The 67,063-nt window shown below is 44.8% G+C and overlaps 1 protein-coding gene across 3 annotated transcripts; it reads left to right on the top strand.

Moving 5' to 3' along the window:
- Window positions 1-40,763: 40,763 nt before the first annotated feature.
- On the top strand, window positions 40,764-53,808 carry LOC149316775 (protocadherin alpha-C2-like). 3 transcript variants are annotated; one of them, XM_089516252.1, is made up of 4 exons: window positions 40,764-43,499; window positions 51,879-51,931; window positions 52,048-52,136; window positions 52,728-53,808. In XM_089516252.1, exons 1-4 carry the CDS (start codon window positions 40,830-40,832, stop codon window positions 53,006-53,008), a joined length of 3,093 nt encoding a protein of 1,030 aa, XP_089372378.1. In that variant the 5' UTR covers window positions 40,764-40,829; the 3' UTR covers window positions 53,009-53,808. The 3 variants fall into 3 exon arrangements, with proteins under 3 accessions (XP_089372378.1, XP_089372377.1, XP_089372376.1); XM_089516251.1 differs by having other exon boundaries at window positions 52,006-52,136; window positions 52,749-53,808; XM_089516250.1 differs by having other exon boundaries at window positions 52,006-52,136.
- The last annotated feature ends 13,255 nt before the right edge of the window (window positions 53,809-67,063 follow it).

The following is a 67,063-nucleotide window of genomic DNA, read 5'->3' as shown; positions in this document are numbered from 1 at the left end:
CCCACTTCTCCATTAAAAGGCTTTTACCTAAACTCCAGCCTAAGGGCATCTTCCTCCATGGGGTCTGAGCATCCGCCTCCTATACATGCCAATATTTCTGCCTGCCTCTCCTGTCCCAGCACAGGAGCTTTGCTCTGGGGGTTGGAGCAAGGAGAGGGGGAGTCTCTTTGTCTTGGTTACTTGCTGGGAGCAGTGGAGTGTGTAGTGGCAGAGATACAGACTCCTGCTGGATTCCCAGCAGCAGGAGCTGCCTCCAGCCAAGGATGAAAAGCCAGTTTCATGGGAGGAAATAATATTTAGAAAAGAGAGCAAGAGAGAATGCTTCCTGCAAAGAGCATTAACCCTCAGTTTTCCATGCTTCTCTGCAAAGACATTAACTCTCTCTTTTCTTCTGCTGAAACCAAATCTTCTGTCCCCTGCAAGTTACGTCACTGGTGCATGCATACGCTGGTAGTAATGTGCTGTTCTTTTCTGTCTTTGATAATCTGTGGTTCCTTGTTGCCCCTCCATTTGTACCTGCAAGGTTTTACAGAAACTGAATTGTATCTATGATGGCTTGCACTCTTAAAATAGCTCTTGGGACGCCTCTGCTTTTGTTGCAGAGACAGGTGAGATGGGACATTTGCCCCATTCTAGAACAGCTTGATTTAAATGCTCCATCTAGAGGTCATGTGAACTTAAAAGGCACAGGGCTTGCTGCTCAGTTCTAACCCAGCAGATGACTAAATCTGTGGTTGCTTATAGTCAAGCACTGAATATGTAAAGCAGTGTTTAGCCAATTACTGGTTTCTATGGCTGGCAATACCTTCCCAAGGGCTCTAGCACAGCTGCTGCGACCTGAGATCTTTTCTCTCCAGAACAAGGGCCTCCTGTATGAGCCGTGCCACTGAGGGGATGGAGCCATGTTCACCTCTCTAACAGAGTGCACCAACACACCAATGTGATGGGAAGGCATGTCACATCCAGTTTTGATTTCAGACAATTTTCATCCATCTCTTTTCCCTTTTTTGTATTCTGGGGTATGTGGGGGTGTGTGTTCAAAAATGTTTCACTGCATTTTGAAACATTTTGAAGATATGAGAGATAAAAAATAGTCAATTTTCATTTGGGGAGTTCTGGGTAGGGGCTTCAGGGCAGGCTTCAACAGCTACAGTTTGCAATAGCAATAGCAAGTACATTCCTATACTGCTTATCAATGCACTTAAACACTCCCTAAGCAGTTTACAACTATAAGCTAATTGCCCCCAACAAACAGGGTACTAATTTAAGTGACCTCTGAAGGATGCAAGGCTGAGTTGCCCCTGAGCCCCTAGGCTGGTATTGAACTCACAACCTTGTGGTTTGTTAGTGAGTGGCTGCAGTACAAGCATTTAACCACTGCACTACCAGGGCTCTAATTTCGGGTCCCAAGGGCTTCATTTTGCCCACTCTTGGCACAGAACAGCATGAAACATATATGATCCTCAGTTTGTCTCAACCAGGATTGTCTGCTCTTACTGGAAGCAGTTCTTCCGTCACTTGTCCAGAGGTCTTATTCCAGCCCCCCCCCCTCTTCCCGGTTTCTTCAATGTTAGACATATGTGGGTGTGCAGTGAGTACTGAGAGCTTATAGATATTAGGTAAGGGCAAGCAAAGCCCCAAGGTAAGGGCACAGTTCAAAGAAGCATTGGAGACTGCACTCCTTCATTCTTTACTACTTGTCACAGTTGGATTTGTGTCTAAGCAGGAGGGTAACTGTTCTGCCTGGATCAGTTTTCCTGGTCTGTGTTGCAGCACAGCAAGCCAGCTGGATGGTATGCTGAAGACAGTATGGGATGCAAGGTGGCTCACAAGTTAGATTAAAACAAAACAAAATCTGTTACTACTAAATTTCCCTTGGTGTTGGCATAATGTGATTAGGCATTAGATGGCATCTTGTGTGTAGTGTAGTGTGGTGATGAAAGCTGCAGTCCTCTACCTACTTAAAGTGGGAATGAGACCATTGAGCACTCTGGATCTTGTAAATAGGCATGCAAGGGATTGCTGTGAAAGAGAGTGGGCTGTGAATTAAGGTCCAGTGCAACTCTCACTTCAGCTAAGTCACCACCATATTCGAGCAATCCATTCCTTGCAATATGAGATAATAATACCGACCTGTTTGCCATGATTATCGTAAAGATTTCTGAAATAATGTATGCAGATAATTTTAAACACAAAAGAAAACTATAAATGCTAACTCATGCTACTTATCTTCTGAGCAAGACAACTCAACTTAGATTCATACTATTAAGTCATGTGAGCCATGTAGATTGTCTGCTATATATGAGTTGATAGGGAAAGTCTGGTGCACAAAGGAAGCAGAGTGAGACCCTGTAAGTCACATCCACATTTCAACTGTTTCAGAGTCTTTGCTTCCCAGCTGTTGCACATAGTTGCCCTAGAACAGGTCAGGCTAAGAATTGTTGCAAGGAGTTCTTGAATTAGAGATCATTTTTGTAGAGCTGGCCATTACAAAGGGCACTGGAGCATGGCAGAACCTCTAATTAGGCTGCCAATTTAAACCTACCCTCTTCTTGTTATATGAAGGTCCGATCCAGTTTTTAAGTGGAAGAGACAACTAGTCAGTGACTGGCTGGCTGTGGTATCCAGGGTCTAAGGAACAAAATGGAGAACAGACATGCAAAGCTAGCAGCTGAGGGAAACTATGGTGTAAACAGCAAGAGGCTTGAGATTGCTCAGCACGATTGAGGGATTTCTATGGGATGCAAGAGTCAATTGCATAAGCCAATTGCCTGCAGTCAGAAGGAGGCTGTTGCAAAAATGATTATTTTTGCCTTCTCATTCGTAATGCCTTTGACTTGCCAGCCCGGGGTAGAAGAGTTGTGGCATTTCAGTGGTTTCCAGTGTCTGAAAAAAAAATGTGGGAATTTTGATCTGACCTTTCCTTACAGCTGCATGAAAATAACTTATGTTGGGATTTGCAATTTGCAATTATTTGGACCACTTTATACAGCTAAGCTCCAGCATCCAGATGTTTGCACCTGAATGCTTTCTCAAAATACTGCTCTCAACCAAGGGCAAGATGACCGAAACACCAATACCCCTTGGCAACAGGCCTCTTGAGCTTCCAGGGTAATAAAGACTTAATCTTCATTTGCAGTTTTATGTACAAAAGGCTATATTTTAGGTTTAGCCCGTTTTTAAAAATCTGCTGAGCTGGGGTGCCGAGCTCTTTGGAAAGAACATTCTTCTCCATTAGAGAGCATATATGCTAATAGAACGATGCCCCAGTTAAGCAGCAGCTACTGCCATTCATTGTCATTAGGGGCAAATCACTTTCACAGAGACATCCCAGTCAGAGACAGCCTGATTTACTTTGCTGTGCCTCCAGAGCATAAAGACTACACCTTCCCATCTGAGCCATTTAAGAATTGCTGGTGTGCAGCAGCTGGAAATTGGAGAGGCGTTACAAAATGTGTCATTCCAGTGGCAGGAGGTGCCCCCTGCAGTGTTATGACATCTCCCTTTTTTTAGGAGGAGAATGTGGAAGGAGGGATTCCTAGTGCCAAGATGCTGGGGAGTGTGTGCATCGAAGAATACAGGCAGATGGGTTCAGCCAATAGAGAAAAGCCAGTCAGCACAAGTAGCTGACAGAATACCTCTGTCCAGACAAACTCAACAGTCACATAGTGGTGAACAAGCTTCTGAGTCCACCAGAACTCTTTTTCAAGAAGCATGTTAGACTAAGCAAGTAGAGCCGTGTCTGCACTGGGGAAAATCCAGTTTGTTGTTGGGGCTTCCAGATCTGAGGGTAGGATGAGCTATCCACACAACCAGCATCCAGCAGTACTGTCCACACTCCCCAGGAGACCCTTCTCTCTCTTTTCCAACAGGTTGTGGGGACAGTGGCCATCCCATTGAGCATAGGAGCACTCTCCTGATGGTACTGTTCTGCTCATGTACCCTTGTGCAATCAGTTTGCACATCTGAAAAGGGAATGGCATCAAAGGAACCATGTGAACCTGAAAATGCTGTAGTGGGAGTTGGCAAGAAGAGGTCGGCAGTTTCCGTCCCCACGTCGGCATGTAGTTCACTTGCTCCGGGGATTCTTTGGATTCTCCTTCCTGATTTGGAGCAAATGTGGTGTGTGTTACCCTTTTTTTACTTTGGAGAATTTCATCATCTAAATGGGACAGTGTGGGAAGGAGGCAGGAACATTTCTTTTCCTCTGTGTGGACACAGCCCTGGACCAATTTTTTCCACGAGAGGCTGATGATTACTCATACATGAGTACTTGATTGATTAAATATGTATATTTAAACTGCACCTTTTCTATAATACAAAACATAGGCCTGTTACAGACTGCCAAAATAAAGCTGCTTCGGGTCTCTTTGGAGGTATGCTGTTTAAATGATGCATGGGTCCTATGAGTCCGGAGGTCGCGCCAAAGCCACACTCCATTCCTAAGCACTGGAGTGCAGCTTTGGTGCAGCTTCCAGATTCTTAGGATGCATGCATCATTTAAACAGCATACCTCCAAAGAGACCCGAAGCAGCTTTATTTTGGCAGTCTGTAACAGGCCATAGTTACAAAGAAAAAGGCATATTTTGTTTTAGATTATGTGTGTTGCAGTTGGTGTCATCTGAGAAGAGGCATTTCTCCCTACTCTCTTCTACCACACAGAAGGAAATGTTTCCTCTAAATCAGAGCTTACTGTCAGCATCTCAAAATATATACATTATAAATATATATATTTAAAATCTATTACTTTTAATTGATTTAGGCAGCTTATTGGTTACTGACCATGTTTTAACTTTATTAATCAATGAAACATTGTTGTTTAAGTATTGGGTGGGGTAGGGAGAAGAATATGTTCCTGGGCATACTACAAACACCACCCCAACACCTTACCCACCTCACCCCAGTCAGTGAATTGTAAAGGAAGGAAGAAATCCAATTCAAGCTTAAAAGTACAAACCTATGTGCACCTGCTTGGGAGGTAAATCCCATTGTGTTCAGTGGAATTTACCTCCAGCAAAGTCCAACATTAATTAGGTTAGACTATCCTTGCTTGGTGCAAAATACTCTCAGGTTGTAAGAAGACATGCTGGGGTGAAGGAGCAATAGTTGCTCTCCCTTTGAACGTGTACAAGCCAGCAGTTACTCGGATTTGTTTCTGGATCATCTAAATAATTGCTGGGTTTTATGTTTTCAAAGAGGGAGCAGTTATTGCTCCTTCACCCCAGCATGTCTCGCTGCCACCTGAGATTATTTTGCACTGAGCACCATCTAACCTAATTAAAGCTGCATCACACTGCCTCCCTTCCAAACTGTAGACTGGAGATTTTCAGCACGCCTAGCAACAATTTTTCTACCCTGCCTTTTTGTTTTGTTAAAAGAGAGGCCGAGATGAGCTAATCAATCAGCTTTATCAGTCACTTAAAAACGTTGCGATAGACTGAGAAGTATTTTGATTAATAGGAAAGCAGGGGTGTGTGCATTTCGGAGTGTTTTAAACAAACTAGTGGATAAACTGGTTGATCAGTCCCATAACAGATGTGCCGTTAATCATCACTTCTGAAGTGTCAGTCCTAGTTGTTTTGCCTAACACCTGGCTTGAAGAACAATTCTGGCGACTGTGAAAGCATGTTTACTACTTTGTGACATTTCAGCCGAACCCAGTGGAGGTATTATGCCACTGTTACAGCATGAGCTATTTCTAGAAGATTCGCTTCCCTGTCCTTGTGGTGAAATGCCATCACATTTCTTCCCACAGAGGGTCATATTCTTTGTGCATTGCATTACACATGATAGGGTTGTTACTGGCAAGGGACGGTCATGTGAATTTGGGTATCCAGGCAGCATATATACGCTCAGCATAAGCACTGTGACACAGAATACTTATATGCAGTTAAAGAATTGCAGGGTGACTTGTATTTTGCAATCTTTTAGTCCTTGCATTTGAAAAAAAAGAGGGCAAGGGAAATATCCATGCAAACAAAGGAACATTAGACACTGGCTTCAAGACACATGAACCTGGTTTTTAATGTGCACAAGAATGTGGTAGAATGGATTGTACCATTTCAGATGGCAACTGCACGATACTAACTGAATGGTCCCCATGTTTTTTTTTATCCTTTCAAGTAAAAATCTAGTGTCAGAGGGTGAAAGGGGTTCGAGCCCAGCCTGTATGCGCTCTACATGGGAGTATCCTTGTGCCTAATCCAGAAACTTCAGTTAGTTCAAAATATGGCAATCAGGTTGGTCACTTGAAGACCTAGAATTGACCACATAACACCCATCTTAAGATGGCTTCACTGACTGCCTATTAGTTTCCAGGCACAGTACATGGTGTTGGTAATGACCTTTAAAAGCCTACATGGCTTGGGTCCAACCTATTTATGGGATCGCCTCCTTCTGTATAATCCACCCCACACACTCAGGTCCTCTGGGAAGAATTTATTGAGGCCTATAAGAATCAGGTTGACTACAACTACCCAGAGGACCTTTCCTTCAACCGTTTCTAGATTATGGAACAGCCTGCCAGAGGAGATCCATCAGATTACCATTTTGATGCCTTTAAAAAGGCCGTCAAGATGGATCTCTTCTGGCAGGCCTTTCCTGAATAGTATTCCCGGCCGCTAAATTGAACCCACCACGTTATGATTTATCGGAAACCCCATTCAAACCTCTTTGGTTATTTTAATGTATAGTTTTTAACTTGTTGTGTTTAATTGATATTTTCATAAAATCATAGAACCATTTTAAGGGGAGGGAGGGAATAATTAGGTAACCATGTATTTATTGTATGGATTTTTAACTGTTAGCCACTTCTATTGTCTTTGGACAGAGAAGCGGGGTATAAATAAAGCTTTTACTTTTTAAAAATTTCATTAATTTAATTTCCTGTGTGTTAGCTTTCTCCATTCATACAGGGTTTTGAGATATAGAACCAAGGTGAGTAACATTATTATTATTATTATTATTATTATTATTATTATTATTATTATTATTATTTTATAGAGCGCTGTAAATTTACACAGTGCTGTACATACAACTTCCACAATAGACCTCAGAAATTCATCCTGCCCACCTTGCTTCAACACTCCTAATTTTTTATTCAAAATGGCTCCTTGTGCAATTTTTGTATCTCCCCCAAACGGTTTTAGGTTCTAGCAAGGGTATCCCTACACCACAAATCAGATATCTCTTGAAGCCGTTCCCATACATTGGAGGAGAACATTTAAAAAAAAAAATCCTCCCATTTGTTGTCCATTTTGCTATTTCCCATAACACTGGTACCTCATTCTGTTTCATATGTAGACAATTTTTGATTATATCTAGTTTTATCAGAATTCTATACAATATGTACAGCAGGTCATCATATTTATAAAACAAAACTATTGATTTATTTATTTAAAAAATAAGTGATTCATTTTCATTAGATTATTTAAATGTTTAATGTTTTCTATGAAATCTGAGAAATTACTTGCCAATTCCAAACAGAAGTTAATTTTCCATTTTTTCTCTGCAGTGCAGCAAGACAAAGCAGAAATCACCTTACTAGCTTTAGTGTTTTGCAGAAAGGTTGTGGACATAATTTATCTTGGTTTCAGCAGAGTGTTTTGACAGCCTTCACCATGCTATTTTGGTTAAAAGGTTTGCTAAATAAAGTCTAGAGGAACATCATTGGGTGCATTCCCTGCTGTTTGAAAACAGTACTCAGAGCATATTCAGCGGAGGGACAGCCCAAGGCATTTCACCACCTGATGCAAAGAACAAGATGGAATCCCTGCTACTTCATGTACAAAGCTGACTGCATCAGCATATGACTCTTCCTCCACTGCACCTGAAAGCAGCAGCCTAGTTTTGGAAGTGCAAGGTACATCACACACCAACAGCTCTTCTCCAACGTCTTGCTGGTGCCTTCCAGCTTCTGCTGCCCTGAGGTGGTTGCTTCACTTTGCTTAATGCTAGGGCCGGTACTACTTTAGCAGCCTTGCTTTAAAGTGAAGTCCCACCTGAGTGCTGCAAGGCTCTTTCTTGGGTCCAATACTCTTCAGCATTTGAATCAATGATCTAGAGTAGAGGGGGAAACAGGGTAGCCCTCCCACATTTTGTTCAGCTACAGCTCATGCTCTTTCCCCACTGTTGGCACATCTGGAGTAGGCACAGATTCTGCATTTCTAACCTATAAGAAAGGCAGGAGGAATTCTCATAAAAGTTTGCAAGTCACACATCAGGGAATGATAACTGATTTTGTTGACTGGGGACTACAAGGTGGGAGGAAAACACACTCCAACTTACTTCAGAGGCCAAGGGACCTAAGGCCTGTCTCCTGAAAGCACCACAAAGAAAGGGAGAGACCAGCTGATGCCTTCTCTTGACCTGAAAGGGAACCATTCCAGGGAGCTTTATCCCCCACCCCACTTTACTGCTTGTAGCCCAGGGACTACAGGAGTACTGGGAACATGTATTGTATATGCATTCATTGGTCCAAGAAAAAAAGCCACTTGTTCAAGCAACAACATTCCCAAGAGAGCATCAGCCAAACTGGATTTACTGGTACATTCAAGCTAACAGCATAGGACTTGGTTCTGGCCTTGAAGAGTTTCACTCCATTCCCTTGTGTCTTGCCTTTTTAGTTTGTCAGCCTGAAAGTGTGTCTCCTTTTATTGATATGAGGCACTTTGGGTAACATAAATTTTCTGGGAAATGGAGTGAAATAGCGGGTATATAAACAAGATCAGGTTTGCCTAAATGCATACTTCAGAGGATCGGAATAATATTTCAAATGATCTTAAAGGAAAACTGAATTGGGACTACAGAAATAAAATTGAGCAAAGACAAAAAATAAAGTTTTCTATTAGGGGAGGGGGTCATATCCAAAGGTATACAATGTAGCTGGGTGGTAGAAGTGTACATGAAAAAGATCTAAGGATTGTAATTGAACATGAGCCAGCAGTGTGATGTGAGTTCAGAAAAGTCCAGTATGATTTTATACTATATTAATAGTCGAATATGATATTAGACTGCATTACTAATTTCTAAGATGAGAGTTCCATGGTCAGACTTTATCCGGAATATTTTGTCCTTTTCTGGATTGAGAGGAGGTATCCAGATCCCCAGCCCAGAAAGTCGCTTTGGGTCCCATATTGGGAGAAAAGTAGGATATAAATAAGATAAATAAATAAATAGTAAAGTCAGCTTTGTAGTATTAATGCTGTTATGTGCACATTTAAACCATTTCAGATGTTTGGGGAGATTCTTCTGTCAGAGTGCAAACCATGTGAGGGGAACTTCTTGTCATCCTGCATCACTGTTTTGTGTGCTAAAGGGGGGAAATCTGGTTGATCCTTTCTGGGCAGCCATCAGTGAAGGGTTTCCTCACCCTTGTGAGGAAACTTCATTGTAGCACAGTGAAATCTAGTGTGAGTAAGGTGTAGGGAGGGCAGCACAGGGGGCAGAGCCTGGTTTTATTCAGGGCTGGACCCCTATTTCCAGAATGTGGAGTAGGTAGTGGTGGCAAATAGCAAACATTCTTATTAGATCAAGCAGAAAATAGGCTTTATAACAGAAATCTTCTCCTCTTTTCTTTTCTTAGAACAATTCCCTAAAGCATGTGGCCTGCTGCTAGGCCTATAGAGCATGTGCATCTTGTGGCCAAAACATAGGCCCTGCCAATTTCCTAAAGAGCCAGTTTTTTTCCCTATTCTGATGTTCTTCTGGAGGCCTATTAAAATAAATAAATAAATCTAATGTTCCCAAAGGCTGCTTTCTGCTGCTTCTGTCAGGGATCTTATGGAGGAAAGTTGTTGAAGGAAAGGAAAGGTGAGGAATAGCCAGAAGCCGAGTTGCCGACTAAGAAGAAAAAAAATTCTAGTGGATGGTAGAAAATGAAGGAATAGAAAAATTTTGCTTTTAGCATTCATGGGAAGGAATTGAAAATACTGACTCATTTAACCTTCTGATGGAAGAACAGTGGGTTGAGAAAGGAGAGGGATTAGGCCTGCCCAAATGGGAAGCCACACTATAGGGCCTTCTGTTCCCCACCCACTACTGCTTGGCCATAGTATTGTAGGCACTGGTCTGTCATTGATTTGCAATATGGTGAAATACCCAAAGGTTTCGATCCAAATCGTCCTAGAAGAAGCATCTTATCTGACTTGACTTCCCCCTTTCCAGGACTAAACACAACATATCTGTGGATGCGATTATTTTTTATGTGTGGGAAAGGCTTACACTTGCTAGGTAACCTTGCTAGGTAACCTTTTTGTTCAGGATGACAGGTAGCAATAAAAATAATTATGGCTGTGAATGCAAACGTTCGGTTTGGTAAGGAATTTAGCTCTCCCACCCAGTTGCACCAGACACCCAGATCTTGGTGGCCAGCCAGGGGGAGAAAAGGCAGCAGCCCAGCTGCCTGTTTTCATCAGGACTGGAAGGCAAGTGGCTTGTCCTTGCGGAAGAAGCTGGAGGACCAAAGCATTTGTCAACACTCTTGCACGCTTCAGATAAAAATCTAAATGTTCATATACAGTTAAGAGTTCTGAATGTCAGTTGTGAACTTGAAAAGCAATGTTCATTTCAGCCCTAGATATAAAGATTAATGAGCCGACTGCCGAGTGCTTTGTTTGCTGATGAAGCACGATATAACTTAATAACTTCTTTTCCCTCTCTCATTGCTGGGGAAAAATGATGTGGAATAAAATCCTTTGCTCCATTTTCTCTATCACCTACTTCCAGGAGCCAATTGCCTTACCTCTTTCCCAGCTGACACCATCTCTTTTCTCCATCTTCCCTCTTTTATGCCATTTGCCATATGCTGCTCTTCTTTTTCTCCTCTTTCCTTCCTCCTCTCAACTCTGGCATCCTCATGGGTCATTTTCTCTTTTTGTTCCTTTCCTCTTACTTCTTCTGTTTTGTTCCCAGCCCAATACACTTGTGCATAATAAATGCTGTACAACAACGTACTCATGCAGGTCAAGAAGTACTTCTGCAGATACTTGATTATATATTCCTTGAAGAACCAGCTACAAGGCATAGTTTCCTTTCTCCAGAGGTTGAAATTACATCTTTATTCAAACACTCCCCCCCCCCCCCCCCAGTTTATGATTCTGGTATTTCTATACCACCTTCCCCACTAGCACTGCATGCTTCCTTCTTTTTTCAAGACCCCCTTTGAATCCTTCCCTTCCTCTCAAACTCTCTGCTTCTCCTCACATTTACAGAGGTCTGTCAGTCTCTGTGTCAACTGTGCCATATCGGATACTTGCCTTTGCCTGTTCCAGGGATTAGGCATTTAATTGTGGTTCCAAGATTGAGTTCTGTCACTTGAAACCCTGGCGCATATCTTCAGGTTGCCAGACAATGGAGAGGCATTGGTCTGAGAACGCTGTATTCTACAGTCATACACAACACAGTGCAATTTTTAGACACCCCTCATCCCACCCCTGCAACACCAGCTTTTTGTGCCATTTAGCCTGCTGAGGAATTTTGAGGAACTCAAAAGTCTGCACATTTTTATAACATTTTAGTTCAACTTTAGTTCAACGTCAGGCCTGGCCTGAACTAAGAAGAAGAGCCCTCCCTCTGGTCCATCTGCCTTGGTCCAGGCCTCAGAGGGAGAGAAGAACTGCTGGACCTGATCCCCTTCCCCACCACCATTCCCCTCTCCTTTTGTGTTGTGTCTTTTTAGATTGTATGCCTGAGAGCAGGGAACCATCTAATTATTAATGATAATAATTGTAAGCTGCTTTGAGAGACTTTAGGGCTGAAGGGCGAGGTATAAATACCGTAAATAAATACATAAATAAACTTAATAACAGTATTGACTGAACAGGGAAGTACCTCTCTGACCCATGGACCCACACATCGATCTTTGTTTTCCGATGGGTACACTGCTACATTTCCATTGTCCTTGCGTGATTTTTAGTGGAGCACTGGTATAAGAAAATAACAGGTCTGCTAGTTGAAAGAAGGCATGGAAGAAATTCTAGATTACAAAAATCAACATTATTTTGGAACACCCTCCACTCCAGATGGACATAAATTTACAGATCTTTGAGGTTACAGAGTCTATTTGGAAGATGGAAAAAAGAAAGCTTTTCATTATCAGTGACAGTAAACAAACTTCTTATCTGAAGCCAGAGGATTTATGACATTCTAGCATTTTGGCTTGTGTTGTGTATACTAACAAAGACATCAAAAGTTTTCCAGCATTAATTCTTTTATCTTCCCTAATTTTGTTCTCTTTTCTCTCCCTAAAACCTACAAAACATTAATGTCTTTGTTCTCTATTCACTGATCTCCTTTCCTTCTGGTTTATTCTTCAAGCACTCCCTTCCTTATCCCATCTCCCCAGCTTACTGCTATAACCCTTCTCCTGCCCTTTTAGTTTCAATCCTACTCCTCCTTGTTCTGTACCTTAAAATAAGGCCAGGAAAAGAAACTTTCTTAAAGCTTTTGTTTGCCACTTTCCTTCACTGCACGTGTGCTATCACTGCACATAGGGGAAATAATATGTAAGTGGTTCTTCCTATATGTTTGTGCTCTTTTAACTCCAATATATTAACTGTAAAGGGATACGGTTCTACGCCTCTTCTGACACAGTCCAAAATTTCACATCATAAAAGGAAGTAACCATGTTAGTCATATTTCCCTGCAGTCCTAGCAGTCATATTTCCTTAGAGATGGCATTAGAAAGGTATAAACAGCTGGCCAAAATAAGGTTCCACCATCATGTACAGCTGCCAGCATATTACGTGTTTAGCAAAGGACAGAAAAGAAATTTGCTGGATTTGTGTTTCTATACAGAAATGGCTGTTTTGCAACACCTGAGATTTGCAATGTAATGAAGCACATCTTTTCTTTAAAAATAATATTTTTGGAGGTTTGAGGAAGGAAGGGATGCACATCAAAATATACAAAATCATACATTAGAAAAAGACATAAATTTGGGGAAAATGTGCACAGAAATATGCACCAATTTCACTGGTGGAATTTAAAATAAACCTCACAATCTGATACAAGGCTGGGATGGGACAGGAGTGCTAGTAGAATTCTAGGAATAATCACAAGAATACTGTATTACTGACATATTTTCACATAGGATCATTGAACCACGCAGCTGAAATATACCACAAGGGCCATCCAGTCCAATCTGTTGTTATGTAGGAAGATGCAGTCAAAGCACCCCTGACAGATGGCCATTCAGCTACTGTTTAAAAAACTCGAAAGAAGAAGAGTCCATTATAGAAAAAGAGGAGAAGGAATGCCCTTTGAGTATGGAGGATGACCGTCTGTGCTCAACCTGTTTACTTCAGTTTAGTCAAAGTGAACGTTATCTAGAACTAAGATGGACATTTAGAAGTTTACCGCACAGGGGATAAAACGTTCCCCGATGCATTTTAATGTGCATGAGCGGGGCCGCGCACGGAGTGTGATGGGAACCCAATGGGGCCCAGAACATTAGTTTACCGCACAGGGAACGCCGACGCCACCGAGCGTTCCCATCGCGTTCCCATTGGGTTCCAGAGGGCGCCATTTCTGGGAACAGTTTCGAAACAGTTCCCAGAAATGGCGTCCAATGGCACCCTCTGGAACCCGATGGGAACGCTCGGCGGCAGCGTTCCCTGAGTGGTAAACTAGTGTTCTGGGCCCCATTGGGTTCCCATCACGCTCCGTGCGCGGCCCTGCTCGTGCACGTTAGAACGCATCGGGAAACGTTTTATCCCCAGTGCGGTAAACTTCTTAGAGTTGCCTAGAGTACTGATTCCAAGACTCCTGTCAGTAACTGAGCTCAACCAAAAGAGATTATCTTTTGGATTGTCTACATGAAATGTTACATAAAACACCTGGCTGAGTGGAAGGAACATTGTGTGGAACTCTCTGGTCATTAAAAAAGACACAAGAAATTTTGATTTCTTGTTTTTATTTTTATTTTTGAAAAAGCTGTAGTGAGCTGCAGGCTACACATTAGACATCTATAAAAATTAAATTTAATTTACAGTGTAATTTCAAATGCATGGTTTACTCAGTGCCAGGCCAGGGCTATCTCAGGCCCTGAGAGTTCAGAGCCAAAAAACGTAAATATAGGGTAAGTCTGGGGAATGTCACAAGAGTCATGTCACAAAGGCAGACCCTAGTCATGTCATTAAGCATGACATATTAAGCATGAACCACAGTTGCACAGAGTATACCATGCAAAGAAAAAGACCAAGTCTAAAAAATGAAGAATATATACAAACACTTACCGTACTTCTCAAGACTGTGTTCTTGCCCTGAGATTTCCCCCCTCATCATCCTTAGGACCAGAAAGGAGGGGCTAGGTCCTGAGATGGATATATTTCATCTTGAGTCATCCTCTGTTGATTGATGGTTAAGCACTGCATTATGAATCGGAGAGTTTGTAGTTCAAATCCCATCTCGGCCATAAACTGACCAAGCATTCTCTCAGTCTTAAGGTCACCATCTGCAAAACAGAGACAAAAATCCTGGCTTAGCTTGTAGAGTTGTTGGAAGAACACTCTAAAGAATTTTGTGAATGCCAGTTATTAATATTTGCCCTTCATCCCCTTGTTCAGTCATTTTAATTAACAGTTTCATTAAACAGCTCAGATGGTTTCTTTAGGTTTGGCATATTCACAAGGGAATGAAAGAACTTTTCATTTTAGATGGCCATGGAGAAATTTTGAACCAAAAAAAAAAAAAAAAAAAAAAAAATGTTGGCTACACTCCAGTTGTGTCAAGCGAATGGAGATCTCTGCATAACCAAAGGCTCCTATGCCCCATCAGACACCATTTGATTCTGTACTGTGCCTGGCATTTAACTTTGGGTCCTGGAACACAGAACTCCACTTTTGCTGTGGCTCCTGTTTCTCTTGGACTCCTGCACAGCACAGGCCTTAGCTGAGGGCTGCCTATGGGTGCTGGTGACATGCTTCTTCGCTTGTAGGGGGAGAGAGGGATCAGTTGCTTGGGTAATGATTCCACTACAGACACAGTATACTTTTGGCTATTAGTTTTATATGGTGAAAGTGACTGTTAACTGCATGTAGACACTGCTGTTCAGGTGAATGCCTTGTGTACTGGAAGCTGAGGATGGCATGTATGTATTCATGGTTGTCACTAGTGGCATTCATCAGTCCAGGGTGCTTTTCTATCTCATTGGGTTTGTATTCACTTGTTCTGCCACATTGATTTTTCTTTTAGGGGTATATTATTATAGAGGGGCTTTTAAAACAGGGTATGTTTTCACGGCTTCTGTCTTTGGTCATGGTCTGAGTTGCTTATTTGTCTCTGCAAAGAAGAATGGAGCAGAAGTAAATGTTGGGTATGTAGTGCCACTGGATAAATGCTGGCTTCCCAGTCACTGTTGGACTCCCTGAGTGCATTCTTCCCTCTTTCCATCAACACATGCTTTTTGTAAGGCCTCGTACCATGCAATTTCTCAGTATTCTGCATTCCTTCTTATTCTAGGACTGTAGTAATAGTGCTAGCATCTTGGATGTGACTCTATTAGGGATGAGATTATGAACCTAGAGCTATTTGTATTTGTCGGCCCTTTGTATCCACAGATTCTTTATCCATGGATTCAAGCATACATGTTTGAAAATGTTTTTAAAAAATATAAATTGCAAAAAGCAAATCTTCAATTTGCCATTTTATATAAGGGACACCATTCCACTATGCCATTGTATTTAATGGGACTCGAGTATCCAGGGATTTTGATATCTATGGAGGGGTCCTGGAACCCAACCCCAGCGGATACCAAAGGCCCACTGTATTACACTGTTGTCAGATTGCAGGGCCCACAGTGTTCCACATCCTGTGCTTATTCATGTTTTTTCAGCTTCATAGAAAATCTCCTCCTGTTTACTTCTCTCACTGAAAGCACTCTGAAATCACTGTTTAAAATAGAGCCTTGTTTGGTCCAGACCTGTACTGAACCATCACTTCTGAATTGAAGGTCATTGCTAGAGGACCTTATTAGCCTGTCCTCCCAAAAGTCCCAGTTCTGCCATCCAAAGGCCCATCTAGACAGAGCTCTTCGTAAAGCTTCTCCCTTCCTAAGATGGAGAGTTTCTGTGTTTCCCATTTTAAAGAGGTTCTAATGAGATTCAGAGGAAGGCATACTTTGCTTACAAACCGTAGCTTCTTATTCTGCTCTCCTGTGTGTGTTTAGGGAAGGATTAGTTCTACTTGTAAACAGGTTAGTGGTAGGAAGCCCAGCCACTTCATGCATCCTTTTCTCTGATAAGTCAGTAAAAAGCATAACAGCTGAACTCTCTGATCAAAATGCATATCCTCCAACATTTCATAGATGAAAATAAGGGCACATTTGGCTATGCAATATCAGAGTATGGCCAATATGGCAAAAAGTATTAATGAGGAAGAATATATAAACTAGAAGAAGCTGCAGCAGCCCACCCACCCCTGCCCAAATCTACAGGGAATAGCACGTATGCACCTCTTCTCTCCTACCCACCCCTGTCTCTTGCACCCTGCCCCTCATCCTGCCTACCTCTCTTGCTCTTGTGCCCTGCCACTGTACCCCTCACCCTCCCTTCCCATCCCTCCCTCAGCTCATTCTTCCTTCCCTCCGAGTCACACTCTTGCCCAACTCTATGCTCTAGCAATGTGCTCCTTGCTTGCTTACTGCTCACTCTCCTGCCCTGCCTACTGCCTCACTTGCCTCACCTTGCAGCTTTGTGGTGCATCTATCACTTGCTTCTTGCACTCACTGTCCTCACCCTCCTACTCCCTCATCTCATGCCCTTGACCTGCATTCCCTTACTTCTTGCACCCTGCCACTCACAAATCTTGCTCTCTTGTCTCTCCTACTCCCTCCCTTACCTCATCTTGCACCCTCACGGTGCACCTATTTCTTGCTCCTTGCATATTGCAGCTTGCATCACTCATTCTCCTATCTCTCCTACTCCTTCCCTTGTCTCATTTCACCTGCTTGCAGGGCAGTTCCAGGTGATCTTTCTTGCAGAAAAAAATAACAACAAAATGATGCCACCACATTTTGCCCCATATCTCAGCTTCTACAGGGGTTAGAGTCTTTTAAATGAATTTTAACAGCTAATGGCCCCTAGCGCTAACCAACATATGTTAACAGATATGGAAAACAAAGCAATGACCAACAGATTGGAAATGATCAATATACATCCCCATCCATGAAAAAGGAGAAACAAAAGACTGTAGCAACTATAGGACCATACCAAGAGCAAGAGCAAGAGCAAGTACATTTCTATACTGCTTATCAGTGAACTAAGCACTCCCTAAGCGGTTTACAATGTATAAGCTAACTGGCCCCAACAAGCTGGGTACCTATTTTAGCGACCTATGGAAGGATGCAAGGCTGAGTGGACCTTGGAGCCCTTAGGATCGAACTCGCAACCTTGTAGTACAGGCATTTAACCACTGCACCACCAGGGCTCTCATAGCACTAATGTCTCATGCAAGCAAAATTATGCTCAAATTTTGCAACATAGACGTCAACCATACATGGAGAGGGAAATCCAGAGGTTCAAGTGGCGTTCAGGAAAAGAAGAGGCATTAGGGGTGACATTGCAAACATATGGTGGCTAATGGAATGCACTAAGGAATTCCAAAAGAAAATCAGCATGTGTTTCATAGACTATAGCAAATTCTTTGACTGCACATAGATCATGAAAGAGAAGGGAACATCCTTAAAGACATAGGAGTGCCAACACATTCGATATATCTGATGAGAAATTTATATTTAGGACAAGATGCTACAATCAAAACAGAACATGGAGAAACAGAATGGTTCCCAATTGGCAAAGGGGTCAGACAAAGCTGCATCCTTTCACCTTATCTGTTCAATTTGTATGCAGAATATATTATATGAAAAGCAGGCTTGGACACAGAAGAAGGAGGAGAGAAAATAGCCGGAAAGAATATCAACAATCTAAGGTATGCAGATGACACAATACTACTAGCAGAAAACATCATAGACCTGGAACAACTACTAAGGAAGATCAAGGAAGAAAGTGCTAAGGCAGGCTTGTTGCTGGACATAAAGAAAACAAAAATAATGACAACGGAGAATTTACACAAATTCAACCTAGACAATGAGAAAATAGAAATAGAAAAGGGTTTCATGCCTGGGATCAAACATTGATCAGAGAGGGAAGTGCAGTCAAGAAATCATAAGAGTGGGGAGGGCAGCTATGAAGGAACTAGGAAGTATCCTAAAATGTAAAGTTATATAACTGAGCACAAAAGTTAGAATCATAGAAGCCATTGGACACCCAAAAGCACAAACAGAACAGATCAAGCCAGAAATCTCTCTGGAAGCCAAGATGATGGGACTGGGGCTGTTTTACTTTGGCCACATCGTGAGAAGGCACGACTTATTGAAAAAAACAATAATACTAGCAAAAGTGAAGGGAAACAGAAAGAGAGGAAGGCCACATGCTAGGTGGATGGACTCTATTAAAGAGCTCACGGGTATGACTTTGCAGCAACTAAGCAGGGCAGAGGAGGACAGGGAGTTTTGGAGCTGTCTCATTCACAGGCTCACCATGGGTCGATATGGACTCAAGGCTGGTTAACAAAAGTAACAACAACAACAACAAACTTTTTAGCAGAAGGTCTACAGAAGGACCAGGTGCTTTCCCAGGATCCCAGAGCCACAGGTGCCCCATATGGGACCTGAGAAGCCATACCTCCACTGCCATTTTTGGAGGAGGGGATTTTTGAAGTGATACATTGCCCCTACACCATCTTGGAGAGGCCTTTTTCTCCAAGTAGGAAGTGAGTGGAAAACACACCTGGTTTTGGGGTGGGAGTGGGAATCCCATGTGACCTAAAACAAGTTGAAATTGCCATCTGTGCCTTCCAGAAGTCACAGGGCATTCTAAGGGGGAAATAATTTTTTGCTTTTACAATGAGGAGCTGTTTTGGGGGGGGGGGGCTACAAAAATGCCTTGGGGGCATACTTTTGTCATCCCTGCTCTACAATAATATTTATGGTTCCCCAATGGAATTATTGTTTACATTTTTATTCTTGTGTGTTCAATAAATGCTCCTCTCTCCTAAGAAATATCTCTTTGTCTTGGTCGCAGGGACCAATTTGCCAGGAGGCACTACAGCCAAGGTTCATTGGTCCCGTATACGCATGAATTTGTAGGGAGTATATGACTTCATGTGCTCATCTGGAAAATATAAGTCACATGAACACAGCACCAAACCTCAGATTGCCACAGAGTATACACGAGACAGGGAACAACAGCCAATATATGCCTCCTTGTCTCTTTCTTATATCCATACTCATCCCCTGTAGTTTCACATATATTGAGAATTCTACTAAAGAATTTTAGCTAGCTGGGATTGGGAGACTTTTGTGGTTTAAATAAATGGAAAAGCACTCTCCACAAAGTTATGGCTTTTTTTAAAGCACCCTCTTGGCAAGTTGCTGTGCCTGGGACCCTTCGAGGCACAATGCAAGACACACTTATTTCCTTTTGCAGTTGGCTGCTCCTCATCCCTGACCAGAATGGTTTATGAGAGACTCTGGCTTGGTGCTGCTAGCTTTGTGTGATGTGCAGGGTTTTAATATTTTCTATCCTATCACACGGAGACCTGCAGTCCATCTTGTGAGTTAATAAATACAAATACTTCATTGACACAGCCCTCTCACTTCCCTAAAGGCACCTCTGTTTATCTCACCCAATTTAATGCAAAGAGCTGAAGCTCCTTAAGGGAAGGATGGATGATTAACTCACAGAGGTACACACATCACATAACACCTCCACCTAGCATCCCTCCCTCTGCCCATCCTGCAAAAGCCTATGAGAAATGTTGAAATGTAACTTGCCGCAATTGATTCTCTACATTAATAGCAATACTGTGCATTTCACTTTTCTGCCCTTTCTAATCTTCATATAGATGTTCCCCAGGGCAGCATCAGCCTTTCAGGCATGTCTCAGCTTTAAACAGTAGATGCATCCACAGGAAAACAGTTGTGCAGGAGATGTATGTATGTGTAGGGAATGTAATAAGACATACAAGCAAAAAAATAATAATAGTAATAACAATCAGAAATGGAACAGCTTATTCCCTAAATAGGTATTGCAATAAAGGTATTTCCCTCAACCCCTAATCATCGAGCATTTGTTTAAATTCCTCTGTGAGAGATATCTAGCACATTATTATTTTAACAGTCTTAAGAATTTGGTGTGCATGAAAGTGGAATAATAATATTGGCCAGGCCAGGCTGGGAGCCAGGAGGCAGCTGTGCCAAGGCATATCTCAGCTGTAACCTGCAGCACCCCCTGCTATTTCCAACTCTGGTTCTTTTCCCAGTGCTGCCAATATGGATCAGTGCTGACCAGCAACATCGCAGAGACTCCTGCCCTGGCCACCCACACAACTCTGCCTGAGTGCATCTCTGCTGACCTACAATAACCTCTTCATGGGACAAGCATGCAATATTGCCAGAGGCAGAGCAATACACACTGCTGTGCTCTGTTGGGCAGGGATTCTTGCTGATCCAGCCCTGGGGCCTCTTCTGATGCAGGCTGCCAGCTGTGCAATGGTTTGTGTAGTAGGGACACTCCTCTATAGGAGAGCATCAGCAGTAAAGGCCCAACCGCTTCTCTGTTCATAAGTCTTATTCCTTCACTTGCCAGTTCAGCTCAACATAGCTTTCATCATGCATGAAGGATTATACCATGCTCTAGTTTTCTCCTGCTTGTCAAGCATACCTATTCTTCTGGCTCTGGGAATAGTTTTTCTTCCTCTCCATGGGTAATAAAGCCACAGCCATATTTGTGTATGGGGCTGTCTTTTACATGTGTGTTAAGGAGAGCAGGGTGTGGGACCTGATTATGAATTTTAGATCCCTGTTCTTTTTGTTGTCACAGCATGGACCGGGGAGGGTAGGACACCAACTGATGGGCCTTACAAGAGTTCAAATGCAAGTCCAGATGCAAACAAACATTCAAATGCCTTTTAGCAGTAATGGAGAGTAGCCATAACAGTTTGGGCAGCCTACTTCTCCAAATTACATATTTTCAAAGCTTGGAAAATAATGCTACAAAACCCTATATGGCTTAGGTCCAGATTATTTGAAGAGCCATATCCCCATATGAACCTACCAGAACACTCAGGTCTTCAGGAGAAGGTTTAATCTCCGTCCCACCACCATCCCAGGCTCACTTGGTCAGGAAACGAAAGAGTATCTTCTCAAAGACTGATCCCACCCAATGGAATGCCTTATTTTGGAAGGCTAGGTTGCCCCTCTCCCTGCTTTCTTTTTGCCTGCAAGATAAGATGTTTTTATTCAAGCAGGCTTTTAAGATATAATCATGTCAGGGTGGCTTTTATATGGTGTGTGCTTTAGTTATGTTTTTAAACTGTTGTATATTTTTAATGTAATTTTATACTTAATTTTTTTTATTGTAAAGTTTTAAACAAGTTTTTTATCTGTGAGCTGCCTTGGGTCTCTTTCTGGGAGAAAAGGTGGCATACAAATGAAACAAACAAACAAATAAATAACAGAAAATCTCATTTTTGTTTCTTTTGTCTACAAAGTAGAGGTCTGGATGGCTGCATGTTCATATTCATGTGAGCAAGAGGACACTGAACCTCCTCCTCTCATACAGGGATGTCAGAGTGCACTTTCCCCTCTTCTGATCAAAAGACCATGATACAGAAGAGAAGAGTTGGCCTTCTGTGTTTCCAGCTGCCATGGGTTCAATTCATCCCGCTTGCCCTTCAATAATAATCTCCAGTTCACACATCCGGATGGGCTGCTTTTTCTCCACTCCAGTTAAACTGGTCTGCTCTATTTAAAGGAGGGTGGAAAAATGGAACTGTGGGTATGTAAAGACAAAGTGTTTCTTCTCGAGTGAGACCCTAGAGTGATGGATTCTTCCTCCTTGGAGGTCTTTAAACAGAGGCTGAATGGCCATCTGTTGGGTATTCTTTGATAGAGAGTTCCTGCATGGCAGAATGGGGTTGGACGAGACCCTTGTGGTCTTGTCCAACTCTATGATTCTATGATTCTACTTAATTTGGGCAAGAATATCCCAAAATCACAGAACTTCCCTTATCATCTTTTTCTGAGATGTATAGCCAGAATCCCTTATTCCAGATAAGGTGACCCTTTGTACAAGCATTAAAGTTCTCCTGGTCAGACCAACATTGCTGAACCAGGCAGTAAGAAGAGAACATGGTCATTTGCCTGTTTTTCTTCTTCTAAATTTGTACTTAACATCTCAGCAAACTCCTATTTTCTTAAATAAATATAATTTGTTGGTGGTAATGTACTATGCAGTTGTTGAACAAATTTAATTTCAGGAAAATAAACAGATATCTGAGATGAAATGGCCACGTTGTGAAAAAAAAGGTCAAATGTTGCTCTTGTCCATAATGCTAAAGTGGGAGTTGGGATTTCAGTGATAATTTGGGTTAGCTAAGGTAATTTTTTGTTGAGCATGTACTTTCACATACAATTTTTGGCAGGCATAAATGCAGTGCCACAAATATAATAAGTATGTCAGGGTGGATGCCAAGAAAGAAACATTTTCAGTTGCCCAGAGATTGTATGCTCTTTGTGCCATATGTTTGGGCATACGTGGGATAGATGCATTTTAAAAAAAAGCAATAGCATCTTCATTGATATATCGCTTCATACTGCACTGAGCAGTCTCTAAGTGGTTTACAAGTGTAAGCTTATTGACCCCATCAGTCTGGGTACTCATTTTAGTGGCTTTGGAAGGATGCAAGGCTGAGTTGACCCTGAGCCCCTGGCTGGGATTGAATCCACAACCTTGTAGTTTGTGAGTGAGCGGCTGCAGTACTGGCATTTAACCACTGCATAACCAGGGCTCTTTAAAAAAGGTGTCAGTATAGCTTACCCTGGCATGATCCCAACATGCCTGTGCAATGCATGAACTTTGTTAACTGTTCTAGTTGTGATCCAGATGCATCTGTCCATATCAGCAGGTTGCGGTCTGCATATTTCTGAGTTGTGGTCTCTGTGACCCGCATTGGTACAAAACTAGCCAAAAACGTCTAGAGCTGAGCCACATGTTTTGGATGGGAGGTCCACCAACTCCACATTGGCAGAGTATATGTCACAGGCAGCTCCCTGCCCCTTTCTTGCCATTCTTTTTTATGCCCTGCTAAGCAGCATGTTGAAACTTCTCGATCAGTCAGGACTGCAATGTTGAGATAGCTAATCCTTTTTGTCCTTTTTTCACTTTGTTGTTCTTTTCTTTCCATCATCTTTATTCTTATGCGTTTATTGTGAGTTTCCATCAATTTTTTTCTGCCCTCTTTCTTGAGGGCTTTCAAGGCCATGGCATTTAAGACTTTTGTTCATGGCATCAAAGTCATTCTTTTAAAAAGTACATCAACTGCAGAAATAAGATTCCCTATTCAGATGGGCATTCTCATTGTTTGCTGAATGTGGATGAAGGACATATCATTGAGAGATGTTGACAATGTCAGATCTTTTTCAAACAAGCTCTTCAAATCCATCTTTACCATCTGAAGCACACTGGTATGGAGAAATCCTTGCAGGCCTCTTTCTTCTGGATAGTCTGTTCTTGCCCTTCTCCAGTACCAGAACAATTCCAACCATCAAAAGATTCATGAGTTTCAAGATCTTTTGCTTTAGTGGTGATGGCCTCTTCACTGATATCGCCACAGCTTTTTAAGACTCAGCCCCTGCAAGGGAGTTACACTTGATTCCATTGGAGTCAAGAGAGGCTAACTCCAGGGTGCGAAGTTCCTGTCAAATGTGAATCTTCCATTTCTCCACGTGGGTTGAAGAAAAAAAGAGAAAGGATACCCTGGAATACCCTGAAAGGTAATTATTCTCTCTCTGCATGCATGTACCTTCAAGGTGCCTGTGGATTTATGGCAATCCCATAAATTTCATAGGATTTTCTTAAGCAAGGAATGCTCAGAGGTGGTTTTTCCAGTTTCTTCTATAGAAATGTAGCCTACACCACCTGGTCCTTGTTGGTGGACTCTCATCCAAGAACTAACCAAAGCTGACCCTGCTTAGCTTCCAAGATCAGATGGGATCTGTTGCCTTTAGAGTAATTTAGGTCATTTCATTTTCATACAGATCTAATCCAACAGAGAACTTGGTTCCTCCTCCAAACTATCATTCTTTTGAGGCCCCAGAAACAACCAGGCTCCCACTGGCAGATATGACTGTAGTGGAGACTGCTCTGGAAAGGTCCAACAGACACACAACATCCCTTGTGAAGATGTCCAGATGGTTGCCTCATACTATGAAGAGTAATTTTTCAGTATTTCTCCATATTGGCACTGGTCATCTCCTTCATTCAGTCTTCATTAGCAGAGAGCCAGCATTCTTCTTTTCCCTTGATATCAATGTATTACTGAAGGTCTAGATCAGGGGTAGGCAACCCTTTTGAGCCGGGGGCCAGGTAGCTGTCCCTCAAACAACTGGGGGGCCGAAGCCAAAAAATAAATAATTAAATAATTTTAAAAGAATTAAATAAATAAATAAACCGGGACAAATGTAGGACAAAATTTTCAAATGGAGGACACTTTTTAAATAAAAAATGGAGGACGTGTGAAAAAATTTGCTGATTTTTTAAAAAATGTTAAGATAAATGCATGTTTCTGAGGCTTCTATAGACAATCGCCCCCCCCAAAGGCCCCGGCGGCAATCGGTGGCAGGACCGGGCTGGGGCCAGTCCCAAGGCCTCACCAGGCCGCATCCGGCCCGCGGGCCGCAGGTTGCCTACCCCTGGTCTAGATCAATGGCTCCCAAACTTTGGTCCTCCAGATGTTTTGGACTTCAGCTCCCACAATTCCTGACAGTTAGTCATGCTGGCTGGGGCTTCTGGAAGTTGAAGTCCAAAACATCTGGAAGACCAAAATTTGGAAACCACTGGCCAAAATACTCCCCTTAACTTCACTCACATAAAGCACACTTGAGACCAGACTTGAGGTCTAAGAATCCTTAAGATGAAGCCTCAGTAACTAGGGTTTCTTCTCACAGACCATCAGAATGCCCTTATTGTAATCTATTTACGTATTCCCCAGCTCAAAATGATCCAGCAGTTTATCCATGCAGTTTGCCTCCCTCCACTCATGGGATCCTTATAATAATGTTGATCTCTCTCCAGATAATTATTCTCAGCATGGTTGGGAATGGGAGCCTTGCAGGGGCATGAGATCTCTTCTGCCTCCCCATGTTCATTGTGCTCCCTTGGCTATAGAGACAAAACCTGCATCCCTAAAAGATTAATAGAATCCTAGATCTGGAAGGATCCAGAAGGACCATCTAATCTAAACCCCTGCCGTGGAGGAATACACAGCTAAAGCACTCCTGAAAAATGTCCATCCACTGTTTAAATGCCACCAAAGAAGACATGTGAGCATGACTCACAATCTACCTGTTATGTACTACTTTGGCTCTGATTCAACCTCTGGTGTCATTCCCCCTTGAAATCCCAGTTAGTATCTCTAATATTCAATATTACAGATTGTCTGAGGCTCCACCCCACATCCTTACTTTCATATCCAACTGTATGGTCAGTCCTGGGATCTTGGTCACAGTTGCTGTACAAAAATAGCTCTTCAATAAGAGCCTCACAGTCACAGAAAAGTAATTATGGGTCTTCTCCTTCCTCTTTGTCCACTTCTGTCCAGACATCATCTTCTCTGGACACATTATGGGGGACCAACAGACCTTTTCTCCATTGGAAGATGTGTAGTCCTATGTGGGTCAATAGTTGACCAAGGATAAGCCACTTGAATTAGAAATAAAATCTCCCTTACTTCAGATCACAGATCTGGTCTTTGAGAATACAAGGAAAATCCACTCCTCTTGTGGCCATTCCAATGTTGTCATCCTTGTCAGTCATTGCTAGGTAGTCATGGAACACACTGCCTTCAGTAATATAGACTTCCTTAAAGACTGAAAACCTTTATACGGTGCTAAAGTAGAGCTGTGCTTTTCTATTCAAGCAATGTGTCGCTAAATCAATAATTGCAATAGCTAATATAGTGAGCTGGGCCTCTGCTACCAGGAAGATGAGTTTTGGAGTCCTTGTTAGCATGATAACCAAATGTTAACAGCTGTCCAGTGGTGTGAGAGTTTATCTTCCAAGCCCTCAGCCTGGGGAGGTGGACTTCAACCCAGGCTCCCCATATGTTCAGCGAAGGGGAACTGGATTGCTGACCAAGAGATAGGCTATGTAGAATTTGTTTGGGGGCCCAGTTCTCCCATTGGTTGTAAGAGGATGCTGGACCCCATGAGCAAAAGGGCCGAAATTTTTCTCTGCTGTGCACCATCTGCTGCATCATTTAAGACCAACAATGATTATGCTGCAGCAGTAATGTGTGTTAGTGTTTGGCACAAAAAGAAGTCTGGGGAGGCTTGGAACTCCAGCCAGATAGCTTCTCAAGGCAAAAACAACAGTAAACCACACTCAACCCCTGTGAATAAGGAAGCCCTTAAACTGGATTCTGTGGCATATTCAACACAAGTATTCGCTAAGAAATACAAATTGCTAAGCTTATATGGGGGGCCTACCAACAATTACTTGGGGAAAAGATGCCCCTTATTGAATAAACTTCCAGATGATGACTGAAAATTGTCCCAGATTTTCCAGGCAGAGGGTCAAAGACTGTCTGGTGAAGAGATCACAGCAGACAGCCATTGTGCAGATTATGAGGTTAAAATGTAAGCAGCTACACAGTTCCACTCCTTTGGTTTAGGAGTTCAACAATAGTAGATCTTCCGTTTGACAAGAAAGCATTTTTCATCCATGTGCAGATGGAAAACTTGACTATATCCATAACATGTAATCAACAGCAAAGCAGACAGGCACCCCATTGCCATCAGATCCTTCAAGAGACAATCTATCGTGTTCATCAGAGATGTCACTCCTTCAGGATATTTGCAGGGTGGTAATCCAGGTGCAGCCTTTAATGTTGATATGACAGTATAAACTTGATGTGAGGGCAAGGAAGGCGGCTGACTTCAGAATGCACTACTTTAATCTGTATGCTAGTGATAACTGTTCCAACTTCAGTAAATCAGTTTGCCATTCCACTATTATGGGTTAGTAATAAAAAACATGAAGAAGAATAGGTTGCTCAGCTATGGTTCTCTGGATGATCAATGTGTGAACTCACACTATCCTCTCTGCAGATGTAATTGTCTCTTGTCTTCCTTGGTACCCCTGCACTCTGGTATATGGGAAAGTAAGGAAAAAGGCAGAAGCTGCCTGTGATTTTGTGACCCAAAATGCCAGGATCCCATGAGGGCACTCACAATCAATATTCAAATGGGGGAATTCAATTAGCTCAGCAACCAAGAAGGCTCGGGCAACTAAAGCAGGGATCATGGCTGTGTATACTGGTTCTGAGAAAGAGAACTCCAGAATTTTATTCATGAATCAAAAAGGGAATCACCACACATGCAAAGACGCTCACTAATGCACACATTCAGGAACTAACAATATAAAAGGTGGCATCAGATAGAGATTTAAGGGGTTGCAGAAGGCAATACTGCACTGATTCCAGAGGCGTAACTCCAGTCGGGGGACACTATGAAGTGGAAATGGCTCAGCAAACTGCTTTAGGATTGTGGTGTGGCCAGCTTTGCTGAGGAGTCAAGTGAGATATGGACTGAGTGTCTGTCTGACCTCAAACAAGACCAAATTGGAGGTACCTAAATGGGCATATTTACAGGGCAAAACTTGTGCCAGGGCAGAATTCAGGATTAAGGGGTAGCTTCCAGGAGAGAAGAATGAGAAGGAAAGTTGTGAATGGCCAGACAATCAGTGCAAATATCCTTGGACAATGGAGTAATACTCCCAGAGGGAAGTGTACTTGGATTTCTGTTCAATTGCAAACCCAAGGTCTATCACCCACCATCATTCCTATCAGTGAAGGGATTATACAGATTCTGCTCTTGATCGATAACCTCCTGGCTATGTGCTCTTGATGTCCCCCATGCTGAGCCTCTTGGATCTCCTTCTATGGTAAGACTAGTTTCTCGCACTGGGGCGCCCTTACTCCTTTGTGCTCTCAACATCCTTGCTGCTATGTGCTCTCTGCACCCCTCCTCCTTTCCAATATCAAATTGATATCAAATTTGATATTGGAAAGGAGGAGGGGTGCAGAGGGCCAGACCTTGGGTAACAATGTGTGTACTGTAGAGTAGGTGAGGCTCCCACCAAAAATACATAGCTCAGCTCTAGACGTTTCACATAGAAGAGCCCAATGATGTAAGTTCACAGATAACTATACAAATAACCACTGCTATAGGTAAACCACTCATTCTTCTCTTAGCTCCAAGGAAGTGTGTTTTATCTGCTCTGGGACTTGTTTTTCAATGAAACCGATTGATAATAATCCTTGGATGCAATTCTTTTTCTGTTCTGAGCTCACATTCAGACAAAATGGATAATTTTTCTGACTTCTCACAAGGATGTAGATTTATTAACACATTTGCCCACAGTTTGAACAGCTACTCCGAAATACATCCCCCCCATCATCCCTTTTGGTATGGCTTGCTCATCTTACAAATATTATATGAGGATGTTCTTAACTCTCCGTTGTTGCCATCAGAGAGATTTGCCATCTCCTTGATGTCTCAGACAGGAAATGAAAATGCAGTGCAGTAGAATCAAAGGAAGCCTCCCTTCTTTCCATTGTTTTTCATTCAGTGGCAGACATCGTATCAGTTGGATGCAGGAGAATTCTAGGTTGGACATAGGTTTTTTCACAAACAATTTAAAAAAGTAATAGCATTCTTATCCTTCTTTGTTTGCTTCCAACAATACTACTGTAACTTTTAATGCCTGAAAATATATTATTAATAATCATATAAGAAGATATAAGAAGATGTCTCTTATATAAAGGTAAAAGGTAAAGATAGTCCCTTGACATGAATGTCTAGTTGTAACCGACTGTAGCGGGCGGTGCTCATCTCTAAGTCGAAGGGCCAGTGTCATCCAAGGACTGCTCTGTGTCATGTGGCCAGCATGACTGCATTGAACGCTATTACTTTCTCACTGAGAAGTGGTACCTATCTATCTACTTGCATTTACATGCTTTTGAACTGCTAGGTTGGCAGAAGCTGGGACTAATGAAAGGAGCTCACTCCATCATGCAGCACCCAGACCTCACAATCTTCTGATCTTCCGATCATAAGAACTGGTGTCTTAACCACTAAGCCACTGCATCCCTTATAGAGTATCTCTTATACACAGTGCATCCGCGCCATACATGGGCGCATTATATGCAGCTTCTAGCTTACGCAGCAGACGTGCTGCCATTAAAGCAATGGTGCTTGTGCCACCCTGAGCTGCAAGCAAATGCCCCCATTGTTTCCAATGGCGCGTGAGCATACATGGATTTCCATTTATGCTGGGCGGATATGGAACAGATTCCCTTGCATAAGGGGAGGGCTTGCTGTAGTATTCTCAAATTTACTGTAAGCAATAAATGTAATAGGATGCCTGCAGATATTCAGGCCTGATTCTAGCTGATCATCTGAACTACCTATGTTGAATTATGGTAGTCAAACACTTGATTCAGTGGACTGCTCTATTAGGAACTACCAAATGGATTTGTTCTTCTTGAGAAAAGTGGGCTTTTTGTTTCTGTCATGGTGGGGCCAGATGGATGGGTTGGCAAGGGCAGAGCGCAACTGGGAGGCTGAAGGGCTTTCTAAAGGACCCTTTGCAAACAATATGGTTGCTGAGCAAACAGAGGAAGACACTCTGTATAAGCTCCGAGACATACCTGATTATTATCTTGTTTTATTGGAAATCCAACTGTGGTAGAATTAGGGGTGTGACAGACTGCCTCTAAGGAGTGGCTTGCAGCTGCCTCTTTTGGTGTCAGATCAGGGCTGTGGCAACTACATGCCACAGTCCCAATCTCGGCTTTCTGCAGTGCATAAATTGGGACTAGTGTCAGGAGCCACAAAACTGGCTCCTTTTTGTGCCCCAAAAAGACACCATAGCTGCTGGTGCATGGCTTTTTTGTGCTCATTTGGCACTGCGTCATGTAGAGAAGTGTTGTGATGCCATGCACCGTGTGGTGCATTGTGTGGTGTCATGCTGGTTTAGAGACAGAGTCAAGGTGTGCGTCATGTGGATGCTATGCCCCAACTCTGCCCCTAGGCTGGCCTTAAGTGCCAGTCTATACAGCCCCTTAGAGAATATAGAGAGTATGTGTAGAGAGAGCCAGTGTGGCCTAAGGGTTTGACTATGGCTTTGGCCTATGACTCTGGAGACCAGAGCTTGGGCATGGAAACCCATTGGGTGATCTTGGGCAAGTCACACTCTCTCAGCCTAAGAGGGAGGTGAATGCAATCCCCACTCTGAATAAATATTGTCAAGAAAACTTTGTGATATGTTTTCCTTTTGTTGCTATTGTCAGCTGTGTTCAGTCTACTTTGACCCATGAGGACCCCATGAATGAGGGACCTCCAGGTTACCCTTTCCTCAGCAACCCTGCTCAGGTCCTACAGACCTGACTGAGTCTATCCATCTAAAGTGCAATCTTCCTCTCTTTGTATTGCCCTCCACCTTTTCAAGCATTATAATAATAATAATAATAATAATAGGTTTTATTTATATACTGCCCAATCACTGGGAATCCGAGCGGTTTACCATAGAGGGGATAACAGACAGTTCCCTGCCCACAGGCTTACAATCTAAAAGACACGACACAAAAGGAGAAGGGAATGGTGAGGGAGGGAGGGAATCAGGTCCAGCATTCTTTTCTCCCTCTGAGGCCTGGACCAAGGCAGATGGACCAGAGGGAGGGCTCTTCTTCTTCAGGCTAGCCCCTGATGGAACTGGGCCAGCCTACTCTCTCCCTCAGAGGCCGAAAGATGACAGTTAGGGAGGGAGGAGCCTCTTTCTTCAGGCTAGCTCCTGATGGTACTGGGCCAGCCTTCTCTCTCCCTCAGAGGCCGAAAGATGACAGTTGGGGAGGGAGGAGCCTCTTTCTTCAGGCTAGCCCCTGATGGAACTGGGCCAGCCTACTCTCTCCCTCAGAGGCCGAAAGATGACAGTTGGGGAGGGAGGAGCCTCTTTCTTCAGGCTAGCCCCTGATGGTACTGGGCCAGCCTTCTCTCTCCCTCAGAGGCCGAACGATGACAGTTGGGGAGGGAGGAGCCTCTTTCTTCAGGCTAGCCCCTGATGGTACTGGGCGAGCCTTCTCTCTCCCTCAGAGGCCGAAAGATGACAGTTGGGGAGGGAGGAGCCTCTTTCTTCAGGCTAGCCCCTGATGGTACTGGGCCAGCCTTCTCTCTCCCTCAGAGGCCATCACTTTTCTAGTGAGTTCTGTCTTCTCATGATATGGCCAAAGCAGGACAGCCTCAGTTTAGTCATTTAGGAAGAATTCAGGCTTGATTTGCTCTGGGACACATTTATTTGTCTTTTTAGCAGTCCACCGTCTATGTAGAACTCTTCTCCAGCACCACATCTCAGATAAGTTGATTTTCTTCCTTTCAGCCCTAAGTTGGAAAGGATGTGTGTGCTGGTTGATGGCTTGCTTGCATCTTCTGTAGATTTGTATGTTGGGTGGCTGAAGCAAACGTGTGGAAGCAATTAGAGACTATAGGAGTGATGTGGAGGTGTAGAGAATAAGTGAACAGGAAAAAGGAGGAGTATCAGAAGCTTGAGGAACTATACCAGTCTGGCTTCTGCTGCATAGCCACTCCCCAGTGGCTGGGGCTCCCTGGTTCTAGTAGGATGCATGGAAGGGTGGCCAGCTGCAGAATAGGCCAAGCAGTTCTGGTTTCATCTCCATCTTTCTGGTTCACAAAGAACACTGGAAAAATTGCAGTGTCATTGCTTAATGTTTACCTGATCTTAAGAATAGTCTATTTCATTGGCTCAGTGAGCCTGGGCTCCTACGTGATCATCTGCTTGGGAAAATGGCATGGCCTCCATTTGGTCATCCCTGTCCTGCAATGCAGCCATAGCCAGATGGGACAGAGTGGTACCTGTGATGTGTGTTCAGATCACGCAGCTGCGTTCCCCCTCCCACGCCTCAGCACAGAAAAAGTGATGCCTCCAGAGTCATCTTCTATTCATGGCATGCTCCCATCATTTATGGTGTGAATGGATGGCTTCCCCAACCAGTGCTGACCTTCTCAGCATTGTGGAGGGAGGGAGGGAAGGGGTCTCAGAGCAGGGATGACCAGAAGCCAAACTAAAATGTGAGAAAAGAATGGGAGCTGGATTTTCAGCTTTGAAACCTGCTACAGTTTCCTTGCTAGGAGGCCCTTATTAACTAGAGAGGGTGCTAGAACCCTAATTTCCACTGGTTATCAGCAAGAATATATAACAACAACAGCAACAACAACAATAGATTGTATTTATATCCCGCCTTTCCATAAGGATCAAGGCAGGTTACAATTAAATACTTACTGGTAAATAAAATGCATAGTACAAACAACTAAAAGTACATATCCCCTTATCCCTTACCCTAAAACTAAAATAACAACACTAAAACGTAAGTTGAAATTAATTAAAATAGGCAAGATTGGAGAGAGACAGTCAGGTACCTTGGCAGAAGTACCTTGGCAGAAGATTGTCTTTTTCCACAGAGCAAGTCCAGCCTCACCCCTTCCTTTTAGTCTCTCACATCCAGCACTGTGAAAAAGAAGAGCGTATAGGACAGATGGCAAGGATCTCCCTCTTTCCTATCCCACTTACCCACCTGATCTCTTTTTGGAAATTAAACACTGCCTTCCAACTCATTTGTATAGTGTACACAATAAAGAACACAGTCTCTCTCATGCAGTGATGTAATGGAGCCAGGGCTTGCAGGGTTGAAGACCCAGAACTATCTGATCGTCCAGGACTACGGCATCATCTGCCACCCTCCTTGGACTCCATTGTTCCTTCTGAGTTTAGCTGCAGTTCCCACAGTACCTGAAGGAGAAATTGATTTTCCCAAGCAATGGTGCATTGTTATGAACTATCCTTGTCATAATCCAAAGCATTTGGAGACAGTTTTATAAAATATCCAATCATGGTAGAGATGAAAACTGCTAGAAATTGTTTTAGATCAACACAGGTACCTGCAATTTTGGATTCTCCATAGGAGTATTGCTATAGAGAACTTCTTGGTTAGGGTCCACATTTCAAAATTTATCACTGTGCCACTGCTGTCACACAGAAAAGGCTTATCTCTCATGTGACATCATCCAGCCTGGATGGAGTGAAAAGGCAGGCCCAACTCCATCAGGCCTAACCTGAAAACAGAGCCCTCCCTGCATGGCATCTGACACCATCCGGCCTGGAAGGGAATGAAAAGGCAGGCCCAGCTCCATTGGGCTTGGCCTCAATTAAAAAGCAGAGCCCTCCCTCCAGTCCCTCTGTCTTGGTCCAGGCCTCAGAGGTAGAGAAGAAATGCTGGATCTGATCCCCTTCCCCATCACCATTCCCTTCTCCTTTTGTGTCATGGTTTTTTTACATTATAAGCCTGAGGGCAGGGAACTGCCCAATTAAAAAGACTGTATGTACAGCGCTGTGTAAATTTAGAGCGCTATATAAATAAAGCTTGATGATGATGATGATGATGATGATGATGATGATGATGTTCTTTGGTTTTAAAGCTTGTTGTAGATTTTATAGTGTTTTAAAGTATTGGGTTATTTTTATGATGTTTTTATACTGTATGTTTTTATATTGCATATTGTGTTACATTTTTTTGCCTTTGCTGTACCCTGCTTTGATCTATTTTTGGAAAAGAGGGTTATAAATAAAAATTATTATTATTATTTATTATTATGTTAGCCTCACCACCATTACACACATTTAAGGGAGGAATTAGTCCCAAAGATATTGTTCCCTGTGAGCTGAGGTTGCTGGGGAAAATATCATTAACCCTTTGTTGCTTCAGAGTGTAGTTGCAAGCGGAATGAGCAACTCTTCCAAGCAGAAGGAAGCAAGAGCAGTGCAATTGCTGCCACTCCAAGAGCTAGCTTGAGCTACACCATGCCCATTACTCTGCTCAAGTACCAGCATACTGACGCTCTGGACAAAGCAAAGACTGTTGTCACTTCCTTGAGACTGTAAAGCAGGGGTAGGCAACCTTTTTGAGCCAGGGGCTGGGTTCCTGTCCCTCAGACAACTGGGGGGCTGAACTCAAAATGGCGCCCGGACCAGCGCGGAAGCTGCAGCAAGGGCGGCAATCGGCGGGAGGACCAGGCTGGGGCTGGTCCCAAGGCCTCACCGGGCCGGATCCGGCCCATGGGCCGTAGGTTGCCGACCCCTGCTGTAAAGCTTTCATTTCCTTCCCTTGTTACTCCTCTACCCATGGCTTCCTACTAGGCCCATGAAGACCCTTCCTATAAAGGCAGAATTCAAAGATATAGCCATGTTAGTCTGTAGAATCAGTATGTAGAGAGATCTTGTAGCACCTTTGAGACTAAGAACTTTTTCATACGGAGGAATGTCTCACCATCCTGAAAGAAGAAGAAGGGAGCGGGGAATCAGAAAATACAAGAAATTATGTTGTATCTTATCACACACACAGATGAAAACAGCGTCCATCCGAAAGAGAAAGCAATACAAATGCGAACGAACTCACCACATGAGTACGTACCCATTGGCTTCTTGATTTCAAATTAGTGTGTTTGCGCATGCGCAGGGAGGACAGGATCCTATGGCCAACAGTAATCCCATGACTGAACAGGAGATGCCTTTCATACTAACGCAAATTTGAATTGACTGCGAATTCACAGTGGAAAAAGATTTATACATTCTATATTTTTTCAAATTTAGCTATTCCTTGAATGTCTCACGATTGTGTTTGGATTGCCTTCCGTTTGTGTGCAACGCCATTTGAGAACCTTTTACAAAATTACGTGAAATACCTTGGAAGACCCCGGATTAACCTTTGGTTAACCTTCCAATTTTTCCCGTGTGATAAAGTATTAACTGAAAGAAAGAAGTTGGCAGTATGAGCTTTCGTAGACTGATTCTACTTCCTCAGATGCATATGCATCTTTAGTCTAGGAAAGCGCATGCTGCCAACTTGTTTTTGTTCCAGTTAGTCTCAAAGGTGCAACAAGATCCCCCTTCCTATAAAGCTAAGAGATGCAAGAAAGTTCTTTGAAGCAATATCTATTAGTCTGGTGCCTGCTGGGTTTCAAAGGAGCAAGACTGAGGAGCTAAGGAGGTCTCTGATGGGCAGTGCCATCCCTAAGCAAATGGTAAAAAGGCAGGCAGAGGTTGGTGTGTAGAAGCCTGCTGGGCCAGTACTATTGGCTCCAAGGGTTCAGCCTCTTATGCTTCTCTCTGGCTGTCTTTCCTCCCTTCTCTGGAGTACATAGTGCCCATAGCAGATTTTCCTCCCAACTATTCTTAGCTTCCCTCCTGTGTTCACAAGACAGAGGCATGCATCCCTGCGACCACCAGAAGCACTCATGTGTTTTTAATTGTGTTTTGTATTTTAACATGCTTTCTTTCAGTAAAGAAATAACATTTATTATTATTATTATTATTATTATTATTATTATTATTTGCTTTGATCTCCTTCAGCAGTACAGTGTGACTGGAACCACACTCTGGGGCTGGTTGTAATGAGAGAGGGAGGGAGGCTGCACCCACACCGTAGAAATAGAATCATAGAGTTGGAAGAGACCGCAAGGGCCATCCAGTCCAACCCCATTCTGCCATGCAGGAAATCTCAATCAAAGCATCCCTGACAGATGGCCATCCAGCCTCTGTTTAAAGACCTTTAAGGAGGGAGACTCCACCACTCTCTCAAGTGAAATAATCCAGTTTGACATTGCTTCTGGTGCCACAGCAAACTACCATTCCCAACATTCTATAGCCTTGAGCCATGGCAGTTAAAGCCGTGTCAAACTGGATTATTTCTGCAGTTTGGACAGACTCAGAGAGAGAGTGAGAGAGAGAATAAAGCGAAGCAGTGCCGACTACGAAGGGTTATTTCAGTGAGAATATCTTAATTTCTCCCTCCAAAGTAGGAGAGAAACTAGAATTGCAGGTAAACTCAGACTTCATCCCTCTCAGAATATGAGACTCGGATAGAATAAATTACTGTTATGATCAAACAAAGGCAAATGCCATCCTTGGGAACCAATTTTTCCCTGGATGACTCCCTGTGGCACGCAGTTAGGGCGGGCGGATATTTATTCTTGTAAGATTTATTGTTTTGGGACAGGTAATTGCCTTTCAAATGTTTCCTGGAAATAAATTTTGATTTTGATTCCTGTTTCTATGGTGTTGTCTTGAAGAGAGGAAGAAGGGAGATGAGTTGTTGGGAGGGTTGCCCGCATGCATATTTGTATGTAAGTAGGTTCTGTATGACACCACTCCACATTGCAGCAATAATCAGGTTTGGCACCACTTTAATTGCCATGGCTCAATGCTATGGAATTCTGGGAAGTGTAGTTTTTTGGGGCAATAGAGTCTTCTCTCTGCTGAACAATTGCCACGCCAAAGGATTTTCTGCTCTTCCCACCCCACAATTGGTGGGAAAGGGGCTGGAGTTTTGTAAGAAGGATCATGGAAGAGCTTTGGCTAGGACTATGGAGACCAGGGTTCGAATCCCGGCCCAGCCATGAAAATCCACTGGGTGACCTTGGGCAGGTCACACTCTCTCAGCCTCAGAGGATCCCCTCTGCACAAATCTTGCCAAGAAAACCCCAAGATAGGTTCACTTTAGGGTCGCCATAAGTCAGAAACAAGTTGAAGGCACACAACAACAACAAGTGTTCATTATTGGATTGCTGCTGCATTTTGACTGCTGGGTTTCAAGTGCACACATCACTCCAGCAACCTTGGATCATGTCAGATGTGACATGGTAGTGGCGGTGGTTTGCTTTGCCTCCGGCAGCCAGTGTCTTGGGGTCAATGGTGCCACAAGGGCTCTGTGTGTGTGTGTGTGTGTGTGTGTGTGTGTGTGTGTGTCCAAGCAAAGCAGAGCCTCTTTGGCTTATCCCTGGCTGGATTTGTGCTGGGCCCAGTATCAGTGCACAGCTCAATCTCCTTGGAAATCTGTGCCTCTTGGAAATCTCATAAGTAGATTGTTAACAGATTACTACGCTGAACTCGACAGGAGGGAGGCCGCCAGAGGAGAGGCCCTTGCTTTTGGAGGAAGAAAGAAATGGATGAGGCCCAGGCAGACCAGCCATCACATAGCAGACTTGTTATCACAAGGAGGCGAAGGGATCTGTAGCACCTTTGAGACAATCTGCAGGAGCTTCATAGGCTTGCGCCTGCTTCCTCAGATGCATAGGGCCCCAGAAGGAAGCGGGTCACATGAGCTTTCATAGGCTTGGCTCTGCGTCCTCAGACAAAATCCTAGAATCCTAGAGTTTGAATAGACCCCAAGGGCCATCCAGTCCAATCCTTGCCATGCAGGAACTCGCAATCAAAGCACAGATGGCTATCCAGACTCTGTTTAAACACCTCCAAAGAAGGAGACTCAAGCACTCTCTAAGACAGCATAGTCTGCTGTTGAATAGCCCTTACTATCAGGAAGTTCCTCCTAATTTTTAGGTAGAATATCTTTTCTTGTAATTTGAATCCATTGCACTGGGTCCTATTCTCTGGAGATGCAGAAAACAAGCTTGCTCCCTCCTCAATATGACATCCCTTCAAATACTTAAACAGGGTTGTCATATCACCTCTTATCTGTCTCTTTTCCAGGCTAAACATCCCCAGCTCCCTAAGTCTCTCCTCATGGGGCATGGTTTCCAGACCCTTCACCATCTTAGTTGCCCCCCTTTGGACACGCTCCAGTTTCTCAACATTATTTTTGAACCGTGTTACTCAGAACTGGACACAATATTCCAGGTGGGGCCTGACCAGAGCAGAATAGAGTATTACTATTACTTCCCTTGACCTAGACACTATATTTCTATTGATGCAGCCTAGAATTGCATTGGCCTTTTTAGCTGCCGCATCACACTGTTTACTCATGTTCAGCTTGTGGTCTACTAGGACTCCTAGATCCCTTTCACATCTAGTCTCCTTAAGCCAGGTGTCCCCCATCCTATATCTATGCATTTCATTCTTTCTGCCTATGTGTAGTACCTTACATTTCTCCCTGCTGAAATTCATTTTGTTTAGTTATTTGAAGACACATATGGTCCCATAGGGAACCTGGTCGCATGAGAAGCAGGTAGCATGAACTTTCATGTAGACTTTAGCCTAGGGGACCCTATGCACTTGAGGAAGTAGGCTCAACCCTATTATTATTATTATTATTATTATTGTTATTATGTTTATTTATACCCCACCTTCCTCCCAGTACAGGGACTCAAGGTGGCAAGGAGATCTTGTACAAAACATCCATCTGAGGAAGGAGGCTCAAGCCTAGGAAAGCTCATGCTACCAGCTCTCAGTTACAGTATCAAAAGTAATGGAGCTTGTTTTCTGCTGCTCCAGAGAACAGGACCCAGAGCAAAGGATGCAAGCTACAGGAAAAGAGATTCCAGCTCAACATTAGGAGGAACTTCCTGACAGTAAGGGCTGTCTGACAGTGGAACACACTCCTTCCTCGGAGTGTAGTGGAGTCTCCTTCCTTGGAGGTCTTCAAACAGAGGCTGGATGGCCATCTGTCAATGGGGATGCTTTGATTGAGAGTTCCTGCATGGCAGAATGGGGTTGGACTGGATGGCCCTTGCGGTCTCTTCGAACTCTATGATTCTATGAGGTGCTACAAGATCTCTCCACATGCTGACGTTGTAGACTAACACGGTTTTAGATCTTTTCACGTTATGGCCGTTATGGCCGTGTTGGTCTGGAAAACCAGTCTGCAAAGGCATCTTGTACAAAACATGCACCTGAGGAAGGAGGCTCGAGCCTAAGAAAGCTCCTGCAGGCCACTTCTGTCTTTCAGTGAGTCTCAAAGGTGCTGCAAGATCTCTCTCTACATGCTGAATTTAGAGACTTAACACGGCTAGATCTCAAAGGTAGTCTCAAAGGTGCCTTTGCCCACTGTTTTTCCAGACTCTCAGGGCCATGTCTTTGTCGTCCCAAGGAAGCCCCCCATTCCCCCATTCCCTTGCCCCACTTTCCCTGCACTTCTCCGAAGCTCTTGAATGCCGCTGATCGCCGCAGGGCAGCGCTCTGCTCCTCTTCCAGGACGCCTTGGGAAACGAAGAGCTAACAAAAGTTGGGGGGTTGGAGACGAATGAATCGCCCCCCCTCCTGTCTCTGTGGGTTGTTTAATCCTATGGGGAGACCCTTCTCCCAGCCCAAGAGGCATGATCCCTAGGATGGAGGCTCAAACTCCAACCCCTCTTCCTTCCTTCCTTCCAGCCCCCATCTTCTTGTGATGCTGCAGAAGGGGAGCGTGGGATCTGTAGTGCACCCCAAGGGCGAGCAGGGAGGGATCCTCCAGGAGTGTGTGTCTTTGTGTTGTGTAGTGTGCCTTGTGTGTGTGTTCCTGTTGGCGGCGGATCGGATCGGGGTGTGTGTGTGTGTGTCTGTGCACCCTCCGCCTTGATCCGTCTTGTCTGGGTTTGTAATCCCCTTCTCCGGTAATTAAAACATATATATATATAATAATATCAGCATTACAAGGGGAACGGTGTGTGGGGAAATGTAATCAATTCTGTCGGAGCTTAACCATCTGGTAAAGGTTAAATCCATGCGCCGAGGCTGATGTCGGGATTGGGAGGATTTGCTTGCCGATGTGTTTCGGGGGCTTGGAAGGGGGAGATCCGACATCTGGGGAGAAGGGGATGGAACTTGGCTTCTATGGGGAGAAGTCTTAGGAGGGAGAGCCCCAAAGATGGAGAATTGGTGGCCCCTGACAGGCAGGAAAACCTCCTTTGGGCTGAAGCCAACAAAAGCCGGGTCGCCGACCCGGCTTTTGTTGGCTTCAGCCCAAAGGAGGTTTTCCTGCCTGTCAGGGGCCACCAATTCTCCATCTTTGGGCTGCCTTTGCTCAACCCTTCCCTGGCTTGCTAGGAAGGGAGCTGACCTTTTCTGGCATGCAGATGATTTCAGTTTCCCGGGGGTAAGAATTCAAAAAGAGCTTCTCTCCTTTCCTCCCTCCCTGCCTCTGGGCGAACATAAAAACCATGTGTCTAGTTCTAGGCACCACAATTCAAAAACGATGTTGGCAAGCTGAAGCGTGTCCAGAGGAGGGCGACCAACATGGTGAAGGGTCTGGAAAGCATGCCTTATGAGGAGAGCTGGGTCTGTTTAGCCTGGAGAAGAGATGGTTAAGAGGTGATATGACAGCCCTGTTTAAATATTTGAAGGGAAGTCATATTGAGGATTCAGAATAATGGATGCAAGCTCCAGGAAAAGAGATGCCACCTCAACATTAGGAGGACCTTCCTGACAGTGAGAGCAGTTACCTAGTTCTTTGGGGAGAGTGTTTGAATCTCTTTCTTTGGAGGCTGTTTTGAAGCAGAGGCTGGATGGCTACCTGTCGGAGGTGCTTTGTTTGTGAGTTCCTGCATGGCCGAAAGGGGGTCAGACTGGATGGCCCTTAGGGTCTCTTCCAGCTCTAGGCTTCTAGGATATTTAGTCTCTCGGGGGTAGTTTGTGTGTGAGTTCCTGCATGGCAGAAGGGGGTTCGGCTTTCCTGTCCCTTGAGGTGCCTCCCAGCCTCAGGATCGCGGGGTCCCTGCTCCTTCGGCCAGCGAGGGGTTAACCTGGCCGCCCGTCCTCCTCTCGACGGCGCTGTCCGCCAATGCGGTGCTGAAAAGGCAGCCCGCTCGCCGCCTCCCCGCCAGCCTCCAAGTCTTGGGAAGTCCAAGTCCCTGGAAGAGAGAGAGAGAGAGATAGCGAGCGAGAGAGCGAGGGAGAGGGAGGCAGCTCCGGAGCCGAGCGGGACGCCTCCCGATGCCTTCCTCGGAGGCGGCGGGAGGCAGCGGCGGGACTCCCCGGGGCTGCCCTGCTCCCGGCCCCGTCTTGGGGCTGATGCTGGTGATATTGGCGACGTCTCTGGTGCTGGCAGTGGCTGGTTCTCCGGCGGCGGCGGGCTCTTCTCAGCAGCTGCGCTACTCGGTGCCGGAGGAGCTGGAGCACGGGGCTTTCGTGGCCAACCTGGCGGAGGACCTGGGGCTGGACGTCGGGGCGCTGTCGGCGCGGCGGTTCCGGATCGCCTCCCGGGCGGGGTCCAAGCAACACCTGGAAGTCAACCTGGAGAACGGGATCCTCTTCGTGAACGAGAAGATCGACCGGGAGGAGCTGTGCGAGGCCGGCGGCGGAGGGTCGGGAGAGAGCGCCCCGTGTCTGCTGCACCTGCAGCTGGTGCTGGAGAGCCCCTTGGCGCTGCACCGGGTGGAGGTGGAGGTGCTGGACGTCAACGACCACGCGCCCCGCTTCCCGTGGCCCGAGTACGCGCTGGAGGTGGCCGAGTCGGCGGCGCCGGGCTCCCGCTTCCCGCTGGAGAGCGCCCAGGACCCCGACGCCGGCTCCAACGCCCTCCGCACCTACCGCCTCAGCCCCAACGCCTTCTTCGCCCTCGAGGTCCAGAGCCGCAGCGACGGCAGCAAGTTCGCCGAGCTGGTGCTGGAGCGGAGCCTGGACCGGGAGCAGCAGCCCAGCCACCGGCTCCTGCTCACCGCCCTCGACGGCGGCCTTCCCGAGCGGTCGGGCTCGGCGCGGCTCTCGGTCTCCGTCCTGGACGCCAACGACAACGTGCCGGTCTTCGAGCGGAGCTCCTACTCGGTCCGGCTCCGGGAGGACGCCCCGCCGGGGACGCTGGTGGTCCGCCTGAACGCCAGCGACGCCGACGAGGGCCCCAACGGGGAGGTGGAGTACTCCTTCAGCGGCCACGCTCCGCCCGAGGCCCGGCAGCTCTTCAGCGTGGAGCCCCGCGGCGGCGAGGTGCGGCTGAAGGCCCGGCTGGACTACGAGCGAGCCAGCCTCCACGAGCTCTACGTCCAGGCCAAGGACCGGGGCCCCTCCGCCGTCGCCGTCCACTGCCGCCTCCTGGTCCGCCTCCTCGACGTCAACGACAACGCCCCCGAGATGAGCCTCACCCCGGTCTCCGGCCCGGTGCTGGAGGACGCCCCCACCGGCACCGTCATCGCTCTGCTCAGCGTCCAGGACCGAGACTCCGGCGACAACGGGCGGGTCACCTGCCGCCTGGAGCCGCCCGAGGGGCCCTTCCGGCTCCAGCCGGCCTTCCCCGGTTCCTACACCCTCCTCACCGCCGGACCTTTGGACCGGGAAGCCGTGGCCGAATACAACCTCACCCTGACGGCCAAAGACGGGGGATCCCCGGCGCTGACCACCCGCGCTGCCTTCTCCGTCTCGGTCTCCGACGTGAACGACAACGCGCCCCGCTTCCTGCAGCCTTCCTACAGCGTCTCGGTGCTGGAGAACAACGCCCCGGGGGCCTCCTTGTGCTCGGTCAGCGCCCGGGACCCGGACGGGCAGCAGAACGCCTACCTGTCCTACTCGCTGGCCGAGGAAGGGCGCTCCATCCAGGGCATGCCGGTGGGTACCTACGTCTCTATCAACGCCGACAGCGGCCACATGTACGCCCTCCGCTCCCTCGACTACGAGCAGATTCGCAGCTTCCAGGTGATGGTCCTGGCCCACGACGCCGGCTTCCCGCCGCTCAGCGGCAACGCCACCGTCACCGTCTTCGTCCTCGACCAGAACGACAACCCCCCGGTCATCGTCGGGCCCTTGCTGATGCCTCCCCCGGGGAACGCCTCGGGGTCCCTGGCGGCGGAGGGGACTTTGGCGGCGGTGCCCCGAGGAGCGGAGGCCGGTTACTTGGTGGGGAAGGTGTCCGCGGTGGATGCCGACGCCGGGCAGAACGCCCGCCTCTCTTACCGGCTGCTCCAAGCCACCGAGGCCGGGCTCTTCAACGTGGCCCTCCACACCGGAGAGATCCGCACCGCCCGGCCCTTCCTCGACCAGGATCCCCCCCGACACCGCCTCTTGGTCCAGGTAAGGGACCACGGGCAGCCGCCGCTCTCCGCCTCGGTCGCTCTCCTCCTCTCTTTGGTCGACGGCCTCCCGGAGACCCTCCCCGTCCTCCCGGTTTCCGAGGACAGCCATGCCGCCGCCTCTTCCCCGCTGACCCTCTACCTGATCGTCTCCCTGGGCTCCGTCTCGCTCACCTTCCTGGTCGCCATCCTGGTCCTCACCGCCGTCAAGTGCCGCAAGGACCGGGACTTCGGGTGCGCCCTCCCGCCTTGGATCCAAGGAAGAGGGGAGGATGGGGAATGCAGTGCCGGGGATCGGGAGGAGGGAGGCTGCTGCTCCTGCGACCCGTCGGCGCCCCCCGGGTCCGAGCTCTTCAAGAACAACGCCGGCCACCCGCCTCCGCAGCAGCAGCAGCAGGGCAACAACGGCAGCGGGGAGGGTCCCCCGGGCTACTGCTACAAGGTCTGCCTGAGCCCCGAATCCGCCCAGAGCGACTTCATGTTCCTCAAGCCCTACAGCAGCCCCCCGAGGAGGAAGAAGAAGAGCCACAACCAGGCGCCCGACAAAGCCACGCCCGACCCTGCCAAGAAAGCCCCAGGGACCAACAACAACAACGCCGGGCAGGTAACTGAGACACACACACACACACAGAGGGGGAAGGGTCCGGGAAAATGAGGGCAGGACTCGCCCCATAGACCCCTCGCACACTCCAGGCATGGGCCAGGGTTCAAAGATAAGATAGCCCTGTTAGTCTCTAGAATCAGTAGGCAGAGAGATCTTGCATCACCTTTGAGACTCACTGAAAGGAAGAAGTGGGCAGCAAGAGTTTGCCTAGACCCAAGTCTACTTCCTCAGATGCATATTATTATTATTAATTATTATTATTATTATTCAAAGATATAGCCATGTTAGTCTGTAGAACCAGGACACAGAGACCTTTGAGACTCTCTGAAAGAACGAGCTGGGCAGCAGGAGCTTCCTCAAATGCATCTCTGAGGAAGTAGGCTGAAGTCTACACAAAAAACATGGTGCCAACTTCTTTTAGTGAGTCTCAAAGGTCTCTCTACAAAAAACACGCAACGGGGGGGGGGGGGTGTCCCACCAAACAGTGATACCTTTGATTTTTTGGGGGGTGGGTTTTTCGGACTCTGTGGCCATGTTCTAGAAGAGTTTATTCCTGACGTTTCGCCAGCATCTGGCATCTTCAGAGAACACCTTTGTATACTTTACATAATATACTTGTTGCAAGCTTTCGAAGCTCCACGGGCTTCTTCATCAGGCAAGATGTCCCAAACCAAACGGTTGGAGATGTTAGTCAGGTGCCTGCATGTTGTTTCAGTCTCTCAATGCTAACAAGTCCTTTCCGACTTAGGGCGGCCTATGGGGTTTCCTTGGCCAGTTTCTTCAGAGGAGGCTGAGAGAGTGTGACTTGCCTTTAAGGTGGGTTTCGTGGCCAAGGTGGGACTCGAACCCTGGCCTGCCTCCCGAGCTTGGCTCTGCAAAATCCACTTTATCCAATGCATGCAGGAAACGAGAGCCCAGCTCAGGCAAAGTCTTGCTACATTCCGGAGCAGCAACTTTTTAAAGCTAATTACCGGGCCCTTTGATCAAGTGGCAGCGTCGACATGAGTAACCCTCAGCAGAGGAGGAGAAAGCAGAGAGAGAGAGAGAGAGAGAGAGAGAGAGCCCTCCTCCTCCTCCTCCTCCTCCTCTGCTACTGGGCTTCTCGGCGTTTCCGTTAATTATATTGGGAAACGACAGGCTCGCTCTGAATTAGCGGGAAGCGCTGCTCAGAAGAAGCAGCAGCAGCAGCGAAGCGGGCGCTGTCGGAAGGGATGACGGATCGCCTCGCCTGATGCCTCTGCCTCTCCCTAGCCCCAGGCAAGCGACCCACATCGCCGCCTCCTAGGGCCCCCCCCTTAAGATAGGCTTCATTTACTATTCGATTTCTATAGGCCGCCTTCCTCCCAGGAGGGACCCAAGGCGGCTTACAGGTGGGAGCTCTTGGCTGGGAAGCTCCTGGGAAGCAAAGGAAAAGGGGTTTGCTTCCTGCTCCAGACAGATCCTACATCCTCAGCCTTCTGTCCAAGGGGAAGGTGACCAGACACGACCTCCTTTTCCATGACATGTCCTACATACCAGACTTTTGTCCCAGATCAGGGTGACCAGACAATCCTCCATTTCCAGGACATGCCCTACACCTCACGTCCTCTTTTTCCATGACATGTCCTACATCTTAGCCTTTTGTCCCAGAGGAGGGCAACTAGACACGTCCTCCTTTTCCATGACATGTCTTACATCTGAGCCTTCTGTCTAAGAGGAAGATAAACAGACACGTCCTCCTTTTCCATGACATGTCCTACATCTCAGCCTTCTGTCCCAGAGCAGGGTGACCAGATACGTCCTCCTTTTCCATGACATGTCCAACATCTGAGCCTTCTGTCTAAGAGGAAGATAAACAGACACGTCCTCCTTTTCCATGACATGTCCTACATCTCAGCCTTCTGTCCCAGAGCAGGGTGACCAGACATTTTCCATGACATGTCCTAAACCTTAGCTTTCTGTCCAAGAGGAAGATGACCGGATATGTGCTCCTTTTCCATGACATGTCCTACAACCCAGCCAATTCTAGAATGCCCTCCATTTTGAGCAGTACTAAGAAGCATGGATACAGCCAGCATGGTGCAATGCTTTGAGCATTTGACTACAACACTGGAGACCAGGGTTCGAATCCCAGCTTGGCCATGGAAACCCACTGGGTGATCTTGGGCAAGTCACACTCTCTCAGCCTCAGAGGATGGCAGTGGCAACCCCCCTCTGAACAAATCTTGCCAAGAAACTTCCACAATAAGGTCACCATACGTTAGAAGGGACTTGAGGGCACACAAGAAGCATGGATTTTTTGTGATATTGTTTTGAGCTTTTTATTGGGTTGTGTCCTACATTTTTTTCTGGAATGCCTTACATTCCACGTTGCCTCCTTGTCCTCCTTTCATGGGTCAACTTGTGAGCAGAGCCCTCTGATTCAAGGGCAGGGTTGACCTGGTGTCCTCACCTCAAAGGAGGACAAAGCATAGCAATCTATAGGACCTTCAAAAAAAAAAAGGAGGATGTAACCCAATAAAAGCTAAAACCACTCCTGTCAACTTAAATCCATGCTTCTCAGTCATGCCCAAAATGGAGGACGTTTTGAAGTTTCTCCTAGACAGAAGGCCGAAATGGAGAATGTGTCCTGGAAAAGGAGGACATCTGGCCAACTTGGGTTGAGCCCAGGCCTAAGCAGGGAGGCCTGGTCTTAGTGTTAGGTGGGGCATCAGGTAAGAGAGCTGACATCCCCCAGATGGAGGTGAAATCCATCTCCTGAAGGAGCTACCTTGACATCATTGGGAAGGCCCCTCCATTTCATTGGGCTGGCATGGGCCAATTTACCAACTCATTGTGACAAAGGGTTTCATGGGGTTTAAGGTGGTGTTTTCAAATTTATTTTCTCCTCTTTATGTGAATAGTTATGGAAGCCACCTTGGCTCCTGACTTGGGGGAAAGGCAGCATATAAATAAAGCAAATAAATAAATAAATAAATAAATAATAGAATTAAAGATGGAGCTTGTCCAGAGGAGGCTAACCAAAATGGTGAAGGGTCTGGAAACCATGCCCTATGAGGAACGACTTAGGGAGCTAGGTATGTTTAACCTGGAGAAGAGAAGGTTAAGAGGTGGTAGGATATTCCTGTTTAAGTATTTGAAGGGATGTCGTATTGAGGAGGGAGCAAGCTTGTTTTGCTCCAGAGAACAGAACCTGAAACAATGGATGCAAGCTCCAGGAAAAGAGATTCCACCTCAACATTAGGAGGAACTTCCTGACAGTGAGAGCAGTGCCTTGGAAAGTGATGGAGTCCCCTTTGGAGATCTTTAAACAGAGGTTGGATGGCCACCTGTCAGAGATTCTTTGATTGTGATTTCCTGCATGGCAGAAGGGGGTTTGTGTGTTTCTTGATGGTCCTCGATGGTCCTTTCCAAATCTGTGATTCTATAGAGCCCCTTCAACCTTGTCCCCTTCCGATATAAGGAAGGGAAGGTGGCAGAAAGTGGGACTGGAGGATGAAGAGGATGGGTACCTTGCTGGGCATTTTGTCTGTGCCAGGCTTTGCCATCCTCTGCCTGCCCTTTTGGCAGAAATTAATGCTGAACGCTGCTGTCATTGAAGAGGAAAGGGAAGATGGGGCGATGCTTTGTGGGGGAGACAAAAAACGCCTTGTCATTTCCAAGAGCTCATCCCTGGAAGGGTGTAAAAAGAAGAGAATAGATGGGCTCCTCAGTTCAAAATCTGGCAGAGTGAAAGGGATTATATATATATATATATATATATATATATACACATACATATACTTTAAAATGACAACATTGGTTAAACACATAAATGAATAGCGTCTAATTTCCCTCCGATGAAATTCTCTCCCAGTAACGCGATTACCCGGGATGGATAAGGATGAAAAGTATAATCCACTTACAAACATTTTCTTTTAAAAGCCCCCACTTTTCACCACACAGCCCTTTTCAAAAATGAGCCAGAGACAGGCCTTTCTTCTTCTTTTTACATTTTCCCCTTGGATGGTTGGACACAGTTGTCTAATATGTTAATGTGATTTCAGTTCCAGTCAGTTCTAAACTCCCACTAGTGACCTGGAATAGGGAGCTGATTTCCACATCTCTTTGCCTCCGGCGGACCCAAGAGAGAACAGCAGTGCCACCAAATCCACCATGGGAGGTGGCCCCACATAGGGGAGATCCAGAGCATTTCTGAAAGGGCCTGGGACCCTTCATGAGGGCTGTATCTGCACTGCAGAAATAATCTGGGTTGAGACCACTTTAACTGCCATGGCTCCATGCTGTGGAATTATAGGAATTGTAGTTTGCTGTGGCCCCAGAGCTCTGTTCTGACCCCTTCCTAGGCAACCCCACTCCCAGATTTAGGAAGGCCCTCAGCCAAAAAACCTGCATTATTTCTACAGTGTAGATGCACCTATGGCCAAAGGGATGCCCGTCCCCCCTGCCACCCCAAGGCTCCTTTTCATAAAATCATAAAGTTGGAAGAGACCACAAGGGCCATCCAGCCCAACCCTCTGCCATGCAGCAAATCACAATCAAAATATCCCTGACAGATGGCCATCCAGCCTCTGAGGTCTTTAAACAGAAGCTGGATGTCCATCTGTCGGGGATGTTTTAATTGAGAGTTCCTGCATGGCAGAAAGGGGTTGGACTGGATGGCCCTTGTGGCCTCTTCAAACTCTGTGATTCTATGATTCTGTGAAAAGAGGCCTTGGGGTGGCAGAGGGGACTGGCACCACTTCGGCCACGGATGCCTCTACACTGTAGAAATAATGCAGTTTGACACCACTTTAGCTGACATGGCTCCATCCTACAGAATCTTGGGATTTGTAGTTTTGTGAGGCACTAGCCTTGTGTAATGGTTTTGGCGTTGGACTAGGACATTGGGAGACTATGGTTCAAATCCCGGCATAGTTATGGAAACCCACTGGGTGACCAGACATCCTCCTTTTCCAGGACGGGCCTCCATTTCAACCTTCTGTCCAGGAGGAATGTCAAGATGTCCTCCATTTTTAACATGACTAAGAAGCATCAATTTGCATTTATGAATGTTTTTAGCATTTATGTTGGAATGGCCCACATTTTTCTTGAAGGTCCTGGGCAAGTCACACTCTCTTAGCCTCAGAGGATGGCAACGGCAAATCCCCCTATGAAGAAACTTGCCAAGAAAATCCTATGATAGATTTCTCCTCAGGGTCACTGTTAAGTCAGAAATGACTTGAAGGCACACAGCAACAAGAGGCACCACCGTTCCTTAGCTGAGGAGACCTGGTAAAACTACAAATCCCAGGTCTCCATCCCAAAGTATGGAGCTGCAGCACTTAAGGAATCCAGAAAGGCAGAGTGGTTTGAGTGCTGGACTACAACTCTGGGAGGCCAGGGTTTGAATTTCTGCTCCACCATCAAACCCACTGGGTGATCTTGGGAAAGTCACACTCTCTCAGCCTCAGGGGAAGGCAATGGCAAACCTCCCCTGAACCAAGGCCAGGAAAACCCCACGACAGGGTCGCCATAAGTCAGATATGACTTGAAGCTGCAACACAACAACAGCGCTTAAAGTGGTGCCAAACTGCATTATATCTACAGTGTGGATGCACCCCCTGGACTTGGCCTGCCAGGGTTGTGGAAGAAGAGAAAGCCCTTGGACCCTCGCTTGCCTCAAGCCTCTTCCCACCCAAATGAGGCAAAAAGGCCACCTGAGGCCCAGTGAGCCGCCATGAACAGTTTTGGTCTTTCCCTCAGAACTGTTTCAGAGGCCCAAAACACACAGTTTGAGAATGTTTTATCTGCCCTGGCTCAATGCTAGGGATTGATGGGAACTGTTGTTTTGAGAGACATTTAGCCTTCTTTGTCAGAGACCTCTGCTGCCACAATAAAGTACAATTCCCAGGATTCCCTAGCACTGAGCCAGACCAGTTAAAGCGGTCTCAAACTGGATTGTTTCTGCAGTGTGTTTTGGATCCAACCCCGCCAGGGCCTTGGCCAAGGCTGGCGCTTCCCTCAGCCGTGTTGGAAGGGCTTTGGGCCCAGTTGACGGGAAATACAAAAGTAGGCCTCTCTTTGCACAGCCCTGGAGTGAAGGATGGAGCTGGGAAGAGATGAGGGAAGGACGGGAACTCGGTTTTTCCACCCCGCCTTCACTACGTGACCCCCATGCTAACTAGGCGGGCATATTAAGTCAAAGCGCATAACAATAGGACAATAATTGGGGATTTTCAAAGTAAGCTGAAGCAAACTGTGCTTCCATTTCACAAGCCAGCGAGTCTGACACCAAGATTTAAAAATAAAAAAAGAGATTCACTCCAGCAAAAGCAGCGAGGAGGCCAGGGAAACAGAATACCAATGAGGGCTCCTTGAAAAGGCCCTTCAAGAGGCCTTCCCTTCGCCCCTGGCAGCAAGGGAAGGAGAGGAAGGCCAAGGCTGGCTCTGTGGCCCCTCACCTCCCCACAGCACCTGAGGCGAGGAAGGCATTTCAAATAGGGCCCAGGGGAATATTTCCCCTCAGAGGGCTTTAAACCCCAGACCCACCCAACAATAGGCAGGAGAGTGGGCCAGACTTCCCCTTACAGGACAGGGCACCTCAAAACATAGTATGTAGAGATCTTGTAGCACCTTTGAGACTAACAGAAAGGAAGAAATTGGCAGCATGAGCTTTCCTAGACTAAAGTCTACTTGCTCAGATGCGGTCAAGAAAATGTGGGACGTGACCAAATAAAAGCTCGAAACATATGAATGTAAACTCATGCTTCTTAGTCAGGCTCAAAATGGCGGACATATTGGGATTCATCCTGGATAGAAGATGGAAATGTAGGGCATATCCTGGGAAAGGACAACTTGTGGTCACCCTGGACTTGCCCAAGGCCACCGGGTGGGTTTCTATAGCTGAGCCAGGATTCGAAACTTGGTCTCTCAGTGTCCTAGTCCAATGGCCAAACAATTATACCACAACTGGTGCCTCCCAAAGTGACAAACCCAGGATTCTGTAGGATGGAACCATGTCAGATAAAGTGGTGTCAAACTGCATTATTTCTCCAGGCCTGAAAAGTCACAAGCAGCAGGCAAGGAAGCGAGGAAGACCCAGAGCTGTCTGAGGCATTCTCTACATGTTTTGTTTTGCAGCATGACTGTGTAAATAATCTCAGTCACACATTCCCAATGTGTTGTTCACACTGCTTTTTAAATTGGAACCGCATCTGTGTGCATCTCTGTGACTTCTGTTGCCCACATGTGTCAGCGCAATGAATAAAGATGGAGTCAATGATGCGGATTTATTAAAAACATGCTCAACACATGGACAGTTTTATCCCGGTTTATCCCGGGTCCATCTGCACTGGTAATTCACATAGCCAACAATGCAAATCCTTCAGGATACACCCCCCCATCACATATCTCAGCTTTTGTGGGTTTTTTGGCACCCCACCACCCCACAAAGTACGTTGAGTATATTAAACTTGCATGTGAACAAGATTCTATCCACATTCTAGTGGGATTATTTTGATCGTCTTTTTAGAAAAGACAGTGGAGCCCTCCAAAGTTTAGCTGTTTAAGTGAAGACCTCTGGGCAAAGCCTGGAGCACTGGGTGCTGGCTCCTGTCCCAGAAAGAAAGGGAGTGAGACTTAGGGGCCAAGGTAGAAACAAGGCTGGGCTGTCTTGTCCTTTCACAAAAACTCATTGTCATTGCCAATGCAAGGCCATTTAGGGAGGATGTGCAAACCTGAGCTTTATGAGTCCCGCTTAGGGATTTCCACATAATTGTACTTGGACATGGACTGATACCCACGAATGTATTGATGACTGCAGCATCAACTGATAATGGAGTCAGTTCAGCATATTCATCAGCAGTAGTCCTCAAGTGCACAGTAGTCAAGTGTGAAGTTATTATCAGATGATTTTCTTCTATGTGTGAATAAGGCAACGGGTGTAAGTTTCTGTTTATACTGCTCTTTCTGATGTTCTCCCTGCTTTCAAAAGCAGACCTACAAATCTGTCTCCATCAGTACCCGTCTTACAGGTCACGACTGCCACATCCATCCCTGGTGCAGACACTGCGTTGCAACCTGTAGTGGCTGGTACACAGCACAATCCGCGCTCCTTTCTGGACTGTACTCCACAATCCTTGACTTCCAGAATGTTATTTTTAAGGGAATGGTGGGACTGACAGTATGTTGTAACCAGTGTTAAATATTTGTCCTATGAAACTCACTGGTGTCTTCGTGCTGAAAGCAAGTCAGGTATTTTGGGGGAGCGTTGTTTAAGAGATCTCAATAATAAAACCACAAAATCTGATTTTTAATGTAAAGCATGGTTAATTCTTGCTTTAACTGTAAAGAGCCTGTTGGGTCAAGTGTCATGAAGATGGATATTGTATTCAACACCCTCTTTTCTCTAATTTGCAGGTGAAACAGCCCAATGCAGATTGGCTGCCATCTAAGCAATCAGCACTGAAGAGGTACTAGCGGCCATCTTGACTCATTTAATCTTAGAACTGTTTTTGCTGAACTTTTAAAGAGAATCTATCCTAAGATTCCTTTGTTTCTTTGCTCCTCTTTCCCCCTCCCCACATAGTTCACAGAGCCTAGAGGATGTCGGAGGAGTTCGTAGAGGAGTCCAGAAAGACCATGACAGGTTGCGCACTTTGGTTACTCCAGTTGCTGGTGAGTTTGGCCTTTAGAGTTGCAGAATTTATTTCAAAGGCTTCTGTAATTTATGAATCGATGATAAGCTTCCACCAAGGTTTCCAGTTCCCCAGTCTTACCAAATTTATAAATCTTACCACATTTATAATTATAATACTGTATAGGCTGAACAATGATGGACAGATGTGTAGGGATCACAGGGGTCACAGTGGCAAGGATGGCTCTGCAGAGGGGGCACTATGCCTGGCATAGTGATTAGAGTGTTGGATTAGGAGTGGGAACATCTAAGTTCAAATCTTCATCCAGCTAAACAGTCTGCCAAGGGACCTTGAGCAAGTCACCCAGCCTCAGCTACCTTACAAGGTTGTTGTGAACACTAAGAAAAGTGGGAGTCCTGAGCTCCTTGGAAGAAAGGTGGTATATAAAAATGCAATAAAACAAATAATGTCCAGATGTCCAGCCCTTAAAATATTTATTTTGCTGTTTTATATCCAAGCTGAACTCTGCTGTTGGGAACAGGATGGGGAATTTTGCTAGCTAGATATGTTTTATAAAATGTATGATGACTGATATGCTGCCTTCTCACATCAGCTTTCTTTTTGTCAATAGATGCTACTTTTCTTTTTACAGAACTTCAGAAGGGATCTGGGCCCGCCAACAGCGTCTGGACCCCTCGGTATGGCCCTCTGTACTCTCAGCACATTTCGCCTCTGGATTATCAACACAACGTATATATTCCAGGGACACCAACCATGCCTGCTAGTAAAGACGGGCCCCTCTTCCTGGAACAGGAGACCAAGAACAGCTTCTCTACCTTTGGGAAGAGGAAGAAAATGACCACCTATTGTGATATACATGACAACATGATTATTAACAATAATCTGAAATAATGCTTGCTCTTGACCAGTAAGAAGGTACAGATGATGACAAAGAGCTGTCCATGGTGATGGTGAAGCTAGAATAAGATTTCTGGTCTTCGCCACCAAGTTGTTCTGCCCAGCACAAATTGGTCGACAGGACTTCTCTACAATCTGCCTTTCCTAAAAGTCTGGTGAACTCAGTATGACTATAATGTCAAGGCTCCAGCTGTAATTTGCAATGAAACTGGAAATAATTGCAAGCTGTGAACAAATGATTGTTCTTGGAATGAAACAAAAGTCAAAAGAATGCAGGTGAAATTTTTACTGTTTTGTTGGACAGGGCTGGTGGAGTCATTGAAGGGAAGATACCACATGGCTGACAGTTTGACCCAGGTCACCCAAAGTTAAATGAACAATTTGTCTCATATTGTGGAACAAACAGGCTTGGGTGAAGTAGGAATAGAGGCTGGATGCCTGGAAGTCAAAGCAGCCGTGTCCTGCACACACCAGTAGATCTTTAGCAAGAGATTCATTTTGTAATTGGTGTAGTCGTTCTCTTCTTGGTCTGTGTGAATGTTTCAAGTGCACCCCTGTGTGTTTTCTCATCTTTTTAGCACAGCAAAATGGCTACAATATGCAAAAACATGGAAAGCGGGGGAAAAAAATACTTGCGTTAAGCCCACTGGGATAGATACTCCCACCAGAAAGAGGTTTTTCTTCTTTTGAGTGAGGAAGAAGGTCATGTGGAGCATGCAAAAAACAAAACAAAAATACCCAATCCATTTATTTAATATCTCACCTAAAGATTTAAAAATACATTTAAAAAAACACCCACATTTGTTTGGATGTAAAGCAAAATGACACCAGGTTTGGATGGGAGGTTTTTTCACTTGACCTTAACTTTGTGATTAGAAATTAGCAGGTTCTAGAAGGTTTCATTTTGTTCATATCAGAGCTTAGTGATTAACATTTGGGTGAGAAAGAGTGTTAATAATAATAATAATAATAATACCTTCATACTCTTTCTTTCAGTCTGAGACTTTGGACTGTGTGTGTATGTATGACACAGATACAGGACAGCCAGGGATCTTTTGAATTCAAGTCTCTGCATGCAAATAGGAATGTACTAGCCCAAATAGGGTTGTCATATCTTATCATTCCCATCAGCCGTGCAGTGGTTTGAGTGTTGGACCACAACTCTAGAGACCAAGGTTCGATTCCCCACTCAGCTATGAAACCTTGGACAAGTCCCATGCTCTCAGCCTCAGGGGAAGGCAATGGTAAGCCTCCTCTGAACGAACCTTGCCAAGAAAACCCCAGGGTTACCATAAGTCAGAAACAACTTGAAGGCACACAACACCAAACAACAACAGCAGTGGTTTAGCGACTCAGGGCATTGTATAGTTTATAACTGAATTAAAATTAAAATCCAAACCCTGTCCTAAGTTTAAACTTTACAAATTATGCACATTTTCAGAATTTCTCCCCTTTCTTGTGCAATCTATTTTGCAGGGTTTATGATTTCACATGCTCTGTTCTTGCTAGTTACGGGATTGTATCCTAATTCCAATCACTGGAAACCTTATTTACCTACACTGTTGTCTTGAAAGCTGAATAACTTCTTTTAAAAAGAAAGAGATTTTTTTTAAAAAAAAAAAGCAAGCCAGATTTTGCACCCATTGCCACCTGAGTATCATGTTCCCTTTGAAAACTGGCATACTTATTGCCTATGCTTCCAAGCAGACGTTGTAGCTATAAGGGCTGACCTTATTTGAAATGAAATGAAATAAATTAACAAGCAACTCTCAGAATTTCAGGAAACCCAATTTCGCAGCCAATAATACGCTTTGTACTTCCCTCTGAGCTCTCATGGAAACACAGCATGCCCAGGGCCCAGTTAATCCAAATGTTTTTAAATGGTCCAGATTTGGAAAGGAGACCATTCTGCAGCCCCTAAAGGAATACCATGAAAAATCCAATTAAAATGGATGCTTTTACTCTATGACATGGATCCTGCAATCTATCAGATCAAGGCAATGATATCTTCATTTCCACTTGTAACTTTATGTGGGTGGATCTCAATACAGTTTCTGTGGGAGATGGCATTACAGATCTTTAAAATGGCTAAATAGGCCAAGCGTCTTCTGCTCTGCTTCCTCAAGCATAGCTAATTTTAAAGGCAAAAGAAGTCTTGAACACAAACCCTTTTAGATTTATTTTTTAAGAAAATGCATTGATAAAACACAGAAAAGGGAGGGGGAAAGGAGCCTTCTGAAGGGAAGACCCTTATCAGTATTATCTTAAAGGAGCAGGACTTCACTACTGGGGGCCTATACCAAAGTCTCTAGCTCTGTATCAGCTTTCTTTATTCCAGAGGAAGCCCCTTTATTATAGCTTCTTTCCTCACTACTACAGAAAATATCATTCTGCTGGCTTACAGCACATTGCTCCCCATCTCCTTCAGCTGTCAGCTGGGCACCTGCAGTTTGGAGGCTGTAGATGGATGTTTCTGCATCTGTCAAAGGATTTTAAGTTGCTACTGAATTGGATGCAAGGAGATGACGGATGAGCGAAAAACAAACACCACAAGTCTATCCATAAGTTTGCTGTGTAGCATAAGATCTATATGGTATCTGCTTTTGCCTAGGGCAATGTTATTTTTTGCTCAGGGTAAAGGTAGCCCAAAGCATCCAATAAGGCTGAAGAGATTATGTAATGTAGCAGTAATATTAGTCTCCCTGTCTCTTTCACACTTTACTCTTATAGCACTATGATACCATTTTTTTGCCATCATGGCTGCCCCATGTGGAGTCCTGGGGTTTGTAGTTTTGTCAGAGGCACTAAAGGATCCTCTCACTAAATGGTGAATCCCTGGAATTTATAGGAAGGAACCATGGCAGTCAAAGTGGAATCATAGTGTTATAATGATGTAGTGTGAAAGAGAGCTCTGTGCTGGCCTCCATCTACACCAGAGCAAAGACAAATATTCTGTCCACCACCCTCTGTCAGACCATTTGCTCTGTAACTGCATACAAGCTCTTGACATGGGATAAAAACAAGAAGAATGGGCCAAAGAATTAGAATGCAGGACTGCCCTTGGTCTTCAGTTCTAGATTTAAGCCATGCCTTTGCCCATGTGCTTGTAATAGGCACTTTGGATCTAGAGATCCGTGACTCAACACTCCTCTTTCTCAAGGTTGGCGTATGCGAACAGCAAGTTTCCACTGAACAGTTCAGACTGACAGGCCTATTTAAGATAATGCACAGGTGGGAATAATCTTTCTTATAAGATACATTTTGGCCTGTTTGCGGAGAAACTATGTTGACAAGTCTGCCAGATCACAGAAAGAAAAAAATTGCTAGTATTTTTGTTTGAATGATAGCTTATTGCCTTCTGAACAATACATGCAGTGCATGAACAATTCTTTTCAAACAGGTAAAAGTTTATTACACAATGTTTGATTTATACCAATAAAAGTGTTCTTCAGTAGTCCAGAATGGAAGCTTTTTTTGGCCATCTTATCAGGTCACAGGCAGTGTTTGTTTTTCGGGAGGTTGGGTGGGACTGGGATTGGGTTTGATGGTAAGGCTGGAGAGCCCCTGAGCTGCAGTTCACTTATAGCTTTCCACAGCACTCTTGAAATGCAGTTACTTGTTGCAATTATGGTCCCAAATGTGAGCCATATTAAACTACTTCATCTTGTAGTTTTCAGAGAAGAGGAAATTTACTCTCCTCCTGCAATCCCTGCTGGGCAACTTTATTGCAGAATGATGGACCTCAAATGCCTAGACTGCTTAACTTTCACTATGAGTGAAGCTTTCTCGGTACATATCTGGGACACTAAGAGTAATGTTAAGGATGGCTCTGGGTGGAAAACATGTTTACACCCACAGCCTGGGGGCGATTTGTCTCAAAGGAGGAAAGCTTTATTCCACCCGCTTTCTCTTCTGCTTTGGCATAGGAGACATGGAGGAAGTTCAGACTGAAGCAGGGCCAGGTGGAGATCCGTTTGTGTACCTGCACAACATTTATTCACATTTTTAAGCATTTCAATTAATCTAACGTGAGACCCTCTCGGCAGGCAGCTATACATTTTTAAATCTAGGTATTTTATCCATACAGAGCTGCACATTTGACATCAAGTTGGACAAATGTTAGCAACCATTCGTTTTCAAACCGGGATGCCTTTCAAGCCTTTTGTCATGGAAGAATATTTTTCTACAACAGGGGCTGGCAGTTTTGGAAGGCTGGGGGGAGGGCACATTAGCCTTGCATAGCACACCCACTCCCCCACTACCATTTTTTTGGGTCCCCAAATACCTAATGGATAAGGCAGGACATTTTCACCATATTTGTGGGTTTTTCCTGGGTCATTTTTGGTCCAGGTAAGGCCTTTTTTAACAAGAAGCAATTTGAAGTCACTTCTTGTTTCAAAAAAGGACTCTCCTGGGCCGAAATTGGTTCAAGAGGGGCTTGAAACATGATGGAAAAGCCCCCTCATCCTAAAGACATTTTTTTAAAAAAAATCACAAAAATGGGTGCCCAGAGGGTCTCAAACCGTGGTGGAAATGCACCTTGCACATCTCAGAGATAATTGTGGGGCATGAAGGTTTTCCTGACTCCTGAGGAGCCCCAGGGCCATAAAAACAGCTCTGGAGATGAAGGGCTATGTGTCCAATAAGCTGCACTTGCTAATCCCTGGTCGATGGCCTGTTTTGGGAAGCAGGGAATGACTGAGAAGCTTTGTCCACCATCTGAGCATGAAGTGGGATGTGGGTTTGATTTTATAGGCTGAACTTGGAGGGGCAACTGCTAGTGTAATTGAACCCTGATTGTAGGAGCTGAAAGATGCAGGTACTATTTGCCAGTTAATATGGCTCAGTGTCTCCATTAGGGCTGGGTTTTGAGACCCCACAGCCTATCCCTTTCAAACAAGCCCCAAAAGAGATATTAGTAGCAACTGAAGTAAGTGGTGGCCAGAAACAGTGCAGCATTAACACAGACATGCGTGACCAAATATCATAGAATCATAGATTTGGAAGAGACTTCAAGGGCCATCCAGTCCAACACCTTTCTGCCATACAGAAACACAGAATCAAAGCCCAATTAGATGGCCATCCAGCCTCTGTTTAAAGACCTCCAAAGAAGGAGACTCCACCACTCTCCTAGGGAGTCTGTTCCATTGTCAAGTAGCTCTTACTGTCAAGAAGTTCTTCTTAACATTGAGGTGGAATCTCTTTTCCTGTAGTTTGCATCCATTGTTCTGGGCCCTGCTGGAGCAGCAGAAAACAAGCTTGCTCCATCCTCAATATGACATCCCTTCAAATGCTTATACAAGGTTATCATATCACCTCTTAACTGTCTCTTCTCCAGGCTAAATACACCCATCTCCCTAAGTTACTCCTCATAAAGCATAGTTTCTAGACCCTGCATCATATTGGTTGCCCTCTTCTGGACATACTCCAGCTTGTGAACATCCTTTTTGAATTGTGATGCCCAGAACTGGACACAATATTCCAGGTGAGGCCTGACCAAAGCAGAATAGAGTGGCACTATTACTTCCCTTGATCTAGACTTCATACTTCTATTGATGCTTGTCACCACACAACACCTTTTTTTCCTTCTTAACATTTAGCCAGGCTGGGTATGTGGCACAGTGAAGTGCATTGCTGTTGATGCTCTCAGCTGAGCCCTCCATCTTCATTTTTGTGTTTCTGGGTTGACATAGCTGGAGAAAGGAAGATGGTGGACACAGCAGGATTTGCGGCAGCAGGTGCTCCATCCACAGCATGCTCATTTGACTAAACTTTTTTGTAAAAAAGTCAGGATGGGGTGGTGGAGGAGATTGGAGTGATCAGGAGACCAGGAGGCAGAGAGAATGTGGTAGAGCATAGGGTCAGAAGGTGGGTTGGCAGTGACAGTGCACTCTGGAAAGAAACTAGCACAGGAAGAATAGCCCAAGTGATGGGTGAGCAACCTTTTGCTCAGGGTCCTCTCGAAATGGTAAGGGCATTGGGTGACTTTTTTCAAGTTCTTTGTTGAGATCAACAGCTTTAACATTCACATTTTCTAGTACGCCAGCTTCCTCCATGTTGCTTAGCCAGGGTTAGATAACTTTTGCCCCACAGGGGTAGGCCACCCAGGACACAAAAGCCCCAAGTGAGCCTCCCCATGTCAAAGTCCCACCCATGTTGAAGGGGCAGGAGAGCAAGTGAGCTGACTTTGCTCCCCCGTTGTCATCTGCAGTCAGTGAAAGAAAGTGGGAAGCAAAGGTGGCTTCAAGACTCAGCTGGAGGCTAAAGGAAAGCTCCCCAAGGCAGCACCCAAGTCAGCTTCACTCATGTGATCTGGTTTGGGACAGTGGCCCTTCCAGGAACAGAATGAGTTCCTTTGCTTGTCAGGCACTGTCTTAGCTGGACAATATATGATGGGCAAAGCTGGTGCATGACTTGACCAAGGCCTTGAGAAACCATTCCCTCCAAGGACTAGCCAAGTGCCTTATACTGAAAAAAGCAAAATAGATAGCATAACAAGAAGCCCCATCATCTGGTTCTCGAGATTGGTCCTCTGTGTGTGTGTGTGTGTGTGTGTGTGTGTGTATTTGTGTGTGTGTGTGTGTGTGTGTGTATTTGTGTGTGTGTGTGTGTGTGTGTAATCCAGCATCTGAGGCGAATCCTGTTCCCCACTCCCGTACTAGGTTATCATGACTATTTGATAAAAACAGCATTGCTTCCATACTGTGTTCATTATACCTTTTGCTATATTCACTGTAGGCCTCTACAGCTTATCTACTGCACTATACTAGGTTGAAAGGTGATGGCAAGACACAGGGAAGCGTTTGCTTAAGCTCTTATTTGAGGTTGGGGGAGTGTAAAGGTCTACCAGAGTATTTGTGCTGGATGTCTGGGAGAGCAACAGTTGCTAGCTGGACAATGACAAAGGGAAATTTCCTGGGGCAACCTCAGGCCAACCAGTGGCTATTGGGAGTTGGAGTGTGTGGAGTTGTTCCTCAGTGCCATCCAGCTGCTATTGCACATCCTGGGAGGAAGCACTGTGCAAGGAGGTACTTCCACATCCATAAAATTCTTACACCAGCATAAATGGAATCCAGCCTCTGTCTCCAAGGTTATGTCAGGTTTGAACCACATCCAGATTTGCATCTTTGGTCTTCTGCCCATTTCTGAGTTTGATCATCCATCCAGTATTGTTTAAACTCAGGTGTGGGATCTTCTTATGTAAATTGCAAATGAAGCAGAACAGATTACCATCTTTTCATCGGTTTTATTCTTCAGTAGTGAGATCCCAGTAGTGTAGCGGTTTGAGCATCTGGAGATCAGGGTTCAGTTCCCTACTCAGCCTTAGAAATCCATTGCGTGACCTTGGGAGAGTTACATACTCTCAGCCCCAGAAAACCTTGTGATAGGTTCACTTAGGGTCACCATAAGTTGGAAACAACTTGAAGGCACACAATAGCAACCCTTTTTAGTGGACCTTTTCAGCAACTAGCAGGGCCATGGACTCCTTTCCTGTTAGAGTTCTAGCAGTGAATCAGTGCTGATGCTCCAGAGTATTGATGATCCAGAAGCAACATCACAATAAAACACCACCAACAAAATAAAAAGGTTTTTTTTAACATGCTGTGAACAGTGATCAAGGGTGCAATACTTTCTTTGAAATTTGTAGGAGACAGTTACTACTTAAGCTTCAGATAACAAGAGTCAGCAGGCTATGCTGCATAACCCTTTGGAAGCCTTAGCCCACAAGAAATTCTGTTTGCCAACTTCCAGGTATCAGAACTAACCTACATGGTTCTGATCTGAACATAAAGTGCTCTGAAGCTTTAGTAGCCCCTGGTCTGGGAGTCCAGAACGCTACTAGTGTGGAACAGATGTAAAGCAATGTGTATAGTGGGGGTAGGGGTTGGTATCAGGGAAGAAGCAACATCAACAATGTTACTACTAAGGACTACAATGCCCATGGCCACAGGTTAGAGGGATTCTAAGAGGGGTTCTTCCCCAGAATTAAAAAATATTTTAAAAGTGCTACTGGAAATACAATAAACAACCAAAAATAAAATAAAGTAACTAAAATTAGGCATGACTTGGTATTAAGACAAGATTGTAGACAAAGGCCAATCAGTTTTCTGCTTTTTAAGCTCAAGCGAGGTACATGATGCAGAACTGATTATTTGCTTTAAGGAGGTCACCAATAAAGCAATAAGACTCAAGGAGGCTATAGGCATTCAGCATATTTCTTTCCAAAATGTTTTTTGCACTACTGATAGCTTTTCAGAGCTGTCCTATGTATTTATGTACTGAATAAAAGAAAGCCAAGAGGGATTCTGGTGGTTGTAGTCTAAAAGATAACTCTTTCACGCTCTGCCTCAGACAGATAAAAGCTAAATGATGTACACCGAAACAAACAATTCTAATGGACATTTTATGTTGACAGAGTCCAGACTGAGTGTGATGACCAAGAGAATCATTGCCAACTCATTGCAGAACGCTCAACAAAAACATCAGCTCACACTGTGTGACACCTGGAGAAATGGGAGCAAAACCGAGGCTAGAAATTACTGTTATCAAAGGGACTGAAAGTAGAAGGATTGCAGTTTTCTTACATGTATGATGAAACCATGTTTAAAATACTGTGTACAGTCTCTTTGCTTGATTGGGCTTGACAGGTTGAGTATCCCTTATCCAGAATTTGAAATATTCCAAAATCCAAAATTGTCCATGAGTGGCTGAGACAGTGACATCTTTGCTTTCTGACAGTTCAGTGTATACAAACTCAATGCTCAAAGTTTTTTTGTGGGTTTTTCGGGCTATGAAGCTAGAAGAGTTTTTCTGACGTTTCACCAGCAGCTGTGGCTGGCATCTTCAGAGAATGCTGGCATGGAAGAGAGTGGGATATATATACTGTTGGTTGAGAAGAAGCGATTTGCATGTTAATCTGTGTATTGTTCTGTTGCTGAATGGCAAGCTTCAGGGTGTCTATTTAATTAATGATCCATTGTCAAGTGGGAAACCCCCCTCATCTTGGGTGGTTTTCATTTGCATTTGCTGGGTCTGGATTTTTCAGGACTGGTAGCCAAATTTGGGCCTGTACAGACAGGCCAAAATAAAGCTGCTTTGGGTGACTTTGGAGGTATGCTGTTTAAATGATGCATGCGTCCTAAGAGGCCAGAAGCTGTGCCAAAGCTGTGGTCCAGTCCTTAGGACTGGAGTATGACTTTGGCGTGGCTTCTGGCTTCTTAGAATCCATGCATCACTTAAACAGCATACCTCCAAAGTCACCCAAAGCAGCTTTATTTTGGCCTGTCTGTACAGGCCCTGAGTTTACTTTAAAGGTTTCTTCTTTCCTGTTGAAGTTGTCCAGGTGTTTATGGATTTCACTGACTTCCCTGTACATTCTGACCTGATAGTTGTTGGTATGGTCCAGAATTTCACTGTTTTCAAATAGCATTTTATGCCCAGGATGGTTCAATGCTCAAAATTATTTAAAACACTGTGTTTAAAATTACCTTCAAGCTACATGTGTATAAAGTGTATATTAAACATAAATGCATTTTGGGTTTAGAGTTGGGTTCCATCTCCAAGATTTCTTATTATGTCTATGCATAATATTCCAAAATCCAAATAAAATAAAATAAATCCTCAAACCTAAAACACTTGTGGTCCCAAGCATTTCAGATAGGGGAGACTCAACCTGTACAGAAGAAAGGTAGCCAAAATGATCAGCAAGTGGTTGGAGAGCTTTTCAGAAAAAATGCTAATCAGGTCAAGGGTTTCATTTTGTTTTTGTTTTTTCAAAAATACTGATTAAAGACTAAGACTAAAGAGCTTGTGAAATCATCAATAGAGGTGTGTAAAAATATGAATTATGAATTATGTGGGGGAGAGTGGGCAGAGAAATATTTTTCTTGTTCACATGTCAGAACTGTGATTGCTTCATGAGCATACAAAGATCTCTTTTAGCTAAAGATCTATCTAGAACCCGGACGGGTTACATTTTTGGACTACAATTGCCAGAAACCTGAAATCAGTATGGCCAGTGGCCATTTTTAAATGGTTAAAAATCACAGATTAATTCCATACTTGAAATTATAAATAGGTGTTAAGAGGCAGTTTTCAGAAATAAACATGTCAGGGGCTCCCCGCCCCGTGTGTGCTTTTAAAACTTTGAGTTAGAGAGGAAAATTATAATGACATTTCACACTGAGTTAAAAAGATGGGGAAGGGGGAAGCAGAGGGCAGTGAGGTTGATGTGAGTATGGCAATTGTGGATTTCCACTGGTGAGAGGCAGAGGCTTAAGCTGATGGAAAGGTTAAGGGGCTGCTGCATGAGAGATGGAGGACAAGGGAGTCGAAGGTACATCAGTCATATTCTGCGGTAGGCAGGTCTGTTGTCATTCGATGAAGGATGGGTAGGGTGAGAAAGTAGGAGCAGAAGCACGATTTGATGAATGCAGGAATTTTTAATAGCTCTGGAGATTTTCCAGTCTGGGATCTTTAATATTTTGTTCTTTTGCAAGCTATAGGTCTAAAAGATCCTGAAAGATGTACTATGCCCATTGTCTGTGCTAGAGGCATGGCTTTTAAAACAAGCCACTCAGAGTCTTTGGGAGAAGCTGAGATGGCCAATAAATAAAGAAAAAAAGGAAGGTGTAAGAGAGCTTCTTTGAAGAATGATTAAATGCCCATAACCTTTACAAGCTCATAGAATCAATTTACTCTGACCTTGGTGGGGTTTTTTTTTTAAGCTTAAAAATAAAGACAGTACAGGCTACTGGAAGATAGAAGGAAGGGATGGACTCTTAATTATCTCTGTTACTTCTCATGATGACTGTATTCTTTAGTAAATCAATTTCCAACAGAAAAATAAAGGTACTTACAAGTTAGTACAAAACAACAGAACTATCAAAAGACAGATGCAGCCTCAATTCAAATGTCTAGCTATACCAGAACTCATCTTTTTTGAAAGACAAACCAGGGTTTGGCGTGTATATTTAAAATCTCTCTATGTTTGAAGACTTCCCAGAGGGGAAAAGTATGATTAAAAATGTAACATGTTAGCCCTACAATCCATTTATTTTTATATCCCTAACCAAAGCAAGTGCTGAAATGCATTCCATATGCACTTACTCTTAGTACCTGAGATATACAAAACTCATGAGGCTACTCTGAAATATTGTCAAGACTGATGGAAATTAAATATAGAGTGATCCTGCAATGTGCATTTGCTGAAGAGCATGCTTGAAAACACCATGCAGAACTGAAGTTGTGGTGGCACACAACCTAGCTCACACCAAATGCAGTTGTGTCATGCCATTGTAATACTTCTCACAGTGTGGTATGTCCTTCCTCCGATCAGTAGGCCATTAGAATACTATAATGTTTTTAAAAGAATGCCCTAATATTCAAATATGTATAATTATCCTAATACTGTATCACTTGCTTTGACTGGCCAAATCACATTTAGGATAATGTGCAACTGAGGCATCCCAGTGCTGCTGCTTCACATACTTTCTGCAGTTATGTCATTCTTTTGCCTGGTGATACTACTGCTGTTTCAGAGCAATAAAAGAGAGTGACCCATTTGCTGTGCTGGAAGGTATCTTTGTTTGGCTCATGAAGATAGCAGCACAGTTTATTGTGAAGTTGTGGGACATGCTTATTATATTTGTTGATGACACCAAGTTAGGAGAAGTAGCCAATACTCCAGAGGATGGAATTCAAAATGACCTTAACAGATTAGAGAGTTGGGCGAAAACTAACAAAGTGCATTTCAGCATGGAGAAATGTAAGGTACTACACTTAGGCAGAAAAAAAAAGGCTCAGCTATAGGATGGTGAAACATGGCTTGACAATAGTACATGTGAAAAGGATTTAGGAGTCTTAGTAGACCACAAACTGAACATGAGTCCACAGTGTGATGGCTAAAAAGCCAACGTGATCCTAGGCAGCATCAATAGGAGTGTATTGTCTCAATTGAGGGAAATAATGGTGCAACTCTATTCTATTTTGGTCAGACCTTCCCTGATTTGGGAACGGGTGACCAACTCAGACCTCTTGAAATGGGCACCACAATTCAATAGGGATATTGATAAGTTGGAGAGTGTCCAGATAAGGGTCTGAAAGATCTGGAAACCATGCCCTATGAGGAATGGATTGGGAAACTGGATATGTTTAGCCATGTTTAAATATCTGAAGGGATGTCATATTGAGGATGGACCAAGCTTGTTTTCTGCTGTTCCAGAGACTAGGAAATGGAAAAATGGATTCAAAATACAGGAAAAGAGATTTCACCTAATCATTAGGAAGAACTTCTTGACAGTAAGTGCTCTTCAACAGTGGAATATGCTGCCTCAGAGTGTGGTGGAGTCTCCTTCTTTGTAGGATTTTAAAGAGAGGTTGGATGACCATCTGTTGAGATTGCATAGATTGTGTATTGTTGCATGGCTAGGGTTGGACTGGATGGCCCTTGTGATCTCTTCCAAATATATGATTCAATGATTTCCCCCAAATACACACGCATGCACGGATGCACACACAAACATATCATTGGGCAATAAGACAATATCATATCAATGATAATATTAGGAGAGCAACCATCATTTTAAGAGACAATCTTCTCCACAAAAGACATGAGTCAAGTAACAGTCAACAATGCATTCCATTTGTGGCAGATTCCATTCAGAATCTCTCAACTAATATGATAATCAAGGAAAGCTATCAATTGCTAGCAAACTCTGAATGTCTTGCTAGAGTCATTAGCAAGCATCTTGTTATAGCACTCCATCAGTCAATAAATTTGAGATTGCTGGAAAAAGCTGTCCCAAAACACCAAAAGGAATCCTTTGATTCCAAGCAATGCATCTTCTATATGTACCTGAAGGAGATGGTCACTTTTCAGAGTAGTGTCTGGCAATACCAACTATATCAAATAAAGCATCACCTGCTGGCCTTATAATCTTATTTAGAAGAATGAATGTGGATGTGCAGGATGCCATCTACAGTGTTTGGGGAAAACAAACACAGACATATGTAATACAATCCTGACCAGGAAGCCTAAACAATAAGACACCAAACATTGTAATTTAGAACATCACAAATGAGCCCGAAAACAAACTGGAGTCAATAGAGCTGTTTCATTAGGGGCATTGTGTGCTCTATATAACCTGCCCCAGTTAAGAGCCTGGCTACAGTTCTTTGAACCGGTTGAAGTTTCTGAACACTCTTCAAAGTTAGCCCCAAGTAGACCACATTACCGTAGTCCAAACAGGATGTAACCAAGGTATGTACCACCGTGGCCATAGCCGATGTCTTAAGGAAGGGGCGCAGTTGGCGCACAAGTTTTAAATGTGCAAAAACACTCCTGGTCATGCAAACTGCGCACATGAGTCTATAGGGGGAGTATAACTCCATCTAACACAGGCTGAATCCCCATCTGATTGACCAGGAGCACCTCAGTCTTTTCTGGATTAAGTTTAAATTTGTTTGCCCTCATCCAGTCCATTACTGAAGACAGACACGGATTTAGGACCAGGACAGCCTCCTTGGATTGAGGTGGAAAGGAGTAGCAGAGTTGACTGTTATCTGCATATTGATGGCACTACACCCCAAAACTCCATTCACCCTCTCCCAGTAGTTTCATGTATATGTTGAATAGCACAGGGGACAACACAGAACCCTGAGGGACCTCACAGGCCAATGGCCAGGGTGTCAAGTAGGAGTCCTCCAGCACCACCTTCTGAGTTTGCCCCTCCAGGAAGGAATGGAGCCACTGCAAAACAGCATCTCCAAGTCCTATCCAAGAGAGGCATCCCAGAAGGATACCATGGTTGATGGTATTGAAAGCTGCTGAGTGATCCAGCAAAACTAACAGGGACATATTCCCCCTGTCCAATTCCCTGTGTAGGTCATCCGCCGAAGATGTGAACTCAGAAAAAATCAGAAATAACAGACTTTTCTTATTCTCTATTCCATGAAAGTTTGTACATATAAACTGACAGCCATGTCTGCTCCAACATATACACGTAGAAAGAACTGTGTCCCCCCACTAGTTTTCACAAATGAGATCTG

The sequence above is a fragment of the Sceloporus occidentalis genome, unplaced genomic scaffold, assembly GCF_023333645.1.
Source record: "Sceloporus occidentalis isolate IW3139 unplaced genomic scaffold, rSceOcc1.0.p SCAF_3, whole genome shotgun sequence".
NCBI classification, from domain to species: domain Eukaryota; kingdom Metazoa; phylum Chordata; class Lepidosauria; order Squamata; family Phrynosomatidae; genus Sceloporus; species Sceloporus occidentalis.
Note: the sequence above shows the minus strand (reverse complement) of the source record. Positions and strands in the feature narration are given on the sequence as shown.

What these genes read in the sequence shown, in the direction of transcription:
- LOC149316775 (XM_089516250.1), top strand. Translation starts at nt 40,830, where the DNA reads ATGCCTTCCTCGGAGGCGGCGGGAGGCAGCGGCGGGACTCCCCGGGGC. An exon ending in ACAACAACAACGCCGGGCAG is followed by an intron (nt 43,500 to 51,878) that starts GTAACTGAGACA and finishes TCTAATTTGCAG; the next exon opens with GTGAAACAGCCCAATGCAGA. An exon ending in TTTGGTTACTCCAGTTGCTG is followed by an intron (nt 52,137 to 52,727) that starts GTGAGTTTGGCC and finishes TTTTGTCAATAG; the next exon opens with ATGCTACTTTTCTTTTTACA.